At 41.5% G+C, this 72089-nt stretch overlaps 1 protein-coding gene across 3 annotated transcripts; it reads left to right on the forward strand.

Annotated features, from left to right (window-relative positions):
- The first annotated feature begins 23037 nt into the window (after positions 1-23037).
- On the forward strand, positions 23038-46717 carry IL15 (interleukin 15). 3 transcript variants are annotated; one of them, XM_044430689.1, is made up of 7 exons: positions 23038-23157; positions 27681-27733; positions 38196-38304; positions 40066-40150; positions 41808-41846; positions 44353-44499; positions 45397-46717. In XM_044430689.1, exons 3-7 carry the CDS (start codon positions 38231-38233, stop codon positions 45535-45537), a joined length of 486 nt encoding a protein of 161 aa, XP_044286624.1. In that variant the 5' UTR covers positions 23038-23157; positions 27681-27733; positions 38196-38230; the 3' UTR covers positions 45538-46717. The 3 variants fall into 3 exon arrangements, with proteins under 3 accessions (XP_044286624.1, XP_044286627.1, XP_044286625.1); XM_044430690.1 differs by lacking the exon at positions 23038-23157 and adding an exon at positions 23445-24632; XM_044430692.1 differs by lacking the exon at positions 27681-27733 and having other exon boundaries at positions 23075-23157.
- Positions 46718-72089: the final 25372 nt, after the last annotated feature.

Below are 72089 nucleotides of genomic sequence, written 5' to 3' on the forward strand. Positions count from 1 at the left end.
AGCTTCAGGGCTCATACTTTGATCAACATCATTTTTAGCACAGAAGAAAATCTTCAGTTGGTTATAGGCTCTGACACAAGTCATGCTCAGTCGCATGGGCCATCCCAAGCTTGTTATACCCAGCTTTAATAAGGAGCACTTTGCCTGCCCAAGGGACTAGCACTTTCAGAACTATAAGAGAACAAAACCAAAGGTATTACAGGCCCTGATGTTATTACATGGTTTCTCCATTTAAATGTTTCCACTATGTTCTGATTACAACCCCACTATTCTGTTATCACATTCATGGTTTTCACTCTACAGTATTTTATCAGCCTTCCCCTTAATGTTTATATAGAAACAGTCTACTCCCCACCAGATAACAATTTCTTTCAGCTGCAGACAGCCACCAAATATTTACAAGGTAAAAAACAAACAAAAATATACATAACCCCTCCCTCTCATGAAGCCTTGTTGGAAGCTAATAGTGCATATCTAATAAATGGGCAAAAATGGTTGAACATCACTGTCTCCTTTCCTTGTGCCGTCTCTCTTATTTTCCAGAACTGTTTTGGAGTTATTACCAAGGTTTCAAAATAGTATATAGAAGACACTGGAACCATATCCCTTCCCTTGCTTTTCCTGTCTGTTGAAACTATCAGCCACTGAGTATTTATACTTCCAGTGAATACCCTACTTTAGTGCCAAAAACACAAGTCTCTTTTTTGCCAACAGAATACACACACCAGGTTATCTTTTTTTTTTTTCCCAAAGGAGAGAAGGAATTTTCTTTCCCAAGGCAGAATTATTTTAAACATACACACATTGACTAGGAGGCTACAAGACAAACATCAATTTGCAACAGGGTTCTGTGGAATTCAGACCATTTCCACATTTTGTTTCCTTTGTCCCTTTGGACTCTAGCTTTGCTCAATAAAATGAATAAGCACAGGAGAAAGTAGGTATTGTGTAGGGAAAAGTAATTATTTCCAACCAGCTGATTATTAGGCTGTTGTCTACAGAAATTCTTCAGTTTGGAGTAAGTCCAATTTCAATGGAATTAGAACATTTTGATTAAAAACTCATTGTTGGATGAGCTGACAGGTTTCTCTTTTTGCCAAAAATTCTTGGCTCTTGCTTAGAGATCTTAAAGTACAAGTCATGCCTCTTGCCACCATCTTTTGTCTCCATGTCAGGTCAGATTTTTCCACCATGACTAATACCTTGTCCTACCCATGTTTACTGGAGCCTATTGTTGTAATCTGGTTCATATGCTGAGCGGCTGTAGTTCTGCACCAGCTCCTCTCCATGGCCAAGAATCTGGGCAAATGGGGGCTGGGGAGGGTACTGCAACAGCTGAGATGTGTGGTGTCCTAGTTGCTCCAGCCTTCTCTCCTCCATCTCCTGCTTGGATGGGTATGAGTGTCCAAGCTCAGATGGCTTATGCTGATCTCCATAGGATTGTGCCCTAAGTGTGTGTGTGTGTGTGTGTGTGTGTGTGTGTGTGTGTGTGAGAGAGAGAGAGAGAGAGAGAGAGAGAGAGAGAGAGAGAGAGAGAGAACAAACAACAGAATCCGTTGCATTTTGTCGCTCCTGACTTCTTCATTGCTTAAAAATGTGCTTTTAAACATTTAAAATGTTTGAAATTGATTCCAGTACACCTTTGATCTCTTTTTTAAAGATAACAGCAGTTGTTGGAAGGTTCTCCAAAGACCAATTAATGTGTTCTACACTTCCATCTTAAAATATTCCATTGAAATTAATGTGGCTTACATCCAAGTAGATATATTTTTAGATTGGCATTCTGTTTAACCTAAATTGGTTTGTTAATACAATGAGACAATAGCCATAGTCTTCCTGCTCTTTCAATAAATGGACTGATTTGCATGATGGAACAAGAGTGTGCAGGTATACTGAGCAGTAACTAATTCACCCCTTTCAAGGATAATGTTGAGTGTACAGTCTGATTTCTATGGGTGAGACTATTGATTGAAACAAGCCCGTTCAGAATTAGGGATTTAGACAAATCTGTGTTAAAAGCACTGCATGTTTTATTTGATATCTCTGGATAGGATTTAATGTTCAAAGATAATCTAGATATCTGTTCCTGACTTTATGTTCTGGATGAAAAGTCTCAGCATGCTGGCTGGGACTGATGAGAGATGGAGTTCAAAATTTCTAGAAAGAATTAGGTTGAGCAGGAGCAGCACTGAAATGTCCTGGGCACAAAAGCAATAAAAAGAAAAAAAGCAAAAGAATAAAAAACCATCAGATTTGCAAATGCTGATTTCCATATCCTCTTAAACATCTTTAAAGGATCCTGCCTCCTCTGTACATCCATGTTTGTAAAAAGGGACATATGGACAGGGAAGAGGAGAACATTTGGATCCAGAAAAAACAAAAAACTTGGGCAGAGAGATTTCTGGTGAGGGAGCAGGAGGTGAAGCATATGTGGACAAAAAGGGGAAAAAAAGCTATTCTAGGGGGCTCAGATGCAGCAGAGGTCAGCAGAGGCCCTGTAGCTTTTTTCCAGAAGTGCCCATGGACACCAGGATGCTTGGACAGATGGCCTCTCAGAGATCTGAGGCTCCAAATTCAGGACTCCACCTCTGTGGACCACTTCTGAGCTTGTGGAGGCTGCGCTAAAAATGCTTGAAATAAAGCGAAACTTCCATTTGCTGCCTAGCTAAAGGAAGTGACTGAGGTGAAGTGTGTGTGTGTGTGTGCATGTGCATATGAGAACAAAAGCAGTTTCAGAACAAACAAAAGCAGTGAAAGCTGAGAGCAAGGGTCAAACTACGCATTATGCTCAATTTATGGTATGTTTACTTTCATTCCAAAATAATCATTGAGGTCACAATCTGGATCATCACTGCACTATGAACAGAGGTTTAATCTTTCACTTACAGCTTTGCTCTTTTCCCCAGTACAGCAGTGGGGGAAGAAAAGCTTATTAGCACCAACTACCACATGAGGTGTGCATAATTTGTGAGGAAAGTTACAACCTGGGAAGGAAGTATTAAACCTCTCCTCCAGACATGCTGCAATGAGGATCCCTGTGCTTGCTTTTGAGTAAAATAAAAAAGATACCACATACTATGAATTTAATGTAGTGTTTGAGCCTTGGCTGAAGGTTGGAAAGATCTTGGAGTCTTCTCTGAAGACCAGTTCTAAGGTAGTAGAGCTATGTCCTGGTATGAGCATGTAAGGTGCCTTTCCCCATCTATGCTCTGTTCGTATATTTGCAAATAAAGCAAATATTACAAAAGCATCATCAGCATCTCATGCTCTTATTCTTCCAAATGAAACAGGAACACCAAGTATTGCAGCCTCTGTACATTCTCAGTGGGAGTAGGAAGCACATAACCGTCACATAAGTAAGGTTTTATTCATATTTTAACATATGTACTGATTAGTGATAAGCAGCTACATTTGGAAAACAATAATTTTCAAAATGGAAAGAGGTATATTTTTGCTGGGAGCAGGCATCCTCAGCAAAGCTTAGAAAATGCACAATATCCTTCTCACCTAAGATTGAGACCTATGAAATAAGGGTCATGGCACTTTCATGCTTTTGTATTATACAGGGAAAGATGATGCCTCTGCTTATTTCTTTCTGATTCACGGGTGCTGCATGAAAGAACTGCATCAAAGTATCTCAGAAACAAGCAACACTGAGTACTTTTTGAGCTTTTCCTTCCTTTTCAGAAAGGTGTTGAATCAGACTGACAGCTCTCATTGTCCCAAGACATGACCACAGTGAAGCTAAGCAGATCTGAATCTGGTCAGTGCCTGGCTGAGAGCCCTACATGCCCTGCCTTGCATTCCGTGATGGAAGAAAGGCAGAATGCACTGAACATATGAGTAAGTCAGGATACAAGATAAGTCCCTCAAGCTTCAAATAAGCTTGTGAAGAGATTGAGAAATATCTAGTAATTAGAAGTATCACCATCTAGCCTTCTCCTTAGATCGTGAATCTATATAGCTTTATCGGATGTGGGTAGCAGGAGGCAGAATTGTGTTTGTTACAGTGCAGAGGAAGCAACATTTACCAAACTCACTCTTCCACGCAGCTGTTGAAGGCTCTAGGGACTCCTCTCCAACATGAGTTGGCAATCTAGCTCTTGAAAATACAGCACGCTGAACTGTAGAGCTATGAATATTCACTACATGCGTATACTAAACGAGGCATAAGCCCAGAGAATATGGTAATTTCAAGGCAAAGGATATTGTATGTTTGATATGAGATTAGTCCAATAGCTCAACCATTCTCTTTACTGAACTAGGGAATCTTTGCTTCTTCTACTAGTAACTTCTTTCTTCTTATGGACAGTTGATTTACCAAATTTCTTGGCCTTTTGTGATATGTTAAATCAAATATGAACCTTACATGCACCAACAAATGCACATGTTTTTTTAAAAGAGTGCAAATGTATTCAAACATGTTTTTATAAGAGACACATTTATGCAGCTTAATGTAAGCTGATACCATTTTACATTAAAAACACATTACCACATTTTAAAGGAGAGTGGCAGCAAGTTGGCAATGATGATAAATGGCAGATTTGCTCACCCGTTCAAGAGGCTGTGACCATCAGCAGCTTCTTTCTTACATAGGTTTTTCTGAGCCTAACAACATTAAACTCTTGCGAATGAAGTCTGGATTTCATGTAACAATGAGGTAGTATTCTCCTAAATTCTTATCCAAATTTACTTGGCAAAAGTAAGTCTTGCTGGATTAAGAATACTGAGCTAAGATTTTAACTTGAATTAGTCTATTACACTTCATGACAATGATCTCAGACAGGTGAAATTAAGCCCACTGAAATTCTAAGTTTAAGTGTTCCTCAATTTGTTGAAAAACAAAGCCTATGTCTTTGTAAAATCTAAATTACATTGTTATAATGCACTCTGGACTTATATAATTGTAGCCCTCTGGATGTTTAGGCCTATAAGTACCATCAGCCCTACTCAATATAACCAATAGGGATAAACTATGGGAGTTGTAAACCAAAACATCTGGAGGGCGATATGTTGCTCATCTTTGTATAGCAATGCATTGCCAGGATGGTGAAAGAAAAGGAATGTGTGCTTTCTACATGCAGAAGGTCCTAGGTCCCATCTCTGCTACTTGTAGGTCAAGGATCTCAAGTCACAAGGCTAGGAAAAACCTCTGGCTTAAACCTCTGCAGAACCACTACCTGGTGCGGTACCCATTACTGGGCCAGTGTAAAGTAATTTCAGATTATTTATCTCAAATGTGTTGGTTTGCAACTTTTCAGGTGAAAGATCTTCACAGCACTCAGCCAGATGTTCCCAATCTGGTGCCCTTCAGAATTGTGCTACAACTCCCAGTATCTCTAGCCAGCACGGAGTTGTAGTGCAAGCATTTTAAGGGGCCCCAGATCAGGGAAGCCCTTCTAAGATATTGTTCTGTAGTAGTGTTTGGTTTTTGCCATCTTGATGTATTTGTCTGTGTAGATGCACTTATCTCTTAGTACATGCCTTGGAGTTGTGGCAGTGCACATCCCTCTCTTAATGCATAAAGCAGTTCATCAAATGTTTCTGTTCCTTATGTTTGGCATTAATAAAGGGGGTGTGGTTCAATTTGTCAGAGTTGCTTGAGCACCAGAGCAAAAGGACACTTGCCACTCCCATACCAGCCTTGTCCAAGGTTCATTTGTTAGTTCAGAATAGCTAGTTTGTCTTCCCACAGTCCTTGCCCTGCCCCATTCTTTCTGTAAGATTTAAAGATATTTATTTGATACAAATCTCTTGCAATGCACTCTGCATGATGGATGGGGGGATATTGGTTTAGAAATGTATTTTGAAAACACTGATATCTAAATACTGTCTCAATTCCTTGTAGTGGTAATGAAATACGCATGAAAAAGGGATGGACACTGTTTATGATTTTATTTTACCCTGACAGTTCAAGGCAGATTATAATAATAATACATATATACACATTCAAGAAAGGATAAACTGTCATGAAAACAATTGTAAACAGTAGCAGTCCAATGCACATGCACACACTATAAAACATAGCAAAACTGGAACTTACAAAATCCAGAAGGGCTATGTATGCTTACGCAGACAAGGAATAAAATCCTTTCTCCCACGGCCTTTTCAAGTAGGAAGGTTTTAATACTGGGGTGAAAGTACAAAAGGTGAGAGACAAAATGAACTTCCCAAGTAGGGAGTTCAAAGTGAACACAGCAGCAGGCATCAATGTATTAATGAGAAAAGAGAACAATTTCCCTAATCTGACAGTCCCAGCATGTATTCTGGATTGTAATACACATGTAGGAGTTCCACCCAATCTGTTCCTGAGGTGGAAACACAGAATCCGTTTCTTTGTGTTGAAGAGAACATTTCCATGTCGCAGTGTGTGTACTTTGGAACCTGCAAAACTTTGGCTGTTAACACACATGGGAGGGAAGAAATGACTCTTGGGTTTGAAATTAAGCAGGTGGTTATTAGTAGATCCCTAGACAGAATGTTTCAGTATCAATAGGCTGCAGACTTTTAAACACTTAAGTGTTAAATCAAAACAGAGATTGGAAATCTATCTATATATGAAAGTGAAAGAAAAACCAGCAAGGAAGCACTGGTGCAGAACTGCCTCAGCAAAGAGGGAGGGGGTTACTCCTTTTCTTTGTTTCTGCCAATGTAACATCCTCCATCATGACTATTTGCCTTATTAGGACTTTTCCTGGTGGGAAAAAGAGCAGCCAGTAGGGTGGGGACATGCTATGTTTTATAGTGAGAAAGGGATTAAAACGTCTCTTCCTCAGTGTTAACCCTTGGAGAGGGAGATCTGATACTGTCATTGAAGTAGTATTATTACATTAAATGTAAAGCCCACCTTTCTTCCTCTTGCAAGAAGCCCAAGGCAGCTTACAAGGATTGCCTCCTTTCTATTTTATTCTCACAAACACAACTCTGTAAAGTAGGTTAGACTGAGAGCCTGGGACTCGCCCAAAGTCACCTGGTGAGCTTCACAGCCAAGTGGAATTACAATCAGGATCTCCTGAGTCCCACTCCAACACTCTAACCTGTATCCCACTTTGGCTCCCATATATCCTATGGCCTCTGAAATGTCTCTGCTTCCTTCCCACACACACACCATGAACCATAGGATTGGGACCAAGGGCCCAGTGAACCCCCACGAGGAGTATGTTGCTGCTGGGAGCTCAGCAACACAACAATGCTGTGAATTTCCACAAAAGCACATGCTTTCAAAGGCAACTCTCAGCTAGAAAATGCTGCCAATGGCATTGTGGATGTTATTATGGACAAAACCGAGGGAGATGGAAATAGAAACTGCAAGGGTCAAGTTTGTAAGAGAACTGTCATTGCCTTGGGCTATGGAAATGGTTGCCTAGTCAAGGCCATTACTCTTATAAAACAATGATGAATGAGAAGATGTGGAGTTTTATTGTCAGCAGTTCTGTAGTTGAAAACAGAGAAAAGACTTGCATGAAAGATAATTCACTGTCATCAAGTCTGAGTTGAAGTTGATGTGGAACTCTGTTTCCTTTACAACAAGTGTTTCCAAAATGTATGACCACCTTAATTATAATATAATAAAAAGAATATGTCCCTATTCCATTTTGCCTGGAGAGCAAAATTTCCTTGTAGAGTGTTGGGAAAATTTGGATCAATCCTGTCAGAAAAACATTACTTCCGTGTGCTTTTGCATTGTGGGATCAAATCCTGTACTCCTTCTCAAACCAAGCTGTCACTGTTTAAAATGGCATTCCTCCCCCGCTCCTTTCTCTCACCTTTAGCTGTAAACTACAGTAGACAGGCCATTTAGTCCAAATATACATTGTAAATTATCATTGTTGGAATTCACTGTTTACAAGGAAGTATCTTCCTAGCCCAGAGGGCTTCATGTGCCCTGGTCATTCAGAATGTCTAGAGTCTAGATAAGGGTCTGAGTTTCTCAGTAGCTTGAATTTACATGTCTAAGCAGACCTGGAGATGGGTTCAAGTTACTCAACTAAAGTGTCAATACACTGCAATTAGAAATATTGTAATCTCATTGTCTCTGTATGATTGACTGACATTCCTTTATCTGTTCTGTATGTGATGACCTCAGAACCTTATTGTAATGTCTGCATTCTGTCATCAATTGCCCTGTACCTGGGAGGGTATAAATGTCCTGTAATGGTATTGAAGCTTTGCAGCAGAGTTTACCTCTGCCTGCCCAGTAATGCAGTATCATGAGTGTACCGCTGGAACCTGGGTAATACAATAAAGCCAAGATGGTCTTGACGCTTGATCTTTCCCACGAACCCGAGTTTTATTTCCTCTTCTCCAATTGAGATTCTGGGATTCTGACAAGAGAAACTTCAGAAACTAAGCAGATTACAAGCTTCTGCTGTATTTAATTTAAATTTAATTGCAGAATTGATATTTCAGCACTACCCAGAGACTGTTTTATTTTCTGCTTTTCCGCTACAAATCCTGTAGGTGGCACTGAAGTATACTACAAACACACAAGAGGAAATCATACTTCCACAATTAAATGCATCATTTTCCTGCTCTAAAAAGTTAGCCAAAAGTGCTGCTTAGACACAGAAATGAAACTGAAGAGTCACAAACTTGTCTAAGGAATCTGAAAACAACTGTGCACAAACCCCTTGTATAGAAAAGCATTTGGTGATAGTCGGACCAGATGACTCACCTGAATTCTTTCCCACCCCCAGGAATCAGGAGAGAATAAGCTGTTTCCCTGGAAAGAACAAGAAGCACTATAGTGTGGAAGAAGCAATGGCACAGGAACATTAATCAAGTTAGGGTCCTCTCTTCCTAGAGAAATGATGTAGGAATAATGCACTTTGTCTGATGGAGTGTCTAAGCTGTGTGCTTCCACATAGGCTTAACAATTATATTTGTAAATACATGCAATTATTGCAGAACAAAACAACAGTAAGTCTCCAATGACCTCCTTCCAAATTAAACCAAAACCAGGTAAGTGCTGCACCCTGGAGCTTCTCTCTGCTGGGAGCAATAGGGTGAGAATAACAGTATTGATTTTGTTTATTTTCTAGAAATCAATATAACTTCAATTGCACCTGGTACTACACTGGAAAAAGGCTTTGAAAGCAAATTTGGCATTGTACAGCATATTGTGATGACTTACAAGATGGAACAGTGGAGACCCATCATATAGTAATATCTATTTGTTAAGGCAGTAGAACAATCTTTGTAGTATGAACCAGTACAAATATAATTTAAACAGGATAAAGTGAACAAAGGTTTGTATAAAAGCATTTTTAAAACAAGGTACATAAACTGAATGATTCATTTGCCACCTTAAGGAATTACTAACAGCAAACTATCACTTTCACCCTGACCATGCAAGGTTATGTTATCTCCAGCACTAAAGGTATACATTCTTAGTCAATAGTCTTCAAGGTCTCTCTCTTTTTTTACATTAGGGTATAAAGTGCACTGCAACAGTTAAAGAATATCTTCTTGAAAAATAACTCACAGCCAGGGGTGGGCTGCCTCCAAAAGTGGTAATGCACTATATATCCTACTATGCCATTGCAAGTGCAGGTGAAAACATCAGGGGGATTACAAACTCCCCCCACACCTCCTTTTTTTCTGTTAAAGTTGACACTTGAGACTTGAGAAAGACTGGAGACTCAACTTGAAAATTTCTTGCAATGACTTGAGCCTTGACTTGGACTTGAAAGTAAAGACTTGAGACTTGACTTGAGACTTGGAGTGAAAGACGTGAACGCATCACTGCAAGGTGGCCCTGTGTGTAAGGGCCATGGCCTCAATCCATTCTGGAGTTACAGCATGTGATTCTTTGCTCTCCAGTTGCAACATGCTTAAACCTGGAATCGTCTGTCCAGAAATTAGGGATATTAAGTTATCCATTGCTGCCAATACAAACTGTGGGTTTGTGTTGTGTTTTACTGCCGCATTAGGTATGGGGAAATGTTTACCTTTACACTGAAACCATACAGAAATACCTGAAAACAGCATATTAAATGTAATAATGTAATTAGACCAAGACAACCAGTGCTTCCTGAATCAGGAAGTGAACATACAACTACCATGGCTTCAAAATTATATCTGTAAATTAAACTGTGTCGATAACTTGGTACACATATTCTCAAATATAATCACCCAATGAAAGAGGGCACAGTAGTGGGGACTGCTGGTAACTCACCTCTTTAGCCAAGCCCTCCCTGAAGGACAGTGCTGTCCTATTAGTCTGCTCATTGTTTTAAATATCTTAAACATTTTAACCAACAACTTATTTGCAATTATGTATTTAGTCTCTTTCTATAAGCAGCTTAACAGGTATATTTTGATATAGTCAAAAGATATATATTGATTTAAATAAATGCTATCAGGCATCCAGCTGAACTTTCTGAAGCAACTGTGCCAAATACTCAGGTAAAAGGGCTCCTCTGCTCTGTGCCCAGCAGATTGCCATATGCAGACTACAAAGGAAGTCTAACTGCTGCCATTAAGTGAAGGCCTTTACCAAAAGATGAAACTGACTCCAGAGGACCTTTCCTATGCACAGCTGATGCAGTGGCATGATTTGCTTTAGTGGCCAACAGTTAAGCTATGGAATTCATTATCACATGACTAGTTTGGATGGGTTTAAGCAGGGGCTAGACAAACTCATGGAGGCTATCGACGGCTAGTAGTCAAGATGGCTGCATATTCGCTGTGTATGGGATGCAGTGTGCTCCTGCATTACCGGTCGCATTCATGTCCTGCTTGCTTTCATGTCCCAAAGGCATCTGGTTGGCCACTGTGGGAACAGAAGACTGTATTAGAGAGGCCTGTTGTCTGATACATCAGCGTTAGGAACAGGCTTCATATGTCTGGTGGCTCTACAGTAGTCCAGATCAAGGGGTGCTATTCCCTGCCTATATCATGCAGATAAAGATGAATTGTTATCTTTTGCTAAGCCTTCAAAGGCTTAAAATGTATGTATGAAAATGTACTGCACTTAGGCTATGAAAAGCCAGCTGTGAACCTGGCTCTTGGCAAACTCCCATGATCTAACTCTCAGTCTTAAATATGAAGAACACTCGACACCCACCTGACCTTAATTCTCTATTAACACTTGATTTGAAACACGCTAGTGCATTATTGTGTTCTCCAAATACACTGACACATTTCCACTTTTCCAATTCAGTCACAGTTAGCTTAGTTTGCATTTCCATTCCAGTTCGTTTTCTTCAAAATAAAGAACATAGGAGAAAAGGGATAAAGGAGAAAAGACCAGCCTAATATACAGCAATGCACATCAGAAAGAAAATTAGTAAGTTTGCATTGTACTACAACAGACTATTTGAGAGCTGGATATTAGAATAAGGTAAAGGTAAAGGTTTCTCCTTGACATGAAGTCCAGTCATGCCTGACTCTAGGGGGCGGTGCTCATCTCGTTTTCCTAGCCGAGGGAGCCAGAGTTTGTCTGCAGACAGTCTCCATGGTCATGTGGCCGGCATGACTAAACACTGAAGTGCACGGAATGCTGTTACCTTTCCACCAAAGTGGTACCTTTTTATCTACTTGCATTTGCATGCTTTTGAACTGCAAGGTTGGCAGGAGCTGGGACAGAGCAATGCGAACTCACCCTGTTGTGCAGTTTCGAACCAGCAACCTTTTGATCAACCAGCACAGCAGCACAGCGGTTTAAACCACTGCACCACCTGCAGTCCCTGGATATTAGAATAACTTACTAATATTCACTGAATAAAGCAATACTTTCAACTAATGCAATTTTATCAAGAGATAAGAGTATAGATATTCTTTTTGGAAGTAAACTCTGGATCTCATCAAGGCAGTTAAACTTAAGTGCTCATTAATACATGACTTCAGTTATGATTTAAGCTTGCATCCTTAATATATTTACTGAGGCATAAGCTTCACTGAACACAGTGGGATCTATTCCATGAAAACATACATAAGATGGTGCTATTAATCTTGGGAGTCTATCATTACAGATTTCTAGCACCTGCAAGAAGAAATATCAGCGATGTGACTAGGGTTTATCCTTTAAGCTTGGAAATGAAGAATGTTAAGTTTCACAGTTCTCATTTATACAATATATACATGAGTGCAGTCTGAATAGTTGAAGGTGCCTGTATTTTTCCCACTAGTGAGTTTAATAGAAGGTTGGGATGGTGCATTTGTGTATGAGGGCAGAGGCAATTTAGATTAGGGAAACTACAAGGGGAAAAACACTGTATACATTACTTCTTCAACCAAGTTAGCAGTCTTCAAAGTATCTTTGAAGAAGTACGGAGAAAGAAGTTGGGAGAACCATGCATCAATGTCCATTTTGCCTCTGTGTTTCCAGCACCTGAAGACACTGGCAATGTGAAGAACCTATAAAACAGAAATATATGGGGAAATATTTTTGTTGTTGTTTTTGTTAGTCACGAAGTCGTGTCCGACCCATTGTGACCCCATGGACAACATTCGTCCAGGCCTTCCTGTCCTCCACCATCCCCCGGAGTCCACTTAAACTCACACCAACTGCTTCAGTGACTCCATCTAGCCACCTCGTTCTCTGCCGTCCCCTTTTTCTTTTGCCATCTATTGCTCCCAGCATTAGGCTCTTCTCCAGGGAGTCCTTCCTTCTCATTAGGTGGCCAAAGTATTTGAGTTTCACCTTCAGTATCTGGTCTCCTAAAGAGCAGTCAGGATTGATCTCCTCTAGGACTGACCGGTTTGATTGCCTTGTGGTCCAAGGGACTCGCAGGAGTCTCTTCCAGCACCACAATTCAAAGACCTCAATTCTTCGGCGCTCAGCCTTCCTTATGGTTTAACTTTCACAGTCATACATTGCAACTGGGAAGACCATAGCCTTGACTATACACACTTTTGTTGGCAGAGTGATATCTCTGCTTTTTAGTATGCTGTCTAGATTTGCTATAGCTTCCCTCCCCAGGAGCAAGCGTCTTTTAATTTCTTGGCTGCAGTCCCCGTCTGCGGTGATCTTGGAGCCAAGGAAAATAAAATCTGTCACTACCTCCATTTCTTCCCCATCTATTTGCCAGGAAGTGAGAGGACAGGATGCCATGATCTTAGTTTTCTTAATGTTGAGTTTCAAGCCTACTTTTGCACTCTCCTCCTTCACCCGCATCAAAAGGCTCTTTAGTTCCTCTTCACTTTCTGCCATGAGAGTGGTATCATCTGCATATCTGAGGTTGTTGATATTTCTCCCAGCAATCTTAATTCCAACTGGTGATTCATCTAGCCCCTCCTTTCTCATGATGTTCTTTGCCTATAAGTTAAATAGGCAGGGCGACGGTATACAGCCTTGCCGAACTCCTTTCTCAATTTTGAACCAATCAGTGGTTGCATGTCCAGTTCTCATTGTTGCTTCTTGACCCACATATAGGTTTCTCAAGAGACAAATAAGATGGTCTGGTACTCCCATCTCTTTAAGAACTTGCCACAATTTGTTGTGATCCACACAATCAAAGGCTTTAGCATAGTCAATGAAGCAGAAGTAGATTTTTTTGGAACTCCCTAGCTTTCTCCATGATCCAGCGTATGTTGGCAATTTGATCTCTAGTTCCTCTCCCTCTTCAAAATCCTGCCATATTAAACAGGTGAAAATATTTAAAAAGTCTTTATAGCTGTAGCACACTGTCCAATGTCTTACAAACTAAGAGTTAAGGTTTTATTGCTGGCAACACAAGTGGTGGTTCACCCATTAAATTATACAGCATTTGTAAGTGTTGCTGACACAATGCATTCCTAAACAGTGTGAAATCTCTGCACTTAAATGTAAAGGGCCTTTTGAAAGATCCAAACCACGCTTTCTATTTTTAATCCAGAAGGCCTACAGCTTTCAGCACTGCACAATTTCGCTGTAGCCTATCAAAGGCTTCCTGTACTATGGATTCATATCACATCATCCTTTTGTTGAACATAATCCTCTGATAGTTTTACCTAGATTGGAACTGTCAAATTGTCTCGCTCATCTCCTCTAATGACTAATTCTGCTACTTTTTTTTTAAGAAAACACATACAGATGAAAGTCAGTATTCACTATGTTCACTATGTTTAATGTTGCCTGACTAGGCATTGCTATTGCATTTTCTAGCTGAATATAGAAGCTTGAAGTACCACTGGTTGCTGTCCTTAGGCTGAGGCATATAACTGCACTTGTTGCTAGTGAAAACCCTGCTTGAACCCTGAACACTGATCAGTTCAGGTTTAACAATCTGCAAACATCATGTCTTTCTCTGATCTTGAATTAGTTAATGACCAAAACATGCATTATTTGTAAGAAATAGCCAGGATTTCACTTTAAAGGAGTGTTTACCTTAGAGTACAAACATTTTCCTGTGCCAAAATGGGATCCTAGAATAGGAACCCAGGGGCTACGAGTGGCTTTAACACTTTCCCTTGCACTGGGTTTCCGATTGGGTTTCTCACACCTGCAATATACTGATCTATTTACCTTTATAGGTCAGTATTTGGTAATGTAATTTCCATGCACAGGTGCAGGCAAGGAAGGTTAAACATCTTCTTACCTATCCCTCACCAAACTAGGTTACTAACCAGGACTGGGTCTCTCTACTTACCCTAGATTAAAAGGAAGAAGCCCTGCTTCCCACATCTTTAATGTACAGTAAATGACTGCTTTGGGACTAATTTATGCTTCAATGGCTAGGAAGATCCAAGTTTGCTATTAGCACTCTGCGGCAGGTGCCGAAATTGTTCAGGGTCCTCAGCATGATCCCATGCCTAAATTGTATTACTGAGAGGACAGTCAATATATTTTTTACATTTGCCCTTATCTCTGGTCATTTCAATATCATCAGAATCATTATACAGCTCTTTTCTAGCATGTTGGCAATTTTTCCTTCAGTTTTTTCAGTCTTTATATTTGTTTGCATAGATAAAGTAGTTTTGACCTTTCTTAGGAGTTTTGTCTGGCCATAAATTTATGTGAATTAAGTAAGATCTGCTACTTTTTGAGGTAATTGCATTAACACATATTTTCAGTGCCTGCTTCAAGACAGTACAAATGGTCCGACATCAAATGAGGTTAAAAAGTCCCCTATAAACTATGCTTGCTTTTATGAAATTTAATTAAGATAGAGCAGCAGGCAGTACAAATGGGAAAGCAAGGTGCAAAAAAGACAGCAGCATGGAAAAATAGCTTTGATGTTGCCATTAAAACTAATTGGAAGTAAGGATTTTAAAATGATGATATAATTAATCTGCAGATGAATAGCATAAAAAGTATGTTATTAGCAATGAAATTTGAAATATACATATAGAGCCAGTTAAGGTTATCCTATCATTACAGCCATTAATAAGTGAAACTCTTTACATTATACAATGTTTTATCAGTTGATAATACAAGACAAGAACTGAGCAGGAGTAATGAAATCTTGTGCCATTTCACCCTTGCACTTAGAGCAAATTACATGATAATCACATTACTTGTATGCTCAGGTAAACTGTCCATTCCAATATTATAGCACAGCCTGCCTAAGAAATATTATATCTAAGTGACATTAGAGTTGGGAGGAAGGATGACTCATACCATTGCATTTCCATGCTACAAACACAGACCCAACGCAATTAAAAATGTTCTATGTACGGTCATGCTATAGGGAATTGCCAATTGGCTGTGACTCCCTTAGTATATAACCACATAAGACCTTACTCCCCCCCGCCCCCCAATATAGCACTCAGTGGTTCTGATAAGCTGCTCAGCTAATTTCTTTTCTAGCACCTAGGGTCTGCTAAGAACTACAACTAAACAAACTAAACAAATGTTCTATATGGTTGAGCAGAAAATCTTTGCTGAAAGAAATTGCAAAGCCAAAAAACATTTTAAAAATTTAAGATGGAAATTACCCAGTCCTAAGTGGTAGGTTTGAAGCTGAGGATTTTCTAGGGCCTCCTACCAGGTAACAGATGGAGCTCTGTTGGCTCTGATTTTTGAAGAAATTAATCTTTGTCTGGCAGTTTGCCCTATTCAAGCACACAGAATAAGCTTTTGAGATGGCTGAAATTTCAAAAGGCAAAGCTTGTACATGCACACACATGCATGCAGATTATTAAAATATTTACAAACCAGACAATGGAAAACAGTTCTGATGCTTCATAATGATACAGAGAATTACAGAAGAGTGTCTGAAAACAGAGTTTAAATAATTTTTAGAACTGCAACTACATAATACTTTGGCATCAACAGTCAGTTAGTGGGACTGTTTCTTCCACTGTTCTGCTATTAAGTTAACAGCAGCTGCCTACATCTTCATGGAAAAAAGGTTTCAAAAAGGTAAATTGGAACTGAATGTTCTCTTTAGGCAGGAAATAACCCTCAATGAAAAGGAGCAGCTTACCTCACTTGCTGGGAATGCAAGTCCATTTCCTAGTAAAAAAAAATCTACTTCACACACTTTCACATTTTTCCCTTGGCAATTTTTAAAAGTCTAGTTAAGATGATCAGATTTTGATCACCTACAGCATGTATACATGCTTGAACTTACCTACCTTACCCTTCATTCACAGCACTTAGAAAACATGTCATTCCCCTGACTTTGAAAAAATCCACTTATTCCTTTTCATGGCCCGGTTTTGACTCTTTTTACAAACTTCGCCATAGCACTCATACCTTTTCCCAGGAATGCCACTTGGGTTCCTGGCATTCAGTGCCAAACCTGGAGACTTATGGACACTCATGGAAAGAGAGAGGAAGTAGCCCGTGATCTTTCACCTCCTTGTCCTCCTGCTCTCATTCTCTCTAGATGGCCATTTTTGCCAGTCTAGTGTTTCAGAGGGGAATGGATTTAAGTGGGAGGCAGAACAGTATCTTGGCCAATCCAGTTTCCTCCCTGATCCCCTCCCTACCTTCTGCTCATTACCCTTTCTGGGGTTGCGTGCCTGTCCTTAGAGAGCAGCCAGTGCAGTTCTCTAAGAGGTTGGGGAGACTCCATCCCTGAGGTCAGAACACTGTCTGACCTCAAATCTGGGTCACCAAATTATCCTGAAGGCCCTCTGGTCTAGATATGACTGGAACATCTACTAACTTACCCAGATAACAGAGATGGGGCCATCTACTGATAATGCACCCTGATAACATTTTCAGGGTGTACGAATCCCCTACCAAATAAGGTCATCCTAGAAAGCTCAAGTTAAAGGCATTGCAAATTTAATTATTTTTCTCATATTAACAGTAGTTGTTGGAAAACGGTACACATGCTATTAAAATTTCAGAAGGGTTAGAAGTGTTATGAATAAAACTGAGGAATGGGATAAAAATATAAATAACCTACATATCAGCTAGAAAAGAAGCTCTGTCAAAGCAACCGAATGAGATGATCACAATCCAAATACTGTTGCTTTCCATTGGAATTAATGATTTTATAGTTAAAGAAGGACATTTGAATAAATGATAGATATGTGTATTAAAATTAAACTAAGCTACAATATAAAGGAAAATGGTGTAAAGTATGTATAATTTGTATTTATTTGCTACTGATTTTCATTTCATTTATGACACTTCTATACCACTCAATAGCTTACACAAATGAAAACCTTAAAATATGTTATTAAAAACAATATGCTTGCAAATATATGAACAAACAATACACACCCAAACACATATCTAAAACAATGTTAAAAATCATCAACAAGAAAAATCTAGGATCTGACTAAAATCTTATCATATGGTGCCAAATGCCTAAGAGAAGAGAAAGATCTGAATTTTGTACACGTGGTTATATTTTAATATTGGCTTTACTGACTGTTGTAAACTGCCCAGATAACTTCAGATGTGGGGCATTATAGAAATGAAATAAACAACAGCGACAAGTTATTGCTGAAAAGAAAGCAATGTTGGCGTCTGGTGGCCCTAACTGGGAACATCATTCTAAAATGGAGGTGAGGGGACACAATGAAGAAGACCTTCTACTTTCTTGCCATCTTCTAAAAGTCCTTGGGAGGAGGCACCTGGAAGAGAGCCTTAGAAGGTGAACATAGTGTATGAGTAGGTTCATGCCTACCTCCATCAATAATGCAGTCCAGAACCATGGAAGGCTTTATAGGTCAAAACCAGTATCTTAAATTGTGCTTGGACATATACAGCCAAGAAGGCCAGAGTTGGTGTTTCTTCTGTATTAGTACAAAAGAGAAATATAAAAGTAACCTTCTTTCCCACTTGGCTAGTGGCAATCAGGAACTGATTGCATACCCTTTAATTTCTTACCATATGTTAGGCTGAAACCCTATGCACACAGTTACCTGGGAGTAACTTCTATTGAGCTCAGAGGTACTTAACTTCTGATTAGGCAGCCAGTATTAAAAGACTTCTCCACATAGCCTCTACTCAGCTCTGGAGTGGTTCCACATCATTTTCCATGTTATGCCTAGAAAGCCATCAGGAGGCATTCCGATTCACTCTTCCATTTACACTGCTTTATTTTATTTTCCATTCTTTATTTCACATTTTATCTGTCAAAATGATGCATAACTCAACATATTCATACTGAAATGTTTCAGCATCTGTTTTTATAGATCTTTCTATCACTTTCTTTGTTTTTTTTCACAAAAGAATGTCATCAATTGATGCCTTTTGCATTTTTTGTTTTCAAATGCCTTTCCATATAATTTGCTCCACAGGAAAGCAAATGCAATAGAACAACACTGAGGGGAAGGAGCACACTGATTCATTTTGCCTGGGCACTGGGCAGGGCCTATAGCACCATGCTCGCTCTCTCCTGGCACACTCCCAGCCATGTCTCCGGCATTGGAAGTGTTGCTATTCTACCTCAATTAACTGATAGAACTTGATGTTGATCAAGGTAAAGGTGCAAGCACTCCTTTAGGATACACATAAGAAATAATTTTTGTTTATCTATTTTGCTAGTTAACAAGCATAAGCTTAAATTGTCCCAAATTGGGTGAATTGGTTTAATTTTCTATTTTAATATAATATGACCAATTTGTATTTAATGTTGATGTTTACTGGTAAATTCAGGTTAGTGTTTAATTCAGGTTAGTGTCTGCCTCCTGAAAACTATTCACTTTGTTTGTCATTGCACTTAAATTGCTAAATTGTAATTTAGTTACTCATTAGTGATGGTAATTGTCTATATCTTGCCAAATAGCCTGTGCCCACTAGAAATGAGACTTGCATATATTAGAAAGGGCTATTCTGTGGCTGGTGAGCACACAGAATAATGTATGCCATAAATAAGCACCTTGCTATGGTTAGTAGTGTTTTGATGGCTATTAAGTATCCCTCGGGTAATTAGGAAACACATTTTTGTGTCATTAAGAAAATGAATGTGAATTTAATGTAGAGGGATTGCAGGTGGTACAGCAGGCCTGCCTTAGCATAATATTGCCTGACATCTGCATCAGTTTGGATACTTCTAGCAATGGTGTACTCACAATCTTGTTCTAAATTAAAGAACAAGTGTCTTGTAACCTCTTCAGTGCTAACCCCGGAAGGGAGCTTGCTTCTTACCCTTGACATTCCGTCAGTGAAAGCAGAGTCATTTCTGTTCCTTCTGGCTCTTCACAAAATTCAGTTTTGTCAATTGATTGTCCAGTTCTCAGTCTTCTGCTTTCTCTCCTTGGTCCTTTTCTCCATGCAATCAAATAGCTCATTCATCATAAATGGCAGGTCATGTACCTCGTTGCACCTCTTTGCACACAGTGCATTCCTGACTGGTGAGTGAGGCATAAAGACACTTGGCATAAAGTACTGGGGTGTGTGTGTGTGTGTGTGTGTGTAAGTGTAAGCTAATATCCAGTTAATGGCCCTATTTTACCCACCATGTCTGACATCACCGTTATGCCTATAAACACTGTGAGTCATTCACTACTAGAAAAGAAGCCCCTGGCCAAACAAATTTCCTCTCACCCTTGCATTCCCTCTTCAATGTCAGAGCATGGAAGACGCACTGCGGGAGATTTGGGTGGCACGTGTTGGGCACAGAATGGAAGGAAGGGAGCATGGGGAAGCCCCATTGCGTGTGATGCCTGTTCATGTAACATTGGATTTAACCTTACAAAATTACATTAAACTGGAGAAGCTCCCCCCCCCCCCTTTGGGCAGAATTTTGACTGAGCTGTCTCTCAGAATCATTTGTTGTTTGGCAGCTTCCCAGAATGAGGATAACACTAAAACATTTTTAGTACATCACAACATTTTGCAAAAGTTTAAATTGTCAGGATGTTCATTTTCAACAATGGAATTATTCAGTCAAGTAAAACTGACAGGATACATTAGATTTCACACAACACATATGACAGTGTCCCACTTATGCACTTGACTTAACAGGGGGTTCTTTCATTTTATCTGCAGGAAGCAGAGAGGAGAGAGGACTCTGACAGTCAGATGCTTCCTTACTTGATTTCTTACTTCTGGAGAGGAGTTCAGCAAAGCCACAGAAAAGCAGGACCTGCTCCTTTCTCCTCTTTCTCACTCACCCAGTCTGGCCACTGTTGGGGAGATGATTGGGCTCTTTGTGTAACCTAGACAAAAAGTGGAAGCAGCCAGTTCTGCCCATTTTATCCTCCCACTCTGATGATGCAGAATAATTTACATAGGGATGACATGATGGAAGGGACAGGATTCAGGGAGCCCAATCCTTTCCGCCACCAGTGAGAAGGCATGAAAAGAAGCATGTGTTTGGTTGTGAGCACTGAGGATGGGATGTGTGCCACTGCTTACTCTTTCAGTAGTGGATAAAGAAGGAAGGAAGGACTGGGTCTTGTGGAGCCATCCAGAGAAGTGAGCAAGCAAGCAAGCCTGCATGTGAAAGGAAGAAGGGGCTGCTGCTTCAACAAGCAGACACCATCTCCATCTACTTCTGTCACTAGGTAGTGTGGGGCAGGGAATGGTGCCCAATCCCCCAAAGTGCCACTCAGAGGAAGACTGCAGGAGAGCAAAGGAGAGCTGGCTGCTCTTTCTATGACCACCCTCTGTGTTGCAGCATCCAGAGACAGATGGCAAAAGAGTGGGCAGAGTGGCTGCTTGAAGCTTCCTCTCTAAGCAGTGCCGTGGGACCAATCTTCCCTGATCAGAGAGGGTGAGCAAAAGCACTTCCTTATAGGAGGGATACCTAGCAGTACCAGTGAAAAGGTCTTGTGCAGCTATTCTATCTTTTCATCCTTAACAATTTATTGTTGATTCCAGATTACACTTTCATCCTACAATTTAAGTTATGTTAGTCACAAAGTCATGTCCGACACACACGACCCCATGGACAACATTCCTCCAGGCTCTCCTGTCCTCCACAATTCCCTGGAGTCCACCTAAGCTGAAACCGACTGCTTCAGTGACTCCATCTAGCCACCTCATCCTCTGCCGTCTCCTCCTTCTTTTGCCGTCAGTTGTTCCCAGCATTAGGCTCTTCTCCAGGGAGTCCTTCCTTCTCATTAGGGGGCCAAAGTATTTGAGTTTCATCTTCAGTATTGGCCTTCTAAAGAGCAGTCAGGGTTGAATCCTCCAATTACCCTGCCTCAAACAAAAAAACTTTACTGAGGAGGTCCAGATGTTGTTGGCTTCCATTTCTAACCCTTCTGTATTTTCCCACCACTTCTTCCAACTTTTTAAAAAACCAGAAATAGCTGGTTATGGAAAAAAGATGGAGTAAATGCACCAGAACTGACCCGATTTATTTTGCTGCCTGAGGCAGAGCAGCAAATGCCAATCCCCTCCAACAAAGTCACGATGCACAGTGTCTCCATGACTGAGGAAGGGCACTTGGACCGTACGAACCATGAAGGGCACTTGCACAGTGCAAGGAGTTATGTGCAGCTGAACTGCTTTCTCATCATGCTTGCAGTCCTTGCAGCAATCCTCCACAAACAACTCTGGAAGAAACAATTATAGTAGATTCCTGTTTAGTAGCTTCTTTGCTAGGGCAACCCACTACCTTGCTCTTTGCTGCAGTATTTAATGTTTGATTGACTATTCTCATTAGCAACAGCTGCTTGTGATCACCTGGTCAAACTTAATCTGCTATAAGGTTAAAAATAACTCCCTTCTCTCAGCTTTCTGAACCAGTGCAATTTGGGGACACTGCACTCACATACAAGACAAGCATGGCACTGTATCAGAATATAGCTTCTAGTGAAGTCTTGCCCAGCCTTCTGCTTATCAGATGTGTTTGGGCTACCATGGCCGTCATTCCCAGCCAGCACAGTCAGTGCTGGCTGGGAATCATGGATGTTGTAGGCCAACATCCTTGGCAAGCACCAGATTGTATGAGGCTGCTGTAAGAGTCTTCAAAGCAGTGTGGTGCAGCAGTTAGAGACCTGGGAGATGCAGGTTTTCGTCCCTGATCATCAAATTTTGGGACAAGACTGACCCTCAGCTCAACCTGCCTCTTTGTGTCGCTGTGAGAATAAAAACAGATCAGGGGAGAAGGACCATGTAAGCTGCCTCCAGTTCTTCGAAGGAGCAGCACGGGGTGGGGGAAGGCAGCCAGAACTGCAACACTCAGTCAGTGACAACTTAGCCAGCTTGAGCGTTGCCTGCCAGACTTCTGCAAGGAATTTTGCTACCTGAGGCAAAGGGCGAGATGGCCTCAGCCCAAGCAAAAGGCAACCGGCTTGGCGGTTGATTCTTACCCCAACCCTGGGAAAGACACAGCATTCGCCTCGCACCTGAGGGCAACGGGCTAACTTAGAGGGGGCAGGGGAGGTCACCGGCGCACGGAGCGCTGTCTCTGCGGTCGCCTTATTTCGCCTAATGGCAGAGTCGCTCGTCCAGCAGCAGCAGTTTCCGACGGGGCGCCACTTTCACACGTGTATGTGGGGAGCTGGGACCTCGCCGCGGGCTGGAGAAAAGCGCCAGAAGATGCCAGCAGCCCTCTCTCCACTTCTCCCTCTCGTTCTTCGCCACTGCCTGTGACCGCGATTGCTCGCCGCCGTCGCAATTTCTCCCGCCCTGCCGTACCCTGCCCTTGCCCGGGACGCCCGTGGTCCGCTTGCGGCTTGGCTCCGCGCGGCGCCGTCGCTCCGCAGGCGGGCTGCAAGCCGACAGCCGGGCGGGAGAGGACCGGTCAGTCCCCGCCGTCCCCTCCCCTCCCCCCCCCTTCCTTCCCGTTTCTGCTGCGCCTGAGCTGCGAGCGCCGGAGACAGAGGCGCTTCTCGGGACTCGCGCTCGGAGGCTGCGCCCGCCGCTTCGAGGTACCAGCTTCTCCCTCTCTCTCGCGTGGTCCCCGCCGCGTCCGCCTCCCCTTCCCGTCCTTCCACCTGGGCGCGCTTTCCTCGGCCGCGCTCCCGCGGTGCCCGCCGCAGCCGCGCTCGCTCCCCCGCGCAACCACTGGACCTCGTTTTGATCCAAACGAAAGTAAAAACAAGCGCCCGAGCGGGGAGGGAGCGGGGGAGGGAGCGGAGGCGCCGTCTGTCCTGCCTGGAGCAGCGGACGAGCGCTCTGCTCAGGGGCCCTTTCATGCCCCTTCCCATTTTCCCATTTCTATCGCTTGGGAGTTTCCTTGGCCGGGGCAGCCTTGCCAGCCCCACGGTTGTCCGCAGGAGCAGGCAGCCAGTCCTCCGCTGGTTTCTCAAGGAGGCTTATGCTACCCTTTTCTCTCGGGAGTGCTTGCGCTCACTGCTGTCAGTTGCTTCGAAGTGGGAAATGCAGCGAAGTATTGTGGTTCGCCTGGCGTGCCCCCGTGCGCGGTGCCAGCCAGCCAGCCAGCCAGCCGCGTCGCGCTCCAGGACACTCCATTCCGGCTGGGCGGACCGCTCCAGAGTTCTGCCAGTTGCAGCTCTCAGCATCCCCCGGCCTTGCTTTGGTTAGAACGAGAGGGGACTCTCTGCGGCCACCTGCGGTTTGGCCCGTTGAGCTCCCGCCCCTCCCCAGTTTGCCAGAGAGGGGAGCGGCTGGGGGATACTGAGCTGTAACCTGGACAGCACCAGCTTCGAGAAGGCTGTTCCACCCCTTGCCCTCCGCCAAATGCTCCTCTTCTTGCTTGTTTGCTTTTCTGCCTCAACGCAGGCTGCATTCCGTATCCGTTGAGCAGGCTTAGTCCAAGTCCACTTGCTTTTGTGGTTCTCTGCCTATACAGATTTGTTCCCCATTTCTTTCGGTACTTGTGCAAACCTTGGCTCTTCCTCCATACCTGCTCACTACCTCCTCTCACATGTGCTGGGATGTTTGGTTGGCATCGGAAATAGAAGAAAGGTGTCTCAGTCTTCTTCTAAGACAAGCTTTACTCACCCAGGTGCCCTCGAAATCTACCCAAGCCAGCACAGCACAGAATGATGGGAGTTGTATTCCAAAGCATCTGGAGTCAGAGCTTGAAAAGGCTGCCCTAAAGGCTCAGAGTGACATAAAGTTTCCCATCACCCTCATGTAGCTTCAGCCCAACCCTGTGACATAGATTAGGTCGAAAGGGTAACTGGCTCAGCCTCACCAGGGAGCTTTCTGCATGACTGTCGCAATGTTCTCACACCTGCCCCTCTGTGGATCACCGTATGTCACAGAGTGCTTCAGCTCCCACCTATTCAGGGCTGTTGGGCCCTTGCTCCTTTGTATGTGAAAGATGGCACTTGAGTTTCTGCTGTCAGAATTGTCTTGCTGTCAATCAGGTGGCGCAGTGGGTTAAACTGCTGGACTGGTGGATCAAGAGGTCGCCAGTTCGAATCTGCACAATGGGGTGAGTTCCCGTTGCTCCGTCCCAGCTCCTGCCAACCTTGCAGTTCAAAAGCATGCAGATGCAAGTAGATAAAAAGGTACCACATTGGTGCAAAGGTAACAGCGTTCCGTGCACTTTGGTGTTTAGTCATGCTGGCCACATGACCATGGAGACTGTCTGTGGACAAACACAGGCTCCCCCGGCTAGGAAACGGAGATGAGCACTGCCCCCTAGAGTCAGGCATGACTGGACTTCACGTCCAGGGGAAACCTTTACCTTGTTACCTTTACAATCAGCATTACAGTGTGTCTCTATCTCTGTTATCACAGCAAACTGTTTTGACCATTTGCCAATGTAAATGTGCCATTTCCCATAGCTGCGCATCCAGACTAGTGAAATCAGTGTGGATTCACCTTGTTCTGACTCTCACAATTATATCAAGTTTTTTAAATTTAATTTTTAATGTGAACACTGCAAAGCTGGCCTCGAAACTGCAGCTGGCAGAGAATGCCAGGGTGAGAAGTGGGGCAGCCTACTCAGGAGAGCATGTGACTAATTCCAAAGCACTGGCCACTGAAGCAAGTTCAGGGTGCTTGTGCTAACCGATAAATTCCAACATGGTTTATGACCTGCATACCTGATGGCGTGTATTTCCCTTTTTATTTATTAGATCTATATCTAGTATTTTTTTTCTTTTAACATAACCCAAAGAGGCTTGCATCATTCTTTTTCTCCTGCTCTCAGACAACAACACAACAACTCCACAACAACAACCCTGTGGGGTAGGTTGGGCTAAGAGTCCGTGAGAGTCACCCGGCTGGCTCCACTGCTGAGCTGGGACTAGAGCCCAGAGCACCTGAGTCTCGCTCCCATGTTCTTACTACTACGTCGTGCTGGCTCACGTGCCAGCTTAAATACTGAGATTCAGTGGGCATGCCCTCTTGATGGGCCTGCCTTCTCCTGAAGCTTGACATGTGGCAACCTGAGGCAGGGTGTTTTTGATGAAGGTGCAGCTTAATTCCCCTGCCCTCAAAAAAAGTTTCTGCTGAATCAGACAAGATCAGACAAACTGCTAAAGATGTTAACTGTTCACTCAGGCTTTTAGTTAAATTTGTATTGCTGAATCCTGTAAACTGTTATTTATCTGTTCCCCATTGTCACTGGTATATGGTTTTACTGAGTTTTATTTATTTATTTATTTAGAAAATTTCTATGCCACCCCATTCACCGAAGCCTCGGGGCGGCTCACAAAGATATCAATTAAAATATAATACAATAAAAATATAAAACAAGTTAACAATATAAAATAAAATAAGTTGTCAATAAGTTTTATGGACCTTTTTAACCCCAATTTGGGATTATTCCACAGTGAAAAGTAGGAAATATATTTTATAAATAAAATAAATAAAAACAAAATGTTTTTGAAAACTAACAAGGCTACCACTCTGAAAAATATAAATTTTAGCTTTTCACATCATTTCAGCAATGTGTTGAAAACAGGCACACTCTTTCTGTTAGCTCCCCTGTGGCCTTTCGTGAGGAATTTGCCTGGGGCATGCTGGGAATTGTAGGATTCCCCCCCCCCCCCCCCAGTCTAAACATGCATTGGATTGCTTCTTTAAACATCTGGTACTGCCTAAGCATAGCCTGGTCTTTACTGAATGCAAAAATATGTTTTTGAGTAAAGGCCCCATTTGTGCTTGTATTTATGCTGTGATCACCTCTTTATTCAGTAATGGATTGTTTCTATTGAACTCACTTAGATAAATGCCTTATGACTGCCCTTTCATAAAACCAGATGTTTATTTGTATTTATATATGTGGTTATACATAACTAGAGCAAAACCACTCTACATATAAACCACTTGTATTGTTCCTTAGGGATTTCTGCAGTATAGCTCATTAATGTTCACTCTTCATCAGTGGAAAAGTAGCTATTCATTGCTAGTAATTTTCCAGCATTGGCACCGTAGATAATTGTTAAACTATTAAACTGTAGATTGTGATTTATAGTGTCCATCACTGCAACAATCTCTAAGGGATCACTCTGTGCTGTCATTAGAAACATACTCTCTTGCAGCATAAAATACAGTACAATAGCTTGTAATGACACACATATTTTATTACCTGCTGGTAATACACTATCAACAAGGATGACAGTTTAATTACATAGTACATCTCTTGCTGGCAGATGACTGACTCTGAAAAATTTCTGCGACTCTTCACCAATGTGTTAAAAGGATGTAACTAAAAAATTCTTGGTGCCCTAAACTGAATCTCTATTTAATGTGCTAAAGAAGGACAATACTAATTTTACAGAATTCTACTGGCATATGTACAGGTGTTCAGATAACATAGACAACAGTCTTCCTGTTTATCTTTTGTGTGCAGAACATAAAATAATGGGCTTAAATGACAGGAAGGTGGGATTTTGTTTTCATTTTAGCAGTGGAATTCTCTGTTGTTACAACTATCAAGTTGTCTCTGAATTATGGTGATCCTATGAATGAATGTCCTCTAAAATGTTCTGTCCTTCACAGCCCTGCTCAGTTCTTGTATACTCAAGGCTGTAATGGAAGTCTAATGGATGGCTAAAAATGTTTGGGAAGTTTTCATGAAAAGGTTAAGATTTTGCCATTGTCCCTTTCCCCCTTTGGAAATGAGGGGCAATGAGGGGGATGGACAGGCTACATCTCTGACTGAACTATGAAGTGTATGATGCATATAATAAGTTTTGCTAAAATACTTTTCAATCCGAATTATTGCTAATGCATTACAGTAGAGAAAATATTTTAAAATAAAATGTGCACTGTAGCCAAAGTAGATTTTTATTTCTAATTCTAGATACAGGAAATGCATTGCCCTTCTCTAAAGAAATACCAATCAGGATCAAATTATCACTGATGAACATGGTCTATATTGGAAGATGAACATTCTATGATGAATTGCAGATTTTCTCTCCTGTAGGTGCAACATGCCTGCTGATCGCCAGATGATGTAGAAAGTGTTTGCATGCTGATATTATTTCTAATTAGGTATATTACAATAATTCAAAACTTGAAATTACAGATGGAAGCAGAAGAAATGTGATCAGCAGTGGAATCCTTGGTGCTTATACAGAAGTAAGTCCACCTGTGTTCTGTGACTAGTTTGGAGGGAGGTTTCTTTCTACTGAACAATAAACTGGTTAGTTGTTGGTTCTCTCTAGGAACAACCAATCAATGCATAATAGCAGTTAATAAAGCCTGAGCAATGACTGACTGATCTGTTCAGGGAAAACTAGTGCAGTTCCAAATGCAGAGGCTGGGAACAGTATGTCAAATAACACAATGCCCACAGTAAGATTTATCTAATTGACAAATGCAGCTGCTGAATGGGTGGTGTTTTCCCTGGAGATGTTTCTCTGAGTACTTGACAGATGACCAAACTGATCTCTGTCTGAATAGTTCTTTTAAGGAATATAATAGGCAAGTAAACATTTAATAACCTGAATGCAATTCATGTAGTTTGAATTTTGGATCATCCATAACTGGCCCCAGGAAGTTATGCTAGTATGCTGACAAAGTGTATGCCCAGGACCATGTGCAGTTTTGAGGGTGCTCTTAACAAAAGTGATTTTGATGGTTATAGTAAGAATGTATCATTAGCTGGGCATGATTGTGTCCTCTCCTGCATAGCAGCTTCTCTAATCTCAGTGCAACAAGTCTCCATATGAATGCTGTATTTACTGCGTTATGATATTTGTCTTTTTGAACAGATAAAACTAAACTTTACAGTCAAGCTAAAAATAACCACCTGTTTTCTTGACAGTGGGAAATAGAAATATTAACAAAATATGGCGATCTCAAAATATTAACTGACAGACATTTTAAAGAATTAGCCTTCCTTTATTGATAAGCTTAGATTTAATTTGCTTGTTTTTAAATTATGGGCTCCTAATGATTAATGATCCTTAAGCAAAAGGAGCCAGAAAGATAAATCAGGTCCTTGTGTGGGAACGTGAATCTATTGGATATTGGCAGATTTTTTTAAAATGTTCCATTTGCTGGCAAAGCAAAATGCCCAGTTATGATTTATACCTTGCTTATTTTCTAAACTTTTTTGCCTTGGGACTCTTGTGGCTTTCATAATAACTTCATTAGAAACTGCATAGATTTAACAAAATCAGGGAATTGTGATTATTTGTTTGAGCCATTGGGTTGACAGAAATGGACTCCCTTTGGGAAAATCTCTCTATCCAATATGGCCAAATGCTATATCCAAAAACAAGGGATGGGGGTGGAGATGAACACCTGAAAATTAAACAGAGGCATCTTCTGTAAACACCTCTGGAGGGCACCAAGTTAGGGAAAGGAGGAGCAAGTGTACATGGAGAAGTGAAAATCCACAACTCTATCTGTTCTTTTACTAAATATCAGTGACCACTAAAAAGCTGGATCTGGAAAGAAAATGGCTTTTTAGCCAGTGACCTTAATCTCACTGATGTGAAAGTTAGTTTACTTTCTACAATGAATGGAACATATCCTGCAATTCAGATATCTATAGAGTGCTGCAGTGAGCTCCATTGCTTTACTTGTGATGGCTTCCTGGAAACAGATTTCATTGTTGAATTTCAAAGTTACAACATAATTGTAGGTAGGTGTGAGCAAAGGAATCAGATTTCTAGTTTGGCAGAGGATTAAAACTCCCTAGATTCCTAGAAAACAAAATCTTCTTTGTGGAAGTAAAATCATTTAAGATGCTGCCCTGTGATTTCAGTTGACTCTTCAGATCTTCCCTCCTTTTTTTTTCCTCTTCTCTGTCAGCTGTCTTTTTAGAATATATGCTTTCTTACTGTCTTTTTGGAATGAAAACTGACTGTTCATATCTTGTTTTTGTTGAGCTTGTTTCAGTTCAGGAATTTCAGAAAGGAAGAAAAATATAATTTTGTTCAAATGCTAAGCAAACATGATCCTGTATTGCCTTAATTAGTACCTTTCATAGCAATCCTAACCCCACAATTGCCCCTCAACTGTGTGAAGAAAGATGTCTTTTATCACTCTGGATCTCCCACCAATCAACTTCATAGGACAACCCGGGGTTCAGGTGCTTTGGGAGAGGGAGAAAAATGTTTCTCTCTCCAGTTTCTCAACTCCATGCATAAGTTGAACACCTCTGCCATGTTTCCCCTTATTCCCCTTTTTTCTAGGCTGAACATTCTCAGTTGTTGCAGTAGCTCCTCACAGCCTACTCATCATTTTCATTGCCCTTTTCTGCACTTTTTCCGATTTAACAATGTTCTTGTCCAGTTGTGGTGAGCAGCACTGGACACAGAATTCTAACTCCGGTCATACCAAGAATTTGTTTAGAGGGAGTATGATCTTGGCAATTCTGTTTTGATTCTGGATCTGAGCTTGGAGCACCCCCTCCTGCCCCCCGCAGCTGAGAGAGTACTGTGAGAACTGTGTTGGATCCAAGAACAACCTTGGGGATAATGTGGAAAGGGTGGAGGAGGAGATGGGAGAAAACAGGCATTGCTCCAGTGTGAAGTATCCTGGTGGTGATGCAACCTTCGCCCCTCATGCTCCAAGTTATGACACATCCATGGCTGAAATCAGCTACCCAAGTGCTTTCAGAACAGGAGCAGTATGGAGGCATTCTTTACTTCTGCACTTCTACCCTACGTAGGGTGCAGTAATATTCTGAGGTTTATAGTAATCTAGATTAAGGATTGCATCTTAAATTAATCACCTGCTATGTGGTGGATCAGTTCTTCCCATTTGGATGCAACTGTATAAATACTGACCATATAAACTAATAACTATGTTTATTTAAAAATAGTTTCAAAATAGTTGTGCAGCAGTATTTGCACATTTCATTTAGATTTGTTTCTTATCTTAGCCTTATTTGCAGAGCAGTAAAAATAAATCACAAGATTCCACCCCTCTATTAATCTGATCCACCTTAGGGAAAAGCTGTGTGTTTATACCCACAATATGACTCCTCACTCCACCAGATTTATGTAAACATTTCTGAAGGAAGGGAAGGAAGAAGTTGGCAGAAGCAAGGAAATGAAGCAAACCCTTGGTCTCTCAAGACAAGGAAGCAAATTGCTTTTTCAGTGAAAAGGAAACAAATTGCTTCTTCAGTGAATATATGAAGCCAAAGCTCTGATCATTGCAGCCTCTTAACTTTGATTGTGATAGTTGTATCAGTACAGTTTAAGATAAGTGGGGGTGGGGAGTGATATAAAAATGCTGGCAGAAGATTGGCATGTGTTTGGCTGGTTTGATTTTTAAGATGTTCATACTTGTTAAGTGGAAACCAAAGGCTGAACAATCTTGCTATGCATTTCTAATATATTCATGTTTACTCAGAAGTAGCTCAATGTGTTCAGTGTTGAACTGTGAATTACTAAGTAGTAATTCTGTTTAGATTGGGATATAACCCAAACAGATTTGAACATGATTGTTATTCTGCAAAAACAAATATGCCCACACCTGGAACTACAATACATAGGAATTTGTTTACTTTGCAAACTGAAAACCAGGGTTTACAGAGTGTTTCCACAGGGAATAAGCTTATCACAGTAGATAATTCAGACTCTTTTCCCTAGAATCCACAATAATGTCAAAAATCAATAATCAGCGAAAAGCATTACTTATTCTAGAATTAAGTATAAATAGTTTTAGAACTACTTTATGTGTGAAATAGAGTATTATTCCCCTGAACAAACAGCATCCTGGAGTCTGTGTGTGTGACTGGGTTTGGACTCTATGATAATTCACTCTCAGAGTAGGTATATACTGAGAGTGGATTGTCACTGAATCATGGGTCACTCTTTCATATATTTTGTCAAGGCTGAGAAACTAAGATAAGGTCTGGCATCTTCCTTCCACACCTACAACTCCCATCATCACTAGCCAGAAAGGTCATTGGCTAGGGATGATCAGATGATAGGAGTTGTACTCCAACTCACCTGGAGTGCAGTGGTTTGGGGAAGGTTGATCTGTATTTAAGTGTGTTTAGGTTCCTTCCCAAATGTTAAATTTCATGTGTTAAAAGGCAGGATAGAGCTAGACACTTTGCTGAAAGGGAGGGAAGCAGGGGAAGTTTCAGTATAGATTCAACTCGTGACATGAACAAATGTTCTTCCCACATTTCAAAGAGCTACTCCGATGTATACTGTTCTGTAACCAGTTAGGTTTTAATGAACCAACTGTGTTTCTGAAGGTTTTGAGTCTGCTGGAGAAGGAAAGAGGGAAGAAATCTACTCATGGCACTACCAATGCTTGGGTACTTTAATTTTTTAATGTGAAAAAATTAATAAGTTCCATACATTTAAATTTAATGTTAAGTTATTGGGCCATTCATATTCAAATCAATACTTTTTTTCATTCCCTTAGGCTACCCTGGCCATTTGCATCATACAATTTTTTGACAATGGACCTGAATAATAGCCTTAATTTCTTTGATTAGCTATATGAGTTGCAGTGCAAAGAGCTTTATCATTTGGAATATAATAATCAAACAATAGTTATTTTCTAGTTTAATGTTGTTATGCATTTATTAACACATGTATGTACCACTTTTTATTCTCAAATCACAGGTCAATGTGTAAAAATAATTCAAACTATAATTAAATTGAATATAAAGGGCTGGATCCAGCGTTCTCTGAGTGGAAGTCTGCTCATGCAACAGGTCCCCAAACCTTGCAGAGCAGCTTTGGGGCAGCAGGGAGGAGAGCTCTGTTCCAGAGGTGGTTTTCCTTCCACTGATGGAATCATGCTGTTCAGTCCAACCCAAGGAGAAAAACAAGCAAAGAAATAAAGTAAATTAAGTAATAAAATCAGCAAATGTCAGGGTAAACAGATGCATTTTCCGCAGGTGCCAAAACACCACCAAGGACAGCACCTGTTGCACTGCAGGGAAGAGAAAATTTCAAAGGCAGGCTGCCGCAACAGAAAAGGCTCCATCATAATCGGCATCAGATTACCTATACAAGCAATTAAACAACCAGGCAGTCCTAATCTGTTGATCTCAGGGAACAGACAAGTTGGTATGGGAAAAGATGCTCGCTCAGGTAGTCTGGCTCCAAGTTATTTAAGGTCCTGCATATCAAGAACATCATCACAGTCCTTGCCTGGTAACATATTGACAGCCAGCGCAATTTTCAGCACATAGTTCTAACATCCTCATTGTAGGTTGCCTCACTCAATGACCCAACTGCCAAATTCTGTAGTGACTGCGGTTTCCATGCCAGTTTGGAAAGAAACGTCCTCTCCCGCTGCCTGAGTGTATTGCAGCAATCCAGTCTTGAGGTTAACAGTACATTGATTACTGTGGCCAAACTATCTCTGTCCAGGAATGTCAGTAGCTGGAGTACCAATCAAAGCTGGCAAAATACACTACTAGTCACCAAGTCCACCTGAACTTCCAGTGACAAAGATGGTTCAAGGAGTACCCCAGCCCTATCTTTCAGGGAGAGAGCAACCCTGTCCAGAAGCAATAATCTATCTAACTCTCAAACACAGGAGTGACCACCCACTGTGTCCCAGTCTTGGCAGGATTCAGCCTCATTCAATACGTAACTGTTTACGCACTAATCTTGGACCTTCTCATGACTCTCCCTTTCTCAGGCCTGAAGGCTCTTGGGGAAGATCCAGATTTGTATTTGGAGGGGGCAGACATACAGCCAGTTCTAGCTTTGGAAAGTATGAATTCTGAGAGTCATATTCTGACTGCCTTGCCAGAGGGGAGGAGGCTGGATGAGTCTGAGTCTTTTTGCCAAGATCTGGCCTTGGAAAGTATATGTGAAAGTCAGGCATACTTAGCAAGTGGTCTAAGAGAATCCTGCTCCCAGAATCAAGGGCGCTGTACTGCCCCATCTGTCTATCAATAAAGGGCATTCATTGGGCAACCAGGGTGGTCTCTGTCACCAAACCAGGCCAGAAATCACATTGGATCCAGGAGAGCCTTTTACTGGAAAGGAGTGTATGTACCACTTGCCAGTAGTTATCACCCTCCTGACCTTTTCAGGAGAAGGTCTTTAACCATATCAGGAGCCAATCCCTCCTGCAAAAAAAAGCATTTTCCCTGGATCCACTCAGTCAACCCCCCTCCCCCAAGCTTGTAACAAAATAACTGTTGGCATGGATTGGTGCCTGGAGGGCAGGGGGTTAAACTAGAAATTCACTAGTTGTGAATTTGTGAATTTTCAGAAATAGGTTACATCCCATCTTTGCATGTTTATCAGGCATTAGTGCAACTACATTCAATTAGATATATTCTCAAGTAAATGTGCATAGAATTTCAACCTTAGCTAAGGAGTGTTGTCCAAAGGCATTTTGCTGCCTGGAGCTGAAAAGCAAATGACACCTCGGAACCAAGTTATGCATATGATCCAAGACCATCCAGATCGTTATGGTACATGAGGCAGAAAAATCCCAGAAGTGTTTTATATATTCCCAGAAGTAAAAAAAAAAAATACAACACTAATAACTGAAATAGCCAAGCATTTTTCTGTCCTTTCATGGCGGTCAAAATCAGCTGCCTGAAACAGCTGTCTCACCCTGTCTAATGGTACTTTAGTAGATGAGTCTTCATATATTGTTACATAAATCCAAACATAAAAGAGCCTTGTTTCTAATAATAAGGTAGCTTTGATAAATAAGTGTCTACTTTTTAGGATTTTTTTTGGTATACTAGGACTGCAACTAATATACGCTTTCAGTTTGCCAGATGGTTTCCATTGAAAAATGAATTTCCACTGAAAAATGAACCTTAATTTCTCTATATCAAAGCTAACTATGATAGCTTTTCCATCAGAAGCTATGACAGTAACAGATGAACATCTAAGAAATGTTAGAATGGGGAAGGGAAAACTTACTAGGAAGTTTCATATGCTGAACATGCAAAGAGAGGGAAGTGGCTTTGTTTTTTTGTGATTTTCTGTGATTTTCCATCATGTCTTCCTTCTTTTTTTCTGATCTCAAGCAAATGTGTAAGGAGGAAAAGACAGAATAGCTGCTCTGTGTCATTTGACTGGCTGTGCTCAGACCTGTCCCACCTGGAAGCATCGATTCCCTCTCTCCTGCTTACCTTATCCTGCTGTCATTTGTAGACATCCTGTTTAATGTTTTGTCCATTTGCCAGTCTGTTGTTAATTCTGTTGAAAGGAAACAAAAAGCTGAAAGAGGCACCAAAATGCTTTGAATTCCCAGTTCAGCAGGATGCTCATTCCAGAACAGGTGAATGCTGACTGCTTATTACTAGTGTGTATCGTGCATGATTACACCACCAGGTTTAACTGAAATCAGGGCTTTTAGTAAGGTACTGAAAGTTGCTAAAACTGTCTTATTCTTTCATTTTCACTTTTCAACTGACATTCTACAAAACCGCATATAACCTTGGCATTTAAAAATAGTTGTTGCCAGCATTTATTATTTATTAAACAGTGGCACCTGAATGGAACATAGATTTACGGTTGTGCAGTGCTGTAACTCATGCATATTCCTTAAGTGATTCCCCTGCACTCCACATTTCATTTTTCATCTGTCTGCTTCTGACATCACTTAGGTTTTGTGCTGAATGATATATTTTTCTGCACCTCTCACGGTGGTGTGCACTGTGATGGGATAATGGGTGCAGCCCACCAATCTTTTGCTTACAAACAATTGAAAGCCATTTTCAAGATACATGAAGCTTTATGGTTGTTCTTAGAAAAAATGAATAATTTATGTGACACATAAATATTGTAATACCTTCATTTAGATGGTTTGATCACTTAGATTCTAATGAGGACAAAAGATACCCTTTAGTTCAAGCTGCATTTTTAACTACCAGGGATATCCATCCTTTTTAAGTATCTATCAATATATCACTGATTAGAATTGGAATGGAGAGTGGGAAAGTTTTGAGGAAGCAAAATGCCCCCAGTGTTGCTCCAGCTTTCTTTATTGTTTCTTTCCCTTTTGTTGTGTTCGTGGGGCTCCTCATCCATGGCATCCTTTATTCGGAACCTTATAGGAGCTTTCCATGGTGAAGGACCTATTTTGGGAGTGGAGTTCAGAACCAACGATAGAGCCTCTAAAGCTCAGAACAGACCCTGCAATGGATAAAGAGTCTGTCTGGCACAGGAGTCATCAGGTTTCACTGATAAGTAGGCCAGGCCTACTCTGCGCATGACTTTCTATATCCTGTCACTTTGGCTTTGATGGCCTCTTCCTGAAACACCAACGTTTTACAGTGACTGAAAGTGCTTTTGTTGTGCCAAAATGGACCACATCTGCTTGCATGTTCAGGCAGAAATGCTTGTCTTCACTGTTGCCAATTTTCAAAGGTTTCGTATAGTATTTCTAAGAGTGTGTTTTACCCCACCCTCCCCATAGCTGAAAATACCGTGACTCAGCAATCTGCTAAACCAGAAAAGCACATGGATGGTTTTAAACTAAAATCTTATCATCTGCAAACTTACCCAACTACTTCTTATGTTTTCCTTTTACTAACATGTGAAATTGTGAATTCTTCCTTAAAGCATTTTTATGCATTTAGCTCAATCTAACCCCTTTATTCCCATTTTCCAGGTCTCCTTTGTTTGCTAATTACTATAGTAAATGTGCTGAATTTTGTACAGGACTTGGCTGTGGATGAAGACATAGACAGTGGTGACTCCCAACAGCTCCATAATTTTCTAATAACACAGCACTGGAAACTAGAGATTTTATTTATGGTAGCTTTGGAGATATAGCATAGTAAAGACTGAAAGGTAAACACCCAGGTCCATGCTGAGCAAGGATATGAATCGATAGAGCCATCCTTTGGTGCAGCCAGGAGAGAGGTTATTGCAACTATGGTCAGTGTATTGGACAAAAGAAATGCAATAAAGGAAAGACACTGAAAAAATGCCTTGGGCAAATTATTGAACAGCTGAGAGAATAAGGTCATTTTCTGGACCTTGTTTTCTGGCTCTGTTTTTCTTTCTAGTTTTCTGCTCCTTCTTTTCTCTACATTCCAACAAAACTCATACTCCCTGGCAATAAAGGGAATGTGTCAATTTCTTAAGTAGAATATTCTTTTATTTTACCTCTTAACATGAGCAACACCTTCATGTTCTACTAACGCTTTGTTCCAATCACCACCCACAACCGGAAATTACTCATACCAGACCACAGGAAGTCCCAGACTTTATGGAACTTTGTAAACTGCCTTCATGAAAATGACCAAACAATTCCTATAAACATGTATGTGTGTGTGTGTGTGTGTGTGTGTGTGTGTAAAGCTGTCAGAGCTAACTTTATAAGTGCTTGGGAAATATAGATGCAAAAATGGTGAAGATGGCTGTGTTCAAATTTGCTTCATCTAAAAATTTGCCTATTTATACATACATTCCTGGGGGTAAGCCCCACTCAAGTCAGTGTGCTTATTTTGAGAAGATGGTCAGGATTGCACTGTTGAGACCCTAGAAGTCTATGCTAGGGCCTCCTCACATCGTCAGGGGCTGTGGGGGGCGGGGGCATGGGATTATTTGGAGCCTCAGTTGCAAGTTCCCTTGGAGCTGGGATTCCAAAAATGAATTGCATCCTGCCTGCCCCCTTGTGGCCAGTGTGGAACTGGACATGGGAGAGTAGGGAAAAGGGACATGGAAGGAGGTTAGGCACAACAGAGGGAGAACAGCTCGTGCTGTTTTCTGTAGCTGCACTACTTTCTTCCCTCCCTTTGCCCAGCGGTCTAGATGATATCCATTGCTGCTGCCATGGCTTGCTCCATGCAGTGGATGTACATAAGCCTCCAAGGTCAAAGGCTGAAATGAAGATTCGTTTCTACAGCTAAATTCCTGCATACAAACTTGTTTGCAGGAACATTTCTGTGACTGTTGCAGCAGGAAACTGTTCAGGCTACCACTACCACTTGGCAAAGAGAAGCAGCTACTTCAGGTGACAGATGGACTATGAGTGCGTGCTGTGTGTTGTGTAGTCAGGTCTGCCCACCCACACCCCTGGGTGAGACTGGTGCCCTTAGGTGCAGTGGAGGACATAATCCTATCGCCAGGGTAGAAGGAAATCCACTTGCCAATCTGCTTGGCTTCTATACATGGAATGCAAAGAAATAGCGTCTTGTCTTCCCCAGGCAGCAAAATGTCTTGGGCTAACCCTAACCCAGAAGAGCCACTCTGCAAATGAAGTCATAGAGTTTTTGCTTGCATAATAGGTGATAAACTGCTACACTTGGTCCTCACACACCATTTTCACAGTCACGCACATGATGGCATGGAAAGATTTGGCAAAGTGGACTCAGGTTAAATAGCATTAAGCATAACAGAGGCATGTAAGATATCTTTCTTGGAGCAAGCCTGATTAATTCAATACATGTTTTTCCATTTATTGCATTTCTAGACAAATCTTCAGTAAATATATCACTTCAGTAAAAATATATATAAGAATAACACATTTCTTAAAATACAACATCATCATATGGTTTCTATTTTAGTGTCTTAATTGCATAAAGTTCATAATGGTTAAGAGAAATATGTGCAAAAGAAAGGAAATGTTATATGGCATAATGTATTTCTGGACCAATCTTTCTTTTTTTAATTATGTTTTTCAGAAAGCACGCTTGAGAATGTTTGCCTTCAGTAGCAAATGTATGTCATTATGAACAATTATTTCTGGAGTTCTTTAATTAATGAGCCTGCAGTTACCATCTTCGTTCTTTGGTAATTATAGTTTGAAAAGTAATAATGTTCTTATTATTTACTTGTGCATTGCCAGAGAGATTTAAAGCACTTAACATTGCAGGATAAATTACTGTCTCTTGTTAGAAGAATTGAGGCAAAGAAACGTTATGGTCTTTCCATACAATCAGTCAGGCTGAAAGCCCAACAGCGTTTCAGTGTTTGTGCAATATTAGTTTTCAGAAAATAGAGCACTCTTTTGCCTTCATTACTGAGTGGGTAGGGAGGCAAAGTCTTGCGGTAGTTACGCTGATATTTGTCTTGTTTAAAAAGAAAGCAACTGAGAACAACAAACAACTACAGGTATCAGTGTGGTCCAGTGCAAAAACATTGCTGAAGAAAGTGAATGAAAATTGCTTGATGTTTCATTGGTGTTAAAAAAGCAACTAGAAATGTGCCACTGCACTGGAGTTCTACAGCACATGGTGAATTGCATAGCTTCTGAATAATTAAAATGAGCTAACAACAACCAATCCGAAATGGTTCATACAGATCAGTCATCATCATTAGTCAAACTTCAGCCAGTAGCCAACCAAGATCGTACAACTGGCGTATTATCCACAGCCACATGCAGGAGAGAGATCCTAATAACATTGAAAGTACCAACTGAAGATACTTTTCCAATTAAGATATGTTTGAATACTAGGACTTCAGGGGAGGATCCATAAACTGCAATAAAATGCATGTTAAAAAGGAACTCTCCTTAGTGTTCTATATCCTTGATGCAATTTTCCTTCCATAGCACAAAGAACTGACATCATCAAACTTCACACATATTCAAAATCTGTTTTGTGCATGCTCATGAGTCATGCACCTATGGCTGGTGCTGTCTCATTTTTTAAGCATGAAAGGATAGGGTTGTGATGAAATGCTTAAGGAGAAAGCAACTTTTAGATGGCTTAGTGGGATTTAACAGGTGTCTGGATCATATACAGTTACCACTTTCCATAACATTCACATTTTCAAACATGGGTTTGTTCTGACAAACCATCAGTTTATGAATTTTTTTAAAAAGTCTGCACAAAAATGCTTCTATTTGGTATACAGTTTCATACACATGAAAATGTATATGTTTTTGTATGCTATTTTCCCAGTTTCTCATTTCATTGTTTTATTATTTTATTATTGTTACATCAATACATTTTTGATTGGAAGAATGTACCGTAAAATCCTGAGAACATCTATTGTTGCTATCTAGTTCACATATAAGTTTGGGAAATGCAAATTACAATGGCTTGTATTTAATGAGAATCAAGTGATACTTGCTACTACAATGTAAAAGAAAAAAAACAAACATTTACTGAATTTAAAAATTCACTTTATTTATTTATTTATTTATTTATTTATTTATTTATTTAAAGCTTTTATAGACCATCCATCTACTGGCATCTTGGGATGGTTTACAACAAGCAACAAGTAAAATAGGAAATAAACTGGCACAACATCTGATAGTACAATATAAACCACATTAAAACCAATTAAACATTAAAATAATGGGGAAATAAAAAGGTTTTCACCTGGCGCAGAAAAGGAAAAAGTTTTGGCTCCAGGCAAAACTCTTTGGGGTTCAATCAAATACTTCCTATGAATGGCAAACTTTTATATTTATCATGTAGTTTCACAAAGATGATGTGATTAATGTGTGCTATTTCTTTTTATCACTGATTTTACCATTATTTCATGATGTTGCTATGATAATACTGAAGCCTGCTAATAGTTGCATATTGTTTTGTTTAAACCAAGCTCATATCTGCTAATACCAACCAGCAGTGACCAATATTGGTATCCAGTTATAATTGATTTGGAAAAGATAGAAAACTATTCTAAGGTAAGTTCACAAAGCAGAGATTAACTAACACTGTGCTCAAGTAGAAATATAGTGTGAATGCCAGGAAGGAAAACTGGGAATTCTCTTCAGGACATCATAATCATCCTCGCTATGCTACTCCATAGCTGAAGGTCTCTGGGCAGGTTGCAACAATCCACTGTACAATTCTTGGCACAAAAGGAGAGATGAAATGGTGGCATCTAGAGCAGCGCTGCTTATTTTTTTAAGGTGGTCTGCTACCCACAGTGTGTCCCATTCATCTGTCAGGCCCATCAAGGGTAGGGTGGCTTATTGTTTTGCACAAACAAACAATATGTGTTTTATTCCAGCTGGTGACTCTGTTTTTCACACATATACACATTCAAACACCTCCCTATATGCACTTCCCCTTTCCTGCCGGGTTAAAGAAACGAAAACAACAATCAAGGATGGAAGGATATAAAATTGGTTGCCAAAATGAACTAAGGGCTTGACATTTTGTTTCTTCTTCAAAAGCATTCACATAATGGCCAATCAGTGAAAAGACAACAGAACACCACTCACGCTTTGACATCTTTACTTAATATCTTCCAAGACTTGGTACTATCTTGAAGAATATGAATATTGCTACCAAAAAGAAACCAAGAACTTGCATTTGGAAAGAGTTTCTGAGACTGAATACAGTAAAATGAGAAATGACAGGAGCCACAAGTTTCATTACAAAATACTTACATCAACATTTTAAAGACATGTCAACCTCCCTTTGATAAAATTGTTAATGTACATTGGATTGCATTGCTTGCTAAAGCTATGGGTTCACAACAAACAGTTTACAAATTAAAAGCACTGTATAAATTAATTATACACTATTAATTGTTATGGTTTTTCCTCAATTATAACTGTCTGGTTAACTTTCCTGAGGCCAGATCTTTGGGATATGAGATCTAATCGGTGGCATCCAATAGTGCCTTTGTTGTCGTTTCATAGTTCTCCTTCCAAATGTTGGACTACCACTAGCAGAAATAATGTTACCCTAGCATAACTGACTCTAATTCCAGGGGTACTTGCTGGCATTATGAGTTTTCCATGGAGGAAACTCACTGTGCCTACAGGTGCTATTGATACAGAAAGAGCTTATGCTAATGGTAGAGAAGCATTGGGTACTGCCCAGTGTATTATAAGTGCAATAACAGAAAAGAGTCTTGGTAAATCTTTCTGTAACATATCTTTCCAAAATTCCACACCTTACAGTGAATCCTGCATGATATTTTCCAGCATCCCTAGTTGTCTCCCTTAAATGCCTTTTCTAAGAAGACATTTGAACTTTTAAAGCTATAATATATATATTAATGTGTCTTGCTATGGAAGTAAAGTAGCAAGCAACTATTTCCCTAAAAGCAAGGTTCAGCCATAGTTCCTTTAGCACCACAGAGCACATATGTTGACACCGACTTTCTCCAACGTATGTTAGAGAAGTTGGAGATTTTGCTGTTAATGTCAGTGGTTTCCAAATCATGCCCAAATAGTGGTAGATTTTTTCAAAATGCTCAGCATCTAGTTCTACAATGATTTCCACTTGGCCTCTTCAGCAAAAAACTAACTAGAAAGAAATCTGAGTAATATATTATTCCTAATTTCTGAAACTGTTGCTTACGTTGTCATTTCTTTTGTGTTTTAGATTGATGTCTCTTTATATACAGCAAATTTAAACAATTTTGTAAGTACATTTGTACATGAGATGAGATCTCATAAAAATTGGTTCTATATTTATGTTGAATACTGTTTACAATGTGCAATTAATCATTTACTTGGTCTTTTGAACTAATATGTAGACCTAGCTATAGTGCAAGTTACATCATGCCTGGATGACTACAAGGTGCACTTTGTGGGTTTGCTCTTGAAAACTGCTGTCACAGCATTTCAGAATGTGACCCGTAGTTTGCTAACTGGCATTCCCTGCTGCAAACATGTTACTCCCTGACTGAAAAAAACCTACTCATTTCTGTTTTGTTTCTGAACCCCATTTAACATACTGGTGGTAACCCTGTAAAGACCTTGTTGGTTTTGGACAGGAACAAGCCTTCCCACCCAGAGACCCTCCCGTGTGTCCCAATGACTTCAGGATGGAGCCAAATAATTGGTCCATTCTTTGGAACTGCCTCTAAAATGACCTATGGACCGAGTCCTCAATGATCAGAGGCCTCTGAACCCAGAGGCTTCCAAGATTCCTATGCCCTGCCAGGTGGGGGGAACACCAGACACACCCCTTGCACCCCCATTCTCCAATCTCCCTTGTTTTTACCAGTGAGGGCACTTTCTAGCAAGAGAGGAGGCAGCAGGAGTCAGTCCAGGCTTAATTGCATCCTGGTCTACTTCGCCATGTACCCAGTGGAACATCCCCCTTTCCCTCTCTTTAAGGTTGAATACACTACCTCAGAGAGACAGCTAGCACCTTCTGTGCTGTTGGCAAGGGGCTGCGGTTATGAGTCGGTTCTCGGGCTCCCCTTCTGAGGCTGGATTGCCATTTTCACCCTCAGAAGGGATTTTTCCAAGCCATCCTATGGTTTCTGGGATGCTTGCCCATGGGCCATAGGATTGCTCACTGATGGAATTGAATAGGCCTTTTATCAGGACTAAAACAATCAAGTGCACTCAGTCAGCAGTTTATTAATTCATTATGGCATTTTATATACTTAAATTTCGGCCTTCCATGATATGCAATGCAGGTTCAGATTAATGAACAGACCAAACAAATTGTCAAACATGCAAACAAATTCTTGCATGCCTAATCAGAAGCAAGCTCAGTGGAACTTATTTCCAAGTAATTATTTAACAAAAGCTGAAGCAGCACTAGCAAGTCTGACATTTCATGACTTACAACTGATGGCAGATGAGCCTATAGAGATAAGAAATTTAGTGTTACTGTACAGATAAAACAGTTCACATTTAATATTTTGTGCAGTGATCTACTTTAGGGTATCACTGGTTTTCACTGGCTGAAAACCAGAACATGCACATTCACACATGTGTGTGTGCGTGCGCGTATGCATACACAGATGCATACATTTGAATCTATATACTGTGGTCATGCATGAAAAGGGAAAAGTATAGAATAAGAAATAGTTGATTAGTAGCTCATTCTGTCTGTGATCCTGAGATCATCAACATATTAATCCTAATTTCATGACATTTGGCACTTTGGGATGGGGCTGTACAATGCCCCTTGCAATTCTGGTACATTGTCAGAACATTTTGGGAAGCCTGTTCTGTGAGGACAATTTAACTGCCAAAAAAGAAAGAAAAAAGAGTATTTTATCACTAGGCATGCTCACTTGAAACTGTTACTATACTGATTGGCAATTGTTGATTGGCTAATGGAGACACTATCCATTTTTCCCCTTTGATTCTCACATTGACACAGATAGATCAGGCTTGGCGGTTTGAGAGTATTTTTTGCACTATGATATTCTAACTAAAATGATGCTTCAGTTACATTTTAGACCATATTTCCTCTACAGAGGTTGGAGGAATTGAGGCTCTCTCTCCTCCCCGTCTTCCTTCCCCCACCTCACCTGAGAGAGGGTTGGCTGAAAGTCTTTCACTAGGCCTAGGTCACTTAGTGAATGTCATAGCTGGGATACATTTTGAAACTCTCTGGTCTTGGTGGTTATGCTACATGATTTGTTATATCTATACCCTGCCTCTTCTTTCAAGGAGCCTAAGGTGGTATACATGATCTTTCTGCTCCTTCTCTCCATTTTATACTCACAAGAACTCAATGAGGTAGTTGAGCTGCGAGTCAATGACTTACCCAAAACCACTCCTTGAGCTTCATGGCTTAGTGGCAACTGGAACCCAGGACTTCCCTATCCCAGTCCAACACTCTAACCACTGCCCACATGGCTGTATATGCTCACCCCTGTTTTATTGGAACTGATTGTTCTTAAAGCAGACTTTTTAAGCAGAATGCATAGGCTTGATAATCATAATTATTTTCCGTAAGTTATGTCTGGGATAGTGGGGCTCAACGTTTCTAGCTTCTGTTAGGTCAGAAACTCTTGGCCAACAACTTTAATTGTATGGCTTCATATACTGCATTTTTACAGGTATGAATAAACTTTTGAATCAGGCAGAGTAGCTTGAATGAAAGGACAATGAATGTCTAAATGGGATTGTAACACTTATTCATATTGTAAACCCACTGAATTTTTCTTTTCTTATAGATTACTTGTAATATATCAGTTGTCAGGTGTTTTCTCCTTGAGTTAGAAGTAATACTATATGAATCTCAAATCGGAGATGATCCAGAGTTTCATGACAGTGTGCATCGTTTGGTCAGATCTGTCACTGGGTTTTTATCACACCGACCGGTAAGCATAAGCTTGGAGCAAATGGCACTTTCTGCTGCAGCTGTAGGCAAAGAACTGGCAAGAGCCCCCCCCCCCGCCCCCCAAAAGCCCCTCAAGAACTGGTAACTGCTATCTTACAGAAAAGGAACAAAAGTTGCTAATTTACTTTGCCCCCTCCCCTGCCCAGCAGCATTTAACCCTGCGGGCTTCATATGATTGGGAGAAAATGGCCAGGGAACATGAATCCATTATTTCATCCAATGCTTCCTTAAGGTTATCCTGTTGATATTTGAATTCCTGAGGGGAACATAAATGTTTCTCTTGAGCTGCTTGTTCCACATGATCTTAAAAACAGTGGATAAGTCTGCTTAACTTGAATGCCTCGTGTGCATCAGTTATCATCTAACCATCACTTGCTCTGGGAAGGGACTGCTTCCTCACCCTTCCACCACCCCTCTTTCTGCTCTGCAGTGACTGGGCCTCGGCAACAGTCGGGCGCAAGACCTCACGCGTTCAGCAATCTAAATGCTCGCATGGGTGCAGAAAACCCTGAGCATTACATATCTATAGGCCTTGTGGGAAAATGTAACTAAGGATTTTTTTCCTAATCGTTGTTCATAATTCTTACGGAAATAATTGCTTCTGTCTATGGATGCACATTGGACCTGCATGTAGAAATCTCATTGACTTTATGGAACTTAGTCACTATAAGTTGCTTTTTTTGAACTAGAACAAGAATTTGTAAATGTTATGCAAGTCAAATTTCATGATTAATTATAATAAAATATTCTCAGTTTTACGATGTAAGATATTATTATTAAGAATGATCCATGTCAGTCATGTTCCTCCATGTCACTTCAATAATTTTCTTTATTTGATTAGCACAATGCTAACTTCTTTAACTTTTCATTTTTGCAGCACAATGAAGCACTCAAGTGTCAGCAATGTGAAACATTTGAAGAAAAACCATATGCTGAATTTATTAAAAACTTCTTCAGTGTTGCAAGACGTTTCCGTATGGAAGAGCTGCACCCGACAAGGGTGACCAAAAAACCATGAGAGTCCACTGGGAGTGTACAATCAAAAGAACATTTACTGTTTATTCAGGCATACAGGAAATACATGTGGCATGTAGGTAGCCCCCAAAGGGACTACCAAGATGGAGTCTGTACAAGATGCTTTTATAACCTATCAATTACATACACAGTTTGGAGGAGGGGGAGGGAATCAGTACAGCATGCTGGAGGCACATTATCGTAAAAACAATAAGGTGGTGTACAATGCAAAGAGAAGAGCCATCTTTAGGACAGGTAAACAATAGCATATCTAAGAGTGTACGCAGATGGAAGCTGACATCATTTGGATGGTCACTGGTTCTTCACCCTCACTCTAAGGACAGCAGTAGGACTGACTTCTGCATAAAGGACTGGGCTTTATGAGTCCAAGCTCTCAAGACATAGCAGCCACTGCATGCGCAGGACACTGGCAACCTGGACTTAGAATTCGCTATTTCATTGGACCATCTTACCATGTACAGTGGAGATAGACAGTTGTGGAAAAATGTCCCTAAATCATATCTACGTATGGAAGGCTGGCCCAAGAGATTTGTTGCATGAGGTGATGGTGCCCTCTCTTTCAGTATACAGAATCCAACTGGATTGGCCATTGAATGTGACTCCAAAATTAGCATCCTCTCTTGCTCCTGAAGGAGTTGAGCTCATGGGGTGCAGAGCCGGCCACCTGGCATCCGGAGCTCTGTCTGCTCCTACCCTTCAGCATCTGCTACCTGAGGCAGTTGCTTTGCTCCACCTAATGGAAGAGCCAGCTCCTAAGAGACTTTCTTGATACCTTACACCAAGTTTGTGCACATGCATAAGGCTGAAAGCAATGACCTGTTCGGGAGCTCATTCTACAAAGCAGTGTGTGCGCGCATGCCTGTGCATGTGTGTGTTGCAAAGAATATCATTTTATCACATTTCATACAGTTCACCCAAACAGAAAATATAACATTCTGCTTGCTCTGCTTGGATTCATTGTACCACTAAGCAAAATGTTAAGTAATAAAGAAAAAAACTCATATTGCAGATTATTAAAGGAGTTGTTATTAATAGACTGAAAGCCTTGCTTCTAAGCCTTTGAAAGAAAGAATTTACGGCACACTTCTTGCAGAGTGAAAATAAAAAGAAATGCATTAAACATTGCTTGGAAATACAAGCTGGAAAATATATTAAAGAAACACTTTCTGGGTCTGCCTCATCTTTTTAAAAATTAAATTAGCCATGTTCCCAGGTTCCCAAACAGGATTCTATATCTTGGCTGCACATAATCATAATGGACTTCCTGGTATCCTGAGAGCCAAAACAGACGTTACTTTGAATGTATGTTTAGCTGCTATGTCTTCATTTTTGCTTTGGGTTAGGTGTAAGACCTTAAAAGTCTTTTGACTCCCACACTGGGATGCTAATCTATATTGACGACCATGTAAAAATATTAACAAAAATGACTAGACAGCAGATTTAAATAATGTCTGTTTTTGCCCTGCGCCATAGCAAACCTGTGCACACATACATGGAGAGGAAGGCAGGAGAAGTGAAATAAAAGACCCTGTGGCCAAATGGGTAGTTTGTATACATGCCAACATTTCATTCTAATGCAACATCTTCAAAACTTTGGTTTACTTTAAATGGTGGACTGTTCTGCTACTAAATTAATCAGGTCAGATCCAGACTATGATGAACTTTAGTTGAAATCAGTGGGATACATTATTGACAAGTTTCCACTGATTTTACAAAACTAATTTCAATTCATGACATCCCTAAAACATAAGTCTGATTAATGGAATACTGATGAAAAACATTATTATTATTATTAATTATTATAATAATAATAATAACATGAAGTGTTACAGTTTGCATCTTTCATTCCAAAGGTAATACTGGTCAGTGGAATAGTTTAGAAACTGTTGTATGAACAGTGGCACAGAATATGGTTTTAAAAGCTGGACAAGTACATTTTCCTGAATCCTGACATTTGTAAAATTCCAGACACTAGGAAGAACAAAGGGAACCACGTTTCAATTTGCATTTGATATTCTAATGCCAGAATTTAACATTTCCAGTTTCAAGACTTTTTAATGTGGCCAGACTACTTGTTAAATGACTTTGGTTTCAAGTCAAGCAAATTCATTTGACAGTACATTGATATATCATAATTCAAAGCTCAGGGGCAATTTATAAAACTGGAAATGTATTTTCCTCCATTATTTACAGAAGTGATTATAATAGCATGCTAGTGTAATAATATATTAAAATTCAATTATTATGGACTGGGCAGCTCTATAGCACTCTATAATAGATCTTAAATAATAAGGTTTTTTTCTTTTGATGCTCAGTTTTGTCTACTTAGGATCCTAAGGAGAGGTAGGATGCTAAATGTGTTATCTGGGGAAAGTATACTAATATTCTGGAATAGCTTTCCCTCTTTAATTGAGTATGAGTTCCCAAAGTTGTCACAGGTTGCCAAACCATGTGGCATATGTAAAGGTTAGACAAGAATTCAGTTGGGTATGAGGTGATAAAAGCACCGAGTTCTATTAACTAACATACATCCAGGTGTGAATCAGTGGTAAAGCTTCAATCAAGCACAAGATTAAACACATTGAAGCTTTCTAACTTCAGTGGCTTGTCCCTGAAGGTGGCTTGAGTGTGTATAGAGACTTTACACTAGATAAATGGTAGCAAAGTAAGCGTAAAGTATTGGGAAGGGTAAGAAACACTGGGGCTGTTCACACATACCTTGCTTACCTCGTGTCTTGTGTTCACACATTTGTGAGGTTACTACTCATGAGTAATTTCCATGCACCTTCTGCATGTGCACTTTCTCTCCTAGTGGCAGTGCATGTTCTATCAGCTCCCACAGCTGGGAGCCCATCCCAGTGCACACTGTGCTCACCTGCATTGCCTGCCCCTCCCCATTTGGCCCACACACACCTGGGTGTGTTCTCAGGTGGCTGCTACTCTTTTCCTGCCGTTCTGTGAAGCCCCATCTCATGTGAGTGGCAGAGGACGCCTCAGGTGCAGCGGGCACCACTCACAGCTGCCCCTGAAGTCGGCGCTGTGTCCCCATTGCCCAGCCACTGCCCCGCTGCACCAGGGAGGGCCATGGTTGTGCAGCAAGCAAGACGGGCACCTGTCATCTGGCCAGGGATGTTAGGCGAGTGATCTTCAAGGGGGCAGGGGGGGGGGGGGGGGCGATTCAGCCAGGGCCCCAGGAGGCAAGACAGGGAGTGCAGGGGCAGCCGACCAGTGCCCTATCTGCCGGCAGCACAGCCATTGCTAGGCAAACGGGGAAGTGGAAAATGGAAGCTGCGGCCACTGCAGCTGCTCCTGCCACCCAACTCGCCGGCCAAATGAGGAAACCCTGGCAAAACATCGCAACTGGCTTCACACATAACAAGAGGCAATGTCGAAATGTGCAAAGCTTAAAACAACGCTTGGGTCTCCGTGGTGACTCACAGTAACTAAGCGTCATCATGCTTTCTATATTCACCTGTAACAAGCCATTCCTGCCATGGCTTGTTGCTAAATGTGAATACAGTCACTGGAAAAAGTGCAAGGCAGTAGCAATAAACCTAGCTGCAGAAAATGTGTCACACTTTCTCAATGCTTCATTTAAAACTGCCATCACTCAGTAATTATTGTGAGCAGGAAAATGGGGGAAAGTAGCTTTTCACCCTGACCGGGGACTTCAAGCACAACCACTGCAGCTTCGGGCAGAAGCTCTGAAAGTGGAGCCTGAGAACAGTGCAACAAGGCTTGCTTTGTTGTCTTTCTCTGGAATGGCCTGATTTCACAATGCTGCAGCTATGCTGAATGCTGCCAATTTTGGTTTTTGGGATTTGCTACTAAGATAAACAGAACGTAATTTTTCTTGAAGAAAGAGCTATATTTGGGGATTTTCAGTGAGTGCACAGAGAATCTGGCACACAAGTTACTGTCCTGTATGAAGAGGAATCTACATTTTACAGAGAGAATTGTTTGTCATAGAAACAAAAAACAAACATCCACTGAAATATGACTGCTGCCTTGACTATCATTTGGGACTGTGCTGCTTATCCTGATGTTACGCATTCAGAATTATATGCTTCAGCCTTCACAGGTCATTCTCACCTTAAATACACACTAGGAGTTTATTACCCCGCCTTTCTACCAAAAAATGGTGCTCAAGACAACTAACAATAATAAATGAGACTTTAAGAACTCAATTAAAATACAGTATAAAAAAGCAATTAAGTATAAAGTAAAAGAAACAGCACCACACCAGTGAAAATGCCCTCAGTGCAAGATTAACTTATCTATCGTTTGTTTCTTTCCATCATTTCTATCCTGCTTTTCTGGGTCCAATGAAGGCAGACATCCCACAGGCCGGTGTGAGGATAACAAAGAGGGGGCCAGTGTTCATTTCAAAGTTTGTTCTTGGAAAATCTGCTAAAAGGGCATATGGATGCACTTCTATGATGTGACATTTAAAAGATGGACAGCAAAAGTGGCTACTGAGAACTTTAACTGTTGCAAATCGACTTGAGGTAGAAATGTCTACAGAAAGCTGGCTGGGGCGACAGTGGGAGTGGTAGGGGTTTCTTTCCTCTAAACCCGCATAGGATCACACCTTCTACTCCAAGCTTGGAAGAAAAAACACATGCCAGTCACTCAATCACTCAGTGACTGAAGATCTCATTGCTTTTGTCATGTCTGGGTGTATCTCCTATAAAAGTTGAGAGCCAGTGTGGTGTGGTGGTTAAGAGCATGGGACTGGGACTCAGGTGATCCGGGTTCGAGTCCCCGCTCGGCCATGGAGCCAACTGGGTGACTTTGGGCCAGTCACAGCCTCTCAGCCCAACCTACCTCACAGGGTTGTTGTTGTGGGGATAAGATGGAGGAGGAGAGATGATGTAAGCTGCCTTGAGCCCTTTGTAGGAAAAAGGCAGGATATAAATCTCAATATAAATAAATAAAATAAATAAAAGTTCTACTCACATGGAGACTGACTTAGATGCTTATATTAACACATATATCTGGAATGAAAATGTTAATCCTTCCCCATCCCCTTGTGTTTCTCTTTCCTCCCACTGTTCCTAAATCAGTGGAGGTGTTAATATCATGAAACATATCAATATATATTATCATTAATTTGCCATCCTTTTTGTTTGGTTTTTTTTTTCTGTTGTTACCACTATGTTGCACGGAAAAAGAAAAAAGCTTAACCAGGTATATATGAAAAAGAGTCTTTAGGATCTGTTTAAAGACCCATATGAAGTTCCCTATATGTTGTCATTCCTTGAGGCAGAAACTGTTCTAGGAATAATTGTTGTCACGTATCTAAATGATCAAAGAAAGCCATAAATGGAAAACTGTAAAATTCATAATGAATCAATGAATGGGTTGCAAATTGAGAAGAGACCCTGTTGAAAACCAACCATGATCATTCACTGCAATTAGACGAGAAAAATCGGATCATGTTCCAGGTGAGAAACACTGACACGGATTTGGCATGATATGGATATCTGTAAAAAACACACCAGTGTGTTTGATGTTCACTGCTTTCTTTCCACTGAAGTAGAAACTGGGATGTATCATAGGGAAAATGTTCCTGTGAAGAAGGTCTGTGATTTGGAAAGCAGCTGTCATATTTTGTAGTGCCTGTTGTCCCAGATACGAAAGAACTGACACAGAGCAATTTTCATTCTCCCATGATAATGGTTGGAGGACATCCTATTGTATTGGTCCTGAACCACAGAATGAGAAGTGGTAGACACAGAAATATGGATTACTAACAAACAGACAGACAGCAATTGTAGTTTGCTATGTTGTACCAGAGAGTCAGAGAACATTATTGTATGAAGCCCTGGCTACCAAATTTCTGCTAGTACAAACAACATTCCAGTTACAGGATCAAAGACTTTTGGGATTAAATAAAAGACAACCCATAAATCCTTTGTGATAAGAAGCTGACATCTATATCAAACTACCCAAGAAAAGTACTTTTGGAGGATTTAAGTGCTAAATCATCTCCTCTAATATCCAGCACAAGAATTCAGTTCTACTTCTGTGGACATGTGCATCTTGGCAGATCATAATTAAGAAGAAAGGGAGGAGGAAGGAAAGATCAACCAACCTGTTATTAAGTTAAGAAAATGTGGTGGAGGTGGGGGAGGGGGAAGCAGCCTCACACTTTGAATGATTCATGCCATGGGATTCAAATTCTGAAGGGCTGAGAATGGTGCTAATGAATAAGAAAAAAGCTGACATACAGGAGAATAAAACTCCAGAAACAGACAAGTGAGTACTGCAGATGGGGAGGGGAGGAATTCATGGGACTTGCAGGAAAAGGAACAGTGGCAGTCACAAGAAAACTGCCATTACTCACAAAGTTGAGTAATGGAGCATTGAACTGGGACTGCTAAGTCAGCACTGCAAGTTAATAAAGGCAAAGAAATAAAGAGGAAGAAGCAGGAAGAAAATTGTTGAATCATACAATTCTTTCTTAAAATGTTGTGATCACACTCAGATACTGAATTCCTCTGGCCATCCCAGAATATTCTCTTGAATTCATATGGTGGGGTGCTGTGCATTAAACCTAAGAAGCAAATCCAGGCCTAGACAGCTTCCCAGGGATCCACTTCCCCTAAACACCCCCTTTCTCCCACAGCATTGGTAGCTTCCTAAATTGTATGCAGTGTCTCCCCTGCCATTCTAAAAAGGTTAAAAGGCCTCCCAAGGCTTAGTTCCTACCTGTGAACAGAGTTCCTCAGAGGTTCCTAAAATGTCATTGGGCTCTGAAAGTAGTTCAACACCCTTGCTTTATGAGCTCTCTGAAAAGGTGAGATAAAAGAGACATCTGAAAACAACTGGATAATCTGAAACAAGGAGTTTTGAACAATTCCGTCTTCCTTAAAGACCCTTGGACAGCACTTCAGAAATGGGTTCATATGCCTTGCCCAGTAATCCAACCTCCCCACAGATATCCATTAGGGAAGCAATCACCACATCCTGTTTCACAGCAGCCAGTGCGCACGGTGGGCCATCCAAAGTCTTTTCCAACAGCGAGTCCAAGTCATAGCCACAGGATGCAGCAGGTCAAGGACACAACCATGAATAAGTCAAGGGTTGAGAACCGAGAAGACAAGTCATGGTGCAGGTACCCTGAGGCAGGACAACTGGGCAGGATCCACAACAAGGCAAGATACATGTTAGGTCAGGCAAGGTGGGGGAACTGAAGCAAACCTGCTTTGCTAAGGTGACACAGCAAGGGTCAGGCAAGATGCAGCTACTGCAACAAGCAGGAAAGCCTATACTGCTGAAGGTGCTTCTAGAGGAAGGAGCTTGCTGTTATATAGTTCTTCCCCCAGGGCTCCCAGCTGGCACTCATCAGGAGGCAAACACTGAGGTGGGCATCCAGAGCAGGACCCAGCGAATCATTCCCCAGCCGTTTATCTGGCTGGATCCCTCCCGTGAAGCGTGAGAATGTGGCTACCTGGACTTGTGCTGGGACAAACATGCAGGGCTCCATGCCTGGTGAGCCCTGTGCAATCACCCTTCTTCCAAGTCAGGATCAGCAGCCAAGTAGTTGCTACATGGCACAGGAGCAGGACTCTGCAGTGGTTGCATGGGTTCTCCAGCAACAGAGCCCTTCGTGATTCTCAGCAGAGCCCCTCTTCTGAACCGCACGCAGCAGGCGATTGGGCTGCTGAAGGTGACATGGAAGAGGGACACTGCTTGTGCACTGTGTGGGGCTCAGCTCCTGGGGTTCACTTCAAAGTTGGGAGATCTGACCAGAAACTTGGACGCAAGGCTGCTGCAAAACAGACTTGACTCAGGGGGGCCAAGGCATTCCAGTGGATTCCCAGCCTCAAATGGGTTCCTAGCATACCCCTAATCTGGACCAATAGCTCTCTGGTTAATGGAAGCTTCGCTATGGGCAGGCTCACACAGCAAAGAAAGCTGCTCTGTTTCCACAGAGCGTGGATTTTGCCTCAGCTACCATTCAGAGGGTTGTATGGTTCCCACGGCAACTTGGTTTCCACACTTGCCACCCCTTTCCACTTCCTCTACCCCAGTATCCCCACCAAGTAAATCCCCTTCTGCACTGAAATGGCTTGACTGGCTTCCAACAACATGACAAGACAACAGTAGTAAAAATTCACCATGACGAAAGAGACTACCATGTAGACCAAATCTGAAAAAAAGGGGGGAGATCATAAAGGGTTTATTGCAAAGCAGCTATACAGGAAAATAAATCTCATTGAACACCGTAGTACATCAAAGTATTCATGTTTTAGACTGGGCTCCAATTTTATACTATGCTGCTCAAAATATAGGATTGGGCTTGGTGAAATGTTACCTTTGTTTTCTTACAAAGTCAGTTGTCGATTCCCCCCACACCCAATTCAACCCAAAACTTCAAGAGGACAGCTCTTTAGCAGTTCTGAAGGGCCCCACTATAGACCAGGAGTGGACAACTTGTGGGCTTCTAGATGTTTTGTCCTACAGCTTGCCTCTCATCTCTTACCACTGGCTATGCCAATTAGGACTGATGGGACTGCCAATACTTCTGGAAAGCCACAAGTTGCTCACCACTTTAGCTGTGGATGCAACAGAGAGTGAAGAGCGGTAGGGCTGGTGGCAGCCCTTGTTCCTTCTCCTAAGGTGCAGAACTCCAAACCCAGGAACAACCTTAAGTTGCACCTGATTTAATCATGATGCTGTACAGATGAGAATAGCTTAGCTGTGTGGTGTTTCACCTGCCTGGTTCCTAACTGAAATTGGGTACTAACTGTACCAGCAATGTTAGCATGCTGGGAATGTGCAGCAAAGCACGTGCTGTACTGATATGCTAACGCAGCGATGGCGAACCTTTTAGAGACCGAGTGCCCAAACTGCAATCCAAAACCCACTTATTCATCACAAAGTGCCAACACTGCAATAAAACCTGAAAACTGAGGGTTTAGTTTAGAAAAAACAACTCATATATGAACATCTTTTGTCTTAAAAGAAAAACACAATAACAGAGCTTTCAATGATACAAACACATATATATCCTTGGCAGTGCACTGACCAGCCATGAGAAAGCTCGGACAAGTCATGGCTAATGAGTCTCGGCTCATGACATCCTCTCCCTTCTGAGCATGCGCGTGGCCCCTATATGCACTGTTATCCGATGCTTGGCTGCTGGGGCGATGCTGGGGTGACTTGACTTGTGTGCCAACAGAGAGGGCTCAGTGTGCCCGTTGTGACATGCGTGCCATAGGGTCGCCACCACTGTGCTAACATTACATGTACAGCGGTCAGGTTAAAAAAGGTGTTCAGCCACTTGTTGGAACACCACATGGGTATGCCAACCTGGCACCATACTTAATTCCAGCCTCATTTAGGATCTATACCAAGGTGAGTTCCTTTGGCTTTTGCAGAGCTGATGAGAATATAACATAGCTAATGAGAATACAGAGTTTATTTATTTATTTATTTATTAAAACATTTTTATGCCGCCCCATTCGCCGAAGCCTCGGGGCGGCTTACAACATAGATAAAACAAGTTAAAATCCATATAAAATAATCTTAATTAAAACTCACATTATAAAATAAGCCGCCCTGGCCAGATAAAATTCAATTGTATTTAGCATTTAAAATGTTGCTTAAATAAAAAGGTCTTAGCCTGGCGCCGAAAAACAAATAACGACGGCGCCAGGCGGATAACATGCGCCAGTTGTCCTTCAGACCAGGTGCAAGCTCAGTTTTGCAACACTTAAACATTTGTTTCTATCACAGGGTCTAATAGAATGCTGAATATGTCAAAACCACAAGCACAGAATCCTGATGTTGCAAGAATCTCTCAGCACAATAAATGTGGGCATGCACAAAATAGCTGAATGTACAACAGTAGTAACATTTTTTGTATCGCCGAAGTGGAGTGCACATGGCTATAAATGCATCAACATGGTAAATCAAGGGCTAATGTGTTTTTTGTGAGAAGGCCATTATGCCACTTGCAGCAATCTTCCTGGTATATCCGTGTTGCACCCTAGGAATTAAAAGAGCATTGCACGGATTGACAGCTATGTCCTGTTGTCAAGAGTTAGCATATATTTAGTTAGAGTAAGATTCCAAAGTTTAGCACTTTATTTTTCCTTTATTATACTCCGGAAACACTCAGTGCAGTGTTCAATAGTAAAAGTTACCAGTAGATGGCGATCAAGTTTGGTTCTGAAAAGGCAATGCCTTCTTCTACACCTCTACTCAAAAGTAAATCACAGAGCACAAAGACACTTATTCCCAAGGTAAATATGTATAGGATTGCAGCCCTACAGTTTGTATATCATTAGAAAAAGGAAAATGTTGCGTGTGTTTAAAAATGTAATATGGCCATAAGCCTTTCTACCCTCCTGCAGAATGTCCCTGTCTCATTAGTTCTATGAATTATTTCCCTTTTCCTGACAAATTTTATGGGAAGGTGATTGCCATTGTGGTGGACACTTAAAAGAGCGAGTGCTGTCAAATTGAAGAGATGGTTTTAAAGGAATCGTAATGACTTCACAAAGAGCTTCTCCTGCATTTTAAGCAGCCAGGACATCTGTTTGATAGTTAATAATGTCTGATAAAGAGTTTTGCATTTTTATGATCACATCTGGATTAATAGTTTGGGAAAATATTACCTCCTTGTAAATGGTATGGTAAGTGAGACATTCACTCTGTAATATTCTCCTCAAATGTAGGCATGGGCCTTGTTGAGCAGTGAATGCTCTCCAGTTGGTACTTAGCCACCAACACGGTCAATTAAACAAACTTGGCTGCTGTGGAGAAGTAAGTTGTTTGCCCATTAAGCCACAGGCCAAGGCATTCCACATTAGGAATGAAGGACAAACATTCCTCACGTTTTTAACCCCTTCACACTCCACCACCTAACAATCAATGTTTCAGTTTCTGATAACATCTTAGTTTATATACTTGCCAAATTTCAAAAGAGGATTCTTCAGTCCTTTCTCTTATATTTAGCCCTCACATATGTCCTTGAGTACCATATTTGCCGAACCCCAAAGTATATGCCAAACTTTCAATGATCTAGAAAGTACATTTATGTTAGCCTTCCAGATAGCAAAAGCCACAATGGCAAGGGATTTGCATGAATGAAAATCGCTATCACACGTGATTAACCCTGTGTCAAGTGACAGCTTCACCTCTTTTGGAAATGACATTTCTCCAACTTTTCTTTTCTGGACTGATAACCTTGTTATGGACTCACCCTGAAGCCTGGTTCCCCAGAAGATTACGTTCCAGAGACGATTCACTCCTACCTATATAGCAAAGGTAGGCAATTTGTGACCTCCAGATATTTTGGCCTGCAACTCACATTAGCCCTCACCATGGGCTATATTAGCTAGCTCGGATGGAAGTCATAGCCCAAAACAACCGGAGGACCACAAGTTGCCAGTCTCTGCTGTGACTCTCAGTTTCAATCGGATTACCTGTCTTAATTATTGGATGCTATTCCATATGGGAGAGGTCCCAGCCCTAAATGAGTCCTTCTCATTGCATGATGTTTGCATGCAAACCTTTGGCACCTCCATATAAACCTGAGAAGCTCATCTTCTCTCAATCCTTGGAAAGCCACTATCAGTACAAGTTCAGAGCTAGATGGATTAACAGGCTGACTTGGTACAGAGTTGCTTACTCTGTTCCCTAACATCACTCGAGAGACTAGTAATCTACATACAAGATCTCATTATCCCGCAATCCCCAGTCATTCTAGACTGTTTCATCTTCCCAATTTATACACACTTGTGAATCTTCAGAAGGCATTGAAAATTACAGGTAGCTGTGCTGGTTCATTACTTGCTTCATCCAACAAGTGACTGAAAAACACATTCAAAAGCCGAAGTATCCGAATACCTTACTCAGAACCAACTGAAATGTCATGAAGTAGTGGGTAGCTTTGGAATCCACCAGATGTCTTCTTCAGGCTAGATGTTAAGTGAAACAAAAGCAAAACTGGGCAGAAAGCATACTAGTGGGTGTGATGAAAAAGCCTTGGCTTACAAAATTCAGTAGTCTCAAGATGGAAAGAAAAGTGCTTAGCCAAGTAGCTGGAATCCTAAACCCATTACATGGGAATAAGCCTCATTGAACTCAAGGAGATTTGCTTTCTCAGTAGACATGTATCAGATTCAGTGTTAATTTGATTAGAACTGACACAAAACATTCTCTGGGGTAAAGGAATTATGGATATTCTCCCTCTGAAAATATAAAAACCATTAGTTCTTCAGACTGCTGCCCAGCATTAATAGAACTTGTGAGTCCCTAAGACAGAGAGAAGAAGTAAAAACAAACAAATGAATCTGTGTGTACTCTTATATTAGCAAACTCTACAGATTAATTTTAAGTAGTTTACCCCCTCCATTCCATCTGGAGACAGTTAAATCTGCAGACCTTACCTTTTCTAGAATTCCAACCAGCTTCCTTCTCTCTCTCTCTCTCTCTCTCTCTCTCTCTCTCTCTCTCTCTCTCTCTCTCTGTGTGTGTGTGTGTGTGTGTGTGTGTGTGTCCCCTGCCTGAAGAAAGAGTCTAAGTGAACTTGAAAGCTTGTTAACTAGCTTGTGAAGTTGATCGTAACGAACCAATGCTTCAGGATTACACAGATGTGCAATAGATTAGACTGCTACAAAGGCCTTTATACTCTATATCCACTTTGACAAAAATGTGACTATTCAAATATATTGGACTGCAACAGTCATCAGCCACAGTCATCAGAGCCAGTGCTAAGAGAATTGTAGTCCAATTGGACTGTTGTGTGTTTCCCATCTCTGACTTCAATAAAAGACAAAGTTAAAATGTAAAAGGAAAGCAAGCAAATTCCAGGCAAACAACTGTTCTCCTACAACTACAGATGAGCAGCTCATATCTACAAACAAGGCAAAGGATTGTCATGTATGCACAGGTGTACATCTTTTATTACCTGCTTTTACTGTGATATAGCAATGGTAAAGAGAAAGCCATGGGCAAAGGAAGAGTCATTCATCCTACTCTGCCCATAAACACCAGAAAAGGGAGAAGAGAACTCATTCAGGCTACTAGCATGTTACTTTCTGATTAACAAGATTAGTGCATTTGAAGCAGATTGAGAGAGAGAGAGAGAGAGAGAGAGAGAGAGAGAGAGAGAGAGAGAGAGAATTGAGTTGTCACGGAAAAGTACAGAACCACTTAGGCTTGGGTAAACAGTTGTGGCGAGACTTGTGGCAGGTGTGAAATTGAATCCCATCCTGCGCAGGTCTTCCTCAGCTATTTTTCTACAAAATTAATAAAAGCTAGCTAACACACACACAAGTAATGCAAGTTTTCACTCCCTTCTTTAGGGATAGTGAAATGCAAGGTTTTGGATGGCAAGAGTCACCTGTCCTGTGCTCCCTAACCAGGTTCCTAACCAAGGTGTGGCCTTCAGGTGTGGTGCAGGTGATATCCCACCACCAGTGCTGAAGAACGATTAAGCTGTCCATCTGGGCAGCTGTTGTGCATGCAATGGGAAGCAGCAACATCTTGCCAGTGCCTTGCTAGCCTAATACTTAGAGCATGTTGCATTATCTGAATGCCAGTCCTTATGTGGCCAAAGTAGTATCACCGCAAGAGGAAGTTATCAGGAGGCTGAAGGAGGGAAGCACTAAAAATAACCCAGAGGACAGAGTGTGTTTGATGGCCAGGGAATGTTGGCTAACTGCTGGAAGGAGGAAACAGGCAGAGCACCAGGAGGGGAGTAGAATTGCTGGCTGGCACACACAACAGGAACACTCCAAACTGCAGCATCTTGTCCTAGGTACCACTTGTGTAAAGACGTTTCATAAGTCAAAAGTTTTCTCCAGGAGTCATTTCAAGGTTGTTACAATGATCAGTGGTAACAATACCTTCTACACTCAAGCTGGTCATAATTATGCATTGATTAAGCCATATCTAATGGGTACTAAAAATTAAATGCCACTATTTCACTGGGTTCTTGCAGCACATGAAGGGAAACTGAAGATGGAAGAGCACGTAAATAAAGCTTTATTACTGCAGCTGTCATGTCAATTTCAAGCCTCTGGGTTAGGAGCATTGTGGCTGGTGCCCTGACATTTGATGGCCTGGCTGTTCGGTGAAACTGATGCAGCAGTTCTTTAGACCATTTTGCAAGAGTGGCCAGATTTGGGACACTAGGACTTCAATCCTATGATCCCTTACTGGATCTGAGATGCACATGCATAGGGTTGCATTGCAAGAGTTCGTCACCCCATAAGATTTAGCCTGGCTGCTGCTGCTGCTACTTGTAAAGATAATGGATCTTAATTTAACTTATTGTTGTAAGCTGCCCCGAGGCTTCGGCAAATGGGGCGGCATAAAAATGTTTTAATTAATAAATAAATAAAGAAATAAATGCCATTCAAGATCCAGACAGCCCAACATACAGAGAATAGCAGAAAATAGTGTATTGGTACTGGGAAAATATCTCCCCCATTCCCACATAATTCTGAGGACAGCAGCTAAGCTCAAAGAGAACAGGAAGCCAGGGGAAGGTGACAGATGAGACCAGCCCCCTGCTAATAGGAAAGTGCTTCTTTTTCTCACCCCTCTCCCCAGGGCTGCACAGTTGCTTCCCTTTTGGCTCACTGAAGAACTGGATTGCTACTTATTGACTGATCTCTGATATTACTCTTCCTCCACTGCCATTCAGCAGCTTGCCTGAGTCCAGCCTCCTCTTCGGACAAACAGAGAAAAGAAAAATGGTGTGACTCACAGGAGAAACATTGAAACACAGTGAGTCAGAAGGAGTCTCCCAGACCATCTAATCTGACCCCAGCTATCTACTTTCAGGTTAGCCACAGAATTAATTAATTCATGTTGCATGCCATGCTACACCATTGGTTCAATGAATCTTCACTTGGTTCTTGTCCAGTGGTCAATTACTCCACTTCTGTTTGCCTCTTTCTGAACCATTCAGACATCTTTAATGTGTTTTTTGCATATCCTTTGATCCTACCCTTTCTTACTCTTTATGGATCAATGAGAGGAGAGCTTCCCCTGCTACCAGGATGCTGTTGGCCAACTCCAAGTGCCTCAGAATCAGGCCAGTACTATTAACACAAGTTTACTTTCTTGCAAATATTAGGGAGTAATTTGTAACTGCTTCTCATTGCAAGCAACATCGTGTTGTGCAGTGAAGCAATTGTGTGAAGGCCCATACCATGCCTAGGACTTTGCAGATCAGCTCTTTATGAACCATGGCATGACAGTGGTTGATATAATCTGACTGGTCTGTTAATAGCATCCAGAGTTAGAAGTTGGCAAATGCAACAGATATTCAAGAGAGTTGCATAGCATGTTGGTGATCAGTTGTGAGAATGTAATTTATGTACATAAGGATGAAAGTTATATACATAGGGACAGTTCCAGTTTGATTTTGATAAGAGTTTACCAAAATTTGCAGTGGTCTGCCTTTTTGGGACAAAAAGAACTTTGCATTTAAAGCAATTTAACCATGGGAGAAACCAAAATGGCCACATCCTCTTTATGCTGGGAATAACTGTACTTATTGGATTTGACTGGTGCAAACAGGTATGAATTCAATTTGAGTTTGCTTTGGACCCAACTTCACCAAGTTTGTCACATTCAAGAAAGAAAGAACTTGAAGTTTACAGCATCCAAATGTGGCAGAAAGTGAAACTGAAAGATTTTATGTCTCCTTAACATCACTAGAAAAAACTACCCTTCCCATAACTTTATGAGACAAGCAGGACAACACTGGAATAGAATACAGCCTTTTAAAAATAGGAGGCAGGGAGATTCAACCCCATATTCCAAAAGACTAAAACATCTCAGCAGAAAAATAACACTCAGAGAGTATTGTTGATCTTAGCATGACCACAGAGAATAACACTGTAATTGATACTGCATACATATTGGCCAGGTAAGGATTTTTTCTGGGAACTGGTCTAGCACTGAAAACTTCTAAGGCCAGCTCTCACATTCTTCTAGATTTGCCAATATATGCTAGCTTTCCAGGATGCTGAGGGACTACAGCAGATCTTTCTCAGATTCTTTTCCAAAGCCTTTCACAGAAATGATGAGTAAAGATGCACAAAGCTCATGGGAGGCTTACTTTCCAAGTTTCACAATCTGGTATGGCCAGATTACAGTGATGTGTCATCGCACTGGAGATAAACTTAGCTCTTGCTCCTTTCAAATGCTGTTCCTCATTATGTCTGCCCTGCACACAGGAAGGCACTTCTGAAGTTTGGCAATGCAGCTTTCCAATTTTAAAGTGCATTCCTAAGAGAAGTTAATAGTCAATAAAAGTGCAAGACTAGCGATGAATCTGTGGAGAGGGGTGGGATTGTAGCTTTTCATGATGTGTTCACACTGCACTACTTTCTGGTTGCTCAACTTCACCCACACGCATTTTCTTTATTCTTTATTTATATTCAGCGGATCCTCTGAAGCAGCCTTCCCCAACCTGGAAGCCTTCAGAGGTATTTGAACTGCATCTCCCAGAATTCTCATCCAGCTGGGCCAGGGTGTTGCAGCCCAAACGTTTCTGGAAGGCACAAGACTGAGGAAGGCTAAAGAACTTAGCATGGAGCAACCCTACTTTAGCCCTGGGCCATAGGGTGGGTGGAGAGAGATAGACCAGCCCAAGATCACCCATGAGCTGCATGGGCTGAACCGGCAGGGCCATATCAAGGCGTTGCTGCCTAGGGCTGCACCCAATCCTACACCCTTCCATTCCATGGACAGAATCCAGTTGGACTAGCAGTTGAATCTTACTTCATCATTGGCTTCAGAATAGCATCCTCCATCCCCCAGGACAGGTTGCTCCGGATGCTGTTCCTCAGAATCTCTGCCTGCAGTAGTTGGCTCACTCTGTCTAATGACAGGGCTGAACTTGTGATTATGGATTCAAATCCATCTTCTAACACTCTTAACATTATCATGCTTCATATGCAGGCCTACACAGATATTAACCTGACCTGGATCCCCAGGGAAAAAAGAAATCTACTTTCCTGCACTGCTCTTGGTGTGCCCCTGCTCACCTGCCTCCAATCTATGCTTCTGTTTTATTTTCCACACACGTGCAAATGAAGTCCTCTTTGCTCTCAGCAAGGGTTTTATAATGTCTGTATGGGGTCCCTTTGGTCTGAAAATCAGGGGACTCTACTATGTTTAGCAACAACTCATTTTACATTCTGACATAAAATGAAATCGCACCTGCTCCTCACTATTCTTCTCATAAAAAAACCTGTATTTTGATGTGCACAGCACTCTGTTCCCCTTCAATGAGTTCCAAGCAGCCTGAGATGTCAAATCTGTTTGGAGCATTTTCTTTTCTAACCAATGTTCATCTGCATTTCAGTAGCTGTACCCCATAACCCATTTCACTTCCTTGTATTAACATGTCTTCAGGAGATCATCATATTTGTTTTTGCTAAAAACGGTTACCTCCACAAAAATTAAAACTGTGTCTTCTCATTGTTTGATAGTATAGAGAGACATTTAGAAATGAGGCAAAGCAAAGCAAAGCAGTCCTGGACTTAGCTCTAGCTAGCATGGCCAATGGTCAGTCATGCTGGAAGTTGTAGTCTAAAACATCTGGAGCACACCACACTGGGGAAGGGTGTGCTATGATCTGATTCTGAATCCTAACATTACAATCCTATATGCATGCTCTCAGAATCAACCCCCATTGAGTTCAATGGGTTTACTTCTATGTATGTGAGAATTGAAAAAGTGATAGAAAATCATAGAATTCTATAGTGATAGAATTCTATAGTTTTGAGGGGGGTCTTGGTCAATTTCTCACAAATATTTAGTCATTAAAACCCCCTCACTTTCTAATTACCTTCAGTTTCCTTTCTCTTTTTGCTCATAGGAGAAAGACCCCCATCTCCTCTTCTCTCCCTAAGTTTTCCCCAATAGATGGGCTGCTGTTCAGTAGTAGAGCACATGGTTTCTTTGCAGAAGGTCCAATAGTCAGTCCCTGACTTCTCCAGGTAGGACAAGAAAAACTCCTTCCTGAACTCTTGGACAGCTCCTGCTGAGTCTGACTCAGTGGGTGCTTCAGATGACCATAGGGCAAAGAAGCTACTACGGTTCCTTAGCCTGCCCCTGGGCGTGCCAGGGGCATGCCACACAATTTGCCTAATTAGCCCCACGACTTGCCATGTTGACTGAACTTGATTGGGTGTGTGGAATAAGCATGTCTGTGAGCCTGTCCAAGAACCCTACAGGAAGCCTTGGTTCTGGGACGGTCTTAAAGCCACCCCACCCTATGCTATCTGAATCCATTTCAGATGGCATGGAAAACTGTGCTGGGAGGTAATCAGGGAAATTGCATGGTGAATGCCCTGATCATGCAAAACCAGCTGGTTAAGGCATCTTCCAAATTCTCCAACTCGTGGTCATCTTACATAATTTCCACCTTCCCATGCAGACCTCCATGCACAAAGGCTCTCAAATTCCCAACGGCATTGCCCAGTGATCTGTGCAGAGGTGGCCATCTCTGTGATCAGGTGGCACAATGGCAGCCTTTCCTGGCTTTTATGCCATGCTAGGGTTTCTCTTTTCTATCTCCCTCAGCTCACCTGCCATTTTCTCATTCTTCCTTCCCACTGTTTCTCTTCTTTCCCTTTCTCACACCTGTCTGACCGATCTGTCCTTTGCCTTTTTCCTTCTTCCTCTCTGGGTTACTTCCTCCAACTGTGCTCCCTCACCAGCTCCTGCTCCCACACATTCCTATTTCATATTCCTGTGCACTGCACAAGCAAGGAGCTGTCGCTGGCATTACTCCTGCCAAAACCTGGAGAGGAAAACAACCAAGAATGCCACTGGCAGGCTGAAGATCTGAACCTGGTGCTCCCCAGTCCACTATTGTGGGAAGCACCGTGTTAGCTCATCAACCTCATGGCAAATCTATAGGAATTTGCTGGCACAAGGGCATCATCTTCGGAATCCACCACCACTGTTGTTGTGGTTTTGGAGAAACGATCACGAATGCTGCATGATTCATGCCCGCTGGGTTTGCAGTGCAGCTAAGTTTTCTCTGCTATCGAACATGGCTGTATTTTCATAAAAAGAAGCCCAGATTTATTTCTAGATTAATAATCAGAGGTAAGGTAGCTTCAGTTTTATATGCCCATCGTGTTCTTTTGTCACATGACAATGTGCCATTTTTATCTAGATAGATAATTGTCCGCTGTCCTAAATCCTGTTTTAAAAAGACATTTTTACTGGAAACAGAATTCAGCAGGACAAAGGTAGTCCTCTTAACTTTATTATTCTCTTTTTTAATCTAAAACCTTGATTTCCCAGGTGTCTTCATACACAAGCCATTATGATTTTATTACAAATGTCTTTATAACATTTCCTTTCAGTGATTATGCTATTTTCTGTCCTATTGTTCTTCATGCAGTTTCTTACGCTAAGCATAGAAAATTGAATATGGATTAAAGCCTTAATAATGTTCTATTCTACCTACTCTTAAAACCTGCTAAGCCTTCAGGAGATTGATATCTATCACAGAAGTTCTGCTTTCCCTGACTTTTTTAAAAATATAAAATCCTATAGCAGCTGATTCCTTTTGAAATTAAATATCATAAGCCAACTTGTATGTACATCTTGTATATTCTGTCAACAACTCTTGGCTATTCAATTGACAAAAGCTCTGAATGGATTGACTTTTTTTGGTGGGGATTTGTTTTCATGATTGCAAAGCAATTCTGTTAGAACAGAGATCTACAGGATTTATTATTAACAACTTGTGAATAAGGGCTTAACTATGCCTTGTGGAGAGGCACAGTTAATAACTATTGCATAATATTGCACACGAAGTTATGTGAACAGAGGCAGATTGAATCACCAACTGCTGACCCCACCATAAAAACATACAACCTGGTGATCTGTAGATACCAAAGCCATCTGGCAAAAGAAAAGACACAGTAAAGTTAAATCTTACAATAACTCAGTCAGGGCTAAAACCAATCAATCAATAAAATGAAAAATACAATTGTTGCTAGATTCTGCTAATCAAATTTAAAACTGAGGCAAAGGAAAAGAGGCAGAATACAGATATTTAGGGAGTGGGTGAGTATTGACCAGAGTTCCCTGCACTCTTCCCTTTGAACTCCCTTACTTCCTCTATGTAACACAGAGAGTTCCTGGAACGTTTATGCCTGCAAGCTTTGGTTGCATCATCTGTACTAAACATATCGCCATCTGCAATTGCTACATTTACATTTGAAGCCAAACCAGACCCGATGCTTGAGATCCTGGAGCTTTTACTGTACTAATTAGTGCAACCTTTTTGGGAAGCTTTGAAGACTGGAAAAAATGCACTCTGAAACAGGATATTCAACCCTTTCTCTCATACCTTTTTCCTAGTGCAAATTGCTCCAGCTTCAACAAAGCTACTTTAAGCAGGGAACAGACACGGGATGCATCTACAACTCTTTCTATCCCAATAGTAAGAAAAGTGTCAAGTTAAAGGCAAAGCAAGAGAAGAAAGGGCCAACAATTTGATTCCCAGTATTACTTCCCTGATCTTCAGAGCAGCCACATGTGATGATCAATTAGTAAAGGAAAAGCTGCCGGGATTCTCTCTCACAGACTTATCTGGTCCATGGGATAATTTTTGTAGATCCCGTTAAAAACCATCAGACCAAGGCAGACTTTTTGGCAAGAATTCATGGCCCATCAGCATGGAAGAAGATTTGATAAAGAGGTTTGCTTAGCAAGGCTAGCACATTCACGAAGAAGTGAGAGAGTTACCTCCAGATGGCGAAGGCTGGCAGTGGCAACACGATGCTGGAGGAAATTATTATGGGCCACTCACCCTTGCCTGCAGTTCCAGAGGTAACCTGCTAATTCAGGTGCAGTGGAGAGTGCTGTTCCATTGGAGGTATCAAAGAAGAACTCGCCTAACAGCCCAGTTACCATTTATATGTTGAATGGGACAGGCACCACCATGTTCTTTGCCTCGGGTGGCAAAATGTTTTGAGGCAGCCCTGACTCTTAGAAGTTTTGATGATCCAGGGGACTTTTCTGAACTTTTCATTATTTCAGCAATGGAAGAAGCTGCTTTTTAAGATGACAGAGGGTCCTTCTTTTGGGCTGGAATTATGTGGACGCAGGTGTTGATCCTGGAGATCTTTGTGATTAGGATCACATATGAAAGTAATGTGTTCAGCACAGAATGCAGCATTTTAAAGAAGACATAACCCATGGACAGCCACAGTGCCCACATGGTCACAAATAATGGTTTTATTTATACTATGCTATCCCTGCATGGTTACAAACACAATATTTCTTTTGGCTTGAGCTAGAAAGATCATTCCTGCTATTCATGTTTTGGGACTGATATTCTAATTTCCGATCACAACTATACAGGCTGTTTCCTGTGGGCAGTTATCACAACTACAGCAAAAAGGTGATGGTGGGGGGCTGCTTTCCACTTGTTTCTGTGGTCAGCCATTGATTATAGCAGTGACTGCACTCATTGGCTACACACATGGAAAGAGCAACTGCTTACAAAACAATGGGAAAACGGGTTCACCAGTTCCTCCTATGGCAAAACAATGCAGACATTGGCCAGAATAAACTTCTTGAAAAGACATAAAATTAACATAGGCCAGATAGATTGAGTCACAACATCTCAGTATTAATGTTCCAAAGCATAGTCTGAAGAATCATTTTGCTGATCTATCCAGGCACACAGTTCCGATGGAAAGCCTGTGCCACCTTGGGGTCCCAATCATGAAGAAGGATGCAAGTATCAGGCCAGCGATTCTTGTGCAGTAACTATTCCTAATCATGCTCTGTACTCTGCTTTGAAGCTTCCAGCTTTTCTCTTTTCTAATTAATTAGAAAATCCTGTGCAAATTTAGATGGGAAAAAACGCTTCAGGTTCTAGCATGCCTCAGCCAATACAGTTGGCTGCAGTGTGTTGGGAGTTGATGGTTTTTTTCTGTCTAAGCTCACATAGGATTGTAACCTTGTTCTATTATTGGATGAACAGAATTTTAAAGTTTACTGTGGGATGCTTTGTTGCTTCCTAAGTACCCCCATGATGATTGTATGAACTTGAGTTGTTCAAGCCAGCAGTAGTAGTGAACCTTGAGGATCCTAGAAGTATGGGTATGTGTTTCTGGTTTGAAAACTGAGCATAAGTGTAGCATTGTGCTAAAGTGCATGCCTCTGGAAGGAGCTGGATTCAAATTAACTTTCAACCAGGAAACTGTCTGGGATATCTGAGTGTAGTCACTCACTCTTCAGTACTGTATAGGGCGGCAAAGATTAAAAGGGGGCAACCATGTGCACTTCCTTTATTGGGGGAAGGGTGGAATAAGCATACATAGGTAGTGCCAGAAAGAGAGGCTATGGATCCCCAGAAAAGAACATTGTCCTCCATCTGCCCATTGCTGGGCCCCTGTGGAAATAAAGGATTCATAAAGTGCAAATTAAACTAAAGCTGGTGATTGTGAATATGCTTACTTGGAAAATAACTTGATAGGACAGATATCTAGGATGAGAATCTGGATAATTTCAGAAATATCCCCAAGAAACACACTTTGTCCTTTCTAGGTGCCCATATTTTTCCCTGGTGCCACCACTGTGAAAAGATAATCAATGAGAAGTTTGGATCCATAGTTGAACATAATTTGAATGGATCCATGGATATCACCTGGACTTAAGTCAGTCATGACTAACCTGAAGTCCCATTGATTACTTAAATTCCCTTCCTATGAAACATGCCACCAGTTACTGCTGACACAAATTAACAGACCTTTTGGGTCTGTTTGAGATAAGGTTAAGCTCTTGGACAAGGTAATAATCATTTCATTTGCTATTGGTGGCATATGCATAGATATCAATCATGTAATAAGGTTATTGGCACCATGACTTTTTCTCATTAGAAAAATCTCCAGAGGCATTGCTTTTTAATTAAATTGTGTTGAAGTTAATAATGTTAGCCCTAAGGAAAAACATTGAGCTATTTCACTCGGAAGCCTTTCATTATTATTATTTACAAATTAAAGTACAGTAATTGAAACTAGTAGTACAAACAAGTCCTCATTATTGAAATTTGTTGCCTTCCAACCTTAAGGAGATTTCATAAGCATTAGGTGACTGTAAAGCATTTAATGATATCTGAACTACTTCCTTTTGAATCTATGTAGCTCCTGAGGTAATCTCACTTTGTAACCACTTTTGGTTTACTATTCCAGCAGGCTTCGTTGCTGCCTCATCCGAGGCATTAGGCAATCACTGAATGCAATTTGCCATCATTAGTCATTTATTTGGAGAACCCTAAAATATAATACACTCAGGACTGAATTTCTTGAGTCATCACAAAAATCTATTGTGCTAACTGGATGGTATTTTCTACAAAATGTTGGAGCCCTCTATGGTCCATGACATAGTATCTCAAGTCTGAGTGAGCAGACATTAAGCTTGTGAGATCTTCTGTGTCCTTTACTAGAAGACCAAGATGTAGCAAATGGAAGGAGGTGGAAAAGGTATCCTCTTCAGCAAACTATCTGAAGAGCCCCATAAGAATCCTGGCCCCAGGAATTCATTTGACTCCCAGAACTGAACTGAGGCCTCAGTTCTTCAATATAGAAATTCAATCCTAGTGATTCCCAAGATATTTCCATTTCAGTAATATCGTTTATTGGCATGGGAACACAAAGCACCATTTTCTCGTTACTGGGAATCCACTGGGAGCCCACTGCCTCCAGTGAGTGCTTTGGAGATGAGGCTGTCTCTGTCATCATGTGGTCTGTTGCACCTGCGCCAGAGCAGGGAGTGGTGAATGGCATCACTCTCCCTCTCACCCAGCAGAATGGCTGCCCCTGCCTCTCCACCATCTCCAGCAAGTGCTGTGGAGGCTCTCCTGACTGAGCTTCTGCTATACCACCTGCCACAGAGCGAGATCAAGTGGCAGGCCTGTCTGGAACAATCTGTTTGTCCTGCCTCCCTCCAGCCTACCTGCCCGTGTGGCTGACCAGCTGCCTCTCTCACTTGCCTCTCACCGTGTCCTCCAGCTGTGGGACTCCCATGAGAGGTCAGAAGACCTTTCTGGACCATTTGGTGAGCCTTTTGTGGGGAATAAGGTAGGAGGAAGTGAGGGGGCAGTCGGTAGGGTGGGCAGGAGCAAGTAGGCAGGGTGAGAGAGGCAGGTGGGCAGCAAGGCAGCAAAATGCTTTGGATGGAGCCTGTCCAGAGGAGCCTCCCACCACTCTCCAGTGCCACTTGCAGACTGAGAAGGCAACACACGGGTCTCCTGGAGCAGCTGCCTGCCCTTTCTTGCCTCACTGCATTGCTGGAAAATAAGGCACAGGTGTCATGAGGATAGTGCAAACTCCTGCAAGAGCTGCATAAAGTCCCACGGGGTCATGAAACTCCCAGAAAAGCCACACAACGTTGGTAGTCAGGCAACCTCCCCATGGCAAGAGTTTATTCCATTTATATTCACATATCTTCCATCATGTAACTTAAAATGCTAACATGTAGTTTTCAGGTGGTCTCCTCTTCAAGCATTGACCAGAACTAGGCCCGTTCAGCTTCAGCAGTCACTTCCTTTCTTGTGTGTCTTAAGACCTTGGCCCAAAATCCCCCTCAAGGCCCAACTGCCTGCAGTATGGAGAATGCATCCTGCTGCATTTGGTGTCAGCCCCAAAGCCATGCCCTTAGAGCCCCACTGACCAAGAAACCAGGGGCTGCCAGCGAGCAATAATGCTGCTAGAACAGGAGTGGGGTGCTCCCTCTGTCCTCTGTGTTCACTGTGGCAGGGAAGCCCCCATTTCATTGCCCAGCATAGAAGTACAGCATCCCACTCCAATATTATAATAATAATAATAATGATTTTCTTCTGGTGGGCTTATTTCTATTTATCCCCTTTGGTTGGATCCACATTTATACTGGATCACTTGCCCTTCCAGCCTCCTGAAAATGCTACACATAAAGTCAGGAGCCCAGCTGAATAGGTGGAGCTGGAATAGGTTGGAGTTGATATGATCCCCAAGACTTGGACAGAGAGGCAGTCCATTATCACAGCCCCTCCGCCTTGCGGAAGGCAAATCTTCATGCTACTTTATTGGCCACAGTGGCTGGGGCTGATAGCAGTGGAAATTCAAGATGTTTGGCAGCAGATTAGGGCAGGCTGAACAAGACACAGGTCAGATGGGAACCCTGAATTTTAGACCTGCACAGAGGAGAGGGGATCGTATGCCTCTGGGGAGGTTTCATTGCACAGCCCTGGAACAATTGATGTAAAGACTCTATCCCTTGCCATAACCAAACAATCCTTTTTACTCTACCCTACTCACTCTGGGGTAGAAAGATGTACAGCCAGTACAGTTAATAACACTACCCATAGTACTCACCAAATACTCAAATTTTTGTGAGAAGAAAAGATCTAAAAACCTCCTGCTTGCAGTTGTTGTTGTTGTTGTTGTTATTTTCATTTCACAGTCTATGCTTTTGACCACACTGTGCTTATACGTTATGGAGAGCAACGCCTGGTGAAAATCTAAAGAAAGAGACTGGTATATAAAGATGGTTTTACATCCACAGTCCCTGATCTGACAGTGTGATCAATGGTGGTTAGAATCAAATCAACATCACAGGACCAGGAGAGCATGTTGCATCTCCTCGTTTATACAAACGTAAGGAGAACGACAAGGCCAGCATCCAGTGCTGCACGCATGGCGCTGTGGTACGAGGCCGGCAGGTTCTGAAGCAGCCTGAAATTAGCAAAACTCCTGTTTCTGCCATGGTACTGATCAGTGAGGCTTGCAGAAGGGGAGTCTGCTGCCTTGCCCCATTCCAGAATTAAGCCAAAACACTTGTTTCCAGGCCTGCTGTCAGAGTGCCAGTTCCGGCTGAGGTTGTTTTAAGTCCTGTCAGTGCAACAGCAACGGTAGGAGTTAAAGCAGCAGTACAGGACATTGTCAGTGCCTTGGTAAACAAACAGGTATGCTGGAAGTTAAAGAAATGCAATGGTTTTGTTAAAACAGCATTACAGAAACACACACGTATGACAGTTTGCACGTGGCAGGTTTCAAGACATTGTAGCCATTTGACAGTCTGCCAGAAATGTATACATGCCAGAAAAGGTAAGAGAAAAATGTAAAGCACACAGTAATTTTCCATGTTACTCTGCATTGTTGTTGTTGTTGTTGTTGTTGTTGTTGTTGTTGTTGTTGTTATTATTATTATTATTACATTTCTATGCCGCCCCTTGCCGAAGCCTTGGGGCGGCTTACAACACAATAAGATACATTGAAATACAATAGAAACAAACCATGCCGCAAAAGGCAGCATTTTATAATAACAGAAGCATGTTACTTATCTCTAGAGCTGAGGTTACAAGCATACAGGCAAAAACAAAGTTTTCTGTCTCTGTTCTCTGCTTCTCCTACACTGTTATAAAGTTTATGTCATCCTACCTAATACCTTTCCTTACTGATTCCTAACAATATGCAGTTGCCCAACAGATCTGGGGCTCAGATCCTGAGGACCAAAATAGATGCATATTTGTATATT

This window comes from Varanus komodoensis, unplaced genomic scaffold (genome assembly GCF_004798865.1).
Source record: "Varanus komodoensis strain SLA01 unplaced genomic scaffold, ASM479886v1 scaffold21, whole genome shotgun sequence".
NCBI classification, from domain to species: domain Eukaryota; kingdom Metazoa; phylum Chordata; class Lepidosauria; order Squamata; family Varanidae; genus Varanus; species Varanus komodoensis.

Bases quoted from the DNA above. Each gene is read 5' to 3' on its own strand.
- IL15 (XM_044430689.1), top strand. From the start codon at position 38,231: ATGTATGTCATTATGAACAATTATTTCTGGAGTTCTTTAATTAATGAG. The intron at 40,151-41,807 runs GTAAGTTCACAA...TTTGTGTTTTAG, and splicing joins AGATAGAAAACTATTCTAAG to ATTGATGTCTCTTTATATAC. The intron at 44,500-45,396 runs GTAAGCATAAGC...TCATTTTTGCAG, and splicing joins GGTTTTTATCACACCGACCG to CACAATGAAGCACTCAAGTG.